The 72,089-nt window shown below is 36.1% G+C and overlaps 2 protein-coding genes across 2 annotated transcripts in view; one reads left to right on the top strand and one right to left on the bottom strand.

Moving 5' to 3' along the window:
- Window positions 1-238, top strand: part of LOC120069762 (excitatory amino acid transporter) — a 4,001-nt gene extending 3,763 nt beyond the window's left edge. The window contains exon 3 of the mRNA XM_039021557.2: window positions 1-238. This exon is cut by the window's left edge and continues 56 nt beyond it. The gene's annotated coding sequence lies outside the window, so the exon portion shown is untranslated.
- A 12,988-nt stretch (window positions 239-13,226) lies between these two features.
- On the bottom strand, window positions 13,227-39,653 carry LOC120069787 (Transducin/WD40 repeat-like superfamily protein). The gene is made up of 13 exons (XM_039021598.2): window positions 39,387-39,653; window positions 39,163-39,296; window positions 33,578-33,721; window positions 29,131-29,261; window positions 26,007-26,237; window positions 25,682-25,860; window positions 16,620-16,720; window positions 15,669-15,824; window positions 14,946-15,001; window positions 14,808-14,865; window positions 13,917-14,037; window positions 13,710-13,820; window positions 13,227-13,634 (listed from the first exon to the last, which is right to left on the bottom strand). Exons 1-13 carry the CDS (start codon window positions 39,394-39,396, stop codon window positions 13,528-13,530), a joined length of 1,539 nt encoding a protein of 512 aa, XP_038877526.1. The 5' UTR covers window positions 39,397-39,653; the 3' UTR covers window positions 13,227-13,527.
- Between the last annotated feature and the right edge of the window lie 32,436 nt (window positions 39,654-72,089).

The raw sequence follows: 72,089 nt of genomic DNA, 5'->3' as shown, positions 1-72,089 counted from the left end.
GGTCATCTGTGTTCTTTGTTTTTTTTTTTTAATTTTTTTTTTTTAAAAAATAGAAGTCACCCATGTTTAAAGAGACTGAGGTCTTGTTGAGCCTATCTGTCAATTATTGACACACTGTTCTGAAATATTTTGACATTCCAAGTTTTTGTTGGCTGTTCCTTTGTTTCTGCTGCGCAGCAACTTAATACGAAGGGTAATGTTTGAGATCTGTAATAATAAGGGATTGCCATTTGTGTAATAACATGCGCCGCTACTCTCTCATCAAATTTTAACTTTATGCCTCTGACAATCAGGTAAGCCTATATCCATGGCAAATGAAAGTTTTAGATTTTCTTTTTTTCTTTTTGCTTTATGCATTTATCGGTTGGGGGATGTAATTCTAAGTAGAAAATGTGTATCAGTCCACTGGGAATGCAACCTCTGCCATGGTTTGTCTAGTTTCTTTTCCACCTAAAATTTCAGGTGGAGTAATCTTCATAACTTTAGCTAGAAAAAAACGACTTTATAGATGCAGAATATTGAGAATTTAATGTTTTTGAGTGCATTTCAAATAGGAAGGATAATGAAATGGAAACATATGGATCCATGTAATTAGGGGTCGAGGGCCAAGGGGAATAGAGCCATTCCAATAAATTTTGGGGCTCACCGTCCTCTTCAGAACCACTTTCCTACCTACCTCACTACAATTTTAGAGGAGTTTTGCATCAATATTCCATGGAAAGATTTATTTTGGCAATGCTAATTGTTTCATCTTCCTCCACATAAGTGCCAACTGCCAAGTGTTTTAACATTACATAAGACATTTATTGACTTCGCCCCCCTTCTTAAAAAGAAGGTAGAATTTATCCACCATGGCACAATTACAAATTGACCATGTCAATGAGAAATGGTTTAATCAAAAAATAAAAATATTAAATTAAAAAATGGAAGAGAGTTTTCTCCTAAAGCTCTCTCCTTTTCAAGTGTCAGCATAACTATGGCTCCATGAAAAGAATTTCAATTACTGGTAAAGAAACAAGAATAATGCGTATTGTTTGACCTCCGCTATTTTAAGTGTAAAAGATACTTAAAAAGAATGACTAGAGTCTAGAGAATAAAATTGTTGTTCTTTTTTTAAAAGAAAAAAAGAAAAAAACAAAAAAAAATCATTTTATTTTCTCTCTTTTGATAAAGACAATGTAAAATATACATTTCTTTGAGGGTTTGAACAATTCAATTTTTTTCAAAATGGTTTATTTTAAAACTAAACACTTGAAGAGTCAAATTAAACGTACAATCATATCTAAGGGGGATATTTGGCTCTCCAACTTGAAGTTGATTAATAGGTCACTCCATGTTTGGGGTTTTAAATAAATAGCGGTATTTACAACTATTTATAATATATAATTATCTACAGTATTTATTATTTCAAATCTCCCTTTGTTATAGTATTTATTATTTTCTACCTAAGTTAAAATAGTTTGCATTCCAGATAGAAACTATTATAATCTAGACTAAAATAGTCTGCACTCCAAGCACAAATTATTATAACTAGTAACTATAATAACTAGCTCAATGCTCGAATGTCTCGTGAAAGTATCTTCATCTATAAATTTTATGTTTTGTAATCTATTGTCTAGTTTAAAAAAATCAAGTAAAATTTTAGAAACTAGAAAAATTGTTTTAAAAAAATTGTTTTTGTTTCTAGGATGAGATTGGGAATTCAAGCATTTTCTTTTTAAGAAAGATAAAAACTGTAATTAAAAATTTGAAAAGAAACTAGCATAAATAATAAAAACAGAAAACTAGAAAAATCAATAGTTTATGTTTGATATAATCGGCTGTGCAAATGAATTATATAAAAAGGGATAAGGGACAACATAAATGGATGATGATCCTTGCCTCCTTGCAGCCCATACACTGAACAGAAAAATTTGGTGCAGCCCATATTGACATGTGATAATTTGTTTTAATTTTTAAAAAGTTGGCTAATTTTTTGTTTGTATAAATATTTGGACTGTGGGATTAAGCTACACCTAATCATTGTTTTATATTAAAATGTTGCGTAAACAAGATCCAGTGCAATACTTTTTGGAGGTTATCATTGTTATCATGTTTTTTGCAAACACGAGTACAACCTTGCTTCTTGATGGATTGTGGTAAATTTAAAGTTAAAAACTCAAAATATCACAAATTAAAATTCTATGTTAAATTACTGTTTGACCAAAAAATTTAAGATAATGGATAGTGTTACATTTAATTATATTAACACACTCTAACTCACTTCAATTACGTGGAATAATGAATATAGGCTATGTAAAGGTGGGGGATTGGTTCGAATGTCAAAAGTTTAATATTTAAAAACATGGCTGATGAATCCATGCTACCCTTATTTCTGGTTTTGGTTTGTCTCATGTGTGAGACCACTAGTCCAGCTGCCCCCAAAATTAGGACAAACAAGTCCTCATTTCCAACGCCTTCCACTTTGGTGCATCGCCATTTGCCATCAACATAACTTAAATGCCTGCAAACGTCAAGGTACCAAGTGGCCCAAACCCCATTTCAAATAATAGATAACATTATCTGCAATCACCTTAATTCAAATTAATCCTTGTTTTCTGATATAAGAATCTGAAATGTAACAATGAAAAGGAAAAAACCAAAAAGGAAGCCTCAAGCCATGTCGATAAACGATCAATCCACAGACCACTGACCACAACACAAGCCAAGACCCAATTCCCATTTACCAAAATACCCCCACTTCTTGAGAAGCCAAGGTTGAGAAAAAGAACTGTGAACGAATAGAGTAAGATCGCAACTAAAATTGATTGAGAATAATAATAATGAAGAAAAAGAAGGGAGAGAATAACACAGTAATTTTATGTGAAAAATCTCTAAACAAATTAGGGTAAAAACCACGGACAAGGATAGAAGAATTCCACAATATAAAATAGGAGTTGTAAACTTTCTTGCTTATAGAGGAACACCAAACTCTCCTACAAGAAAAAACTCTCTATTTTATCTCACTCACTTGTTTGAGATTTTGGGATGGTTTGACAATCATAGGTCCTCGCTTATTTATAGTCCAAAGTTATTTTGCCATCAAACAAATCCAATGGCTCCAATTTGTTCTTGATAGATGTAAAGGATCCAATCTCTCCAATTGTCTTAGAGGGATGTGAAAGATCTACGAGCCACAAATTTGTCTTGGACAAAGTGTAAGATCTAATGACCCAAAATCATCTTCTGAGAAACTTCTTGAATAATAAGGATTTTTCTTGATAATTATCCAATAATCTCCCACTGGGAGATTTGGTTAAGAATCAATCACATCTCCACATAATTCTTTCTACCTTGCCATCTTCATGTTGCTTATATTTTTGCTAGGCCATTCGAGGATCGACACCAATTGAACTTGTCAGCATTGACGACCTTTGTCAAGTAATCTGCTAGGTTTTCTTTTGTATGAATTTTATGCATATCCACTATTCCTTCATTTTCTCACGAACAAAGTGGTACTGCACTTGAATGTGTTTGGACTTGGCATGGAAAATTAGATTCCTTACAAGATACAAGATGCATTGACTGTCACAAAACAGAGAAATTTTCTCATGTTCATGCTTGAGCACCTCCAATAGCATTTTTAACCATACCGCTTCATTAGTTTGTGTAGCTGCAACATATTCTACCTCTGTTGTTGACGTAGCCACAACTAGTTGTAGTTTGGAAACCCAACTTACAACTCCGCTCAAGAATGAAAACATATCTGGTGGTGGATTTGCTTATCAAAATCACCTACAAAATTTGAGTCAACATATCCTCTAGCAGTAAATCTTGATCCTCCATAACACAAAGTAATATCTATGGACCCTTTAATGTATCTAAGGGTCCCTTTAACAGCAATCCAATGCTCTCGACTAGGATTCGCAATATACCGACTAACAACTTCCACTGCATGTGCAATGTTTGATATGGTACCAATCATGGCGAACATTAAACTTTCCACTGCTGATGGATACGGTGTTCAAGAAATTTCCATCTGCTCTGCTTCATTGCTAGAGCTCATACTAGAGGATATCTTGAAATCATTAGGAAGAGGGGTAGAAATTGGCTTACAATCTTGCATGTTGAAGCGTCGCAAGACCTTCTTCAAATAATTTTTCTGAGATAGTCAAATCTTCCTATTATTTCTGTCTCGATGAATTTGCATCCTCGAAATCTTGTTTGCTGGTCCCAAGTCATTCATTTCAAAATCTCTAACCAAATGAGCTTCAATTCTTTGATACTGATTTTTGTTGGGGCTTGATACCAACATGTCATCAACATATAATGGCAAGACAATGAAGATTTTTTTCCCAAACCTTTTCAAATATGCACAAGGGTCTGCGTTAAGTCTATTGTATCCAAGGCTCACAATGAAGGAACTAAATCTCTTGTACCAACACCTCGGTGCCTTTTTGAGACTATATAGAAATTTGTTTAACCTGCAAACCAAGTTATCTTTTCCTTTTACTTCAAAACCTTCTAGTTAGAACATATAGATTTCTTCTTCAAGATCTCCATAAAGACATGCACACTTAACATTTAACTGCTCCAAGTGTAAATGAAATATAGCACATATTGCCAGGATTATTTTAACAGTAGTAAGTCGAACTACTGGAGAAAAGATCTCATTGAAGTCAATACCTTCTTTCCGAGCATATCCCTTTACCACCAATCTTGCATGATACCGCTCCACTTGGTTGTCATTGCCGCGCTTGATCTTATACACCCATTTGTTGCCAATGGGCTTTCTCCTTTGTGGTAACGTTACAAATTCCCAAGTCTTGTTCTTATGAAAAGCTTCTATTTCTTCTTGTATTGCTATCATCCACTGAGCAACATCTAAACTAATCATTGCCTCTTGAAGAGTTACTGGCTCTCCATCCTTGGTTAGATGACAATAGCAACATTGCTCTCTATAATATACTCAGATTACCAACCTGGTGGCTTTGTTATCCACCGGATCAACAAATTTCTGGTACTTGTGACTCAACTGGTTCTTGGATCCAGTGCAATGATTCAGCTTCAGAAGAGTACTCTACATATTCTTTCTCCACATGTACTGTTGCAATCTCTAAGCTTTCATTTACAGTATTATCATCTGCTACTTGTTTCTTATTTTCCATAAATATCACATCCCTACTGATGATAATCTTGTGGGCAGTGGATCCCACAGGCGATACCCCTTCAAACCATCAGCATACCTCAAGAATAAGCATCTCCTAGTTTTTGGATCCAGCTTTCTAGTTTCTTAGGCATTGTACATTATGTACATCAGACTTACGAATGTACGGAAGTTCGAATAATCGGTCAACTTGCCAGTCCAAATCTACATTGGTGTCTTCAACTCGATTGAAATTGATGGAGCACGGTTCACTACATAACAGATAGTATCCACTACTTATGCCCATAAAGTTTTCTCTAAGCCTACAGTTCCCAACATTACTCTTGTTCTTTCTAACAAGGTTCTGTTCATCCGCTCAGCCACTCCACTTTGCTGAGAAGTGTAAGCAGTAGTGAGCCGCCTTTTAATGCCTTCTTGATTGCAAAGTTCCGCAAACTCGTTGCTTGTATATTTTCCTCCATTATCTATCTGCAAACACTTAATCTTCTTACCAGATTGAAGTTCCACTTGCGCTTTGAATACTTTGAAGATCAAACACACAATTTCCTTCTTCTTGATGGGATACACCTAACACCTTCTGGAGTAATCATCTATAAAGGACATAAAGTACCTTTCTCCTCCTAGAGATGTAAATGTTGCTTGCTATACATTAGAATGAACCAATTCAAGAATCAATTTACTTCTAGAATTTGTTGTGTTAAACTTTAATTTGTGTTGCTTACTTGTAACACAATGCTCACAAAAAGGCAGAGACACCTTAGTGAACCCTACGAGTAGATTCTACTCTACAAGAACTTTTAATCCTAGTCAAACATATGTCTAAGTTTATGATGTCACATCTTCATGAGCTTTTCACTTGAACTACTTGAAGCAACTAATGCTTCTCCTTCCTAAAAATTTTCTCCCTCTAGCATGTACGAATTTGCATCTACCTTTCTTCCCTTCATAAGTATTAACGCACCTTGAATCGCCTTCATGATTTCCTTCTCAACTACAACTTTGCAATCAAGGTCATCAAGTTGACCTAATGAGAGCAAGTTCTTTTTCATTTGCATGTCGCACTTGTTGAATTGTTCGAACTGTATTATACTTCAACTTGATAGTTCAAATATCAACAAGGTTCAAGGCATGATCATTACAGCTGAACACAGATCCTTTAAAGGCAGGTTCATAATGATAGAACCGTTCTAGACGAGAGGTCGTGTGAGAGAGCCTTATTTCTCAACACTTAGAATCTTTTTCTTCTCTTTTATCATCCTCAAGCTTTTCCCTACAAACATTACGTTAACTTATGCTCAATTTTACTTAACATATTATGAACATACTTAAGTAGGGAAAATAGGATTCAGGGTTGACATAAAACATACAAGTAGTTATAGTGGAAGTAAGAGGTTGATCCATAAGGAACCTACATTAATTGGCGAGTTTTGACTTTTGAATTCCAAGATTTGATAGGAAAATTTAGTAATGAGAGAAAAGAGAGAGATTATGTGATAAAATTCAATGGAAAACGATTCTTGGGAAATTATGTAGATTGAACCAATTCTATCATAGACTTAATAAAATTCATGCAACTAATTGTTCCATAGTTCATTAAGCATTACTCCTAATGCTCTAATTAGCCAATTAAACAATTAGCTCTAATTTAGTTCTTAATTTCTTCCTAAAAACATTCCATAATTAATACCTAATTTACATTAATCTCTTGGGTTTTCTTAACTATTACATTCTTGAAACTCAAAAGACTGAAATTCAAGCATGATTATATGAATGTTCTAAATTAGTGGGTTCTTTCAAGAAAATAGGAAAAGAAGTCCAAACTTTAAATCAAGATTACTAATTCTTACAACCTAATTACAATCTTGCTATAGAACCATGTAATTTTCCATTAAAAAAAATCAATTAAATCTGATTTGTCAGTTGAATTTTAATTGATTTCATTAAAAATTTCAGTAAGAACATTCAAGAACAACAAATTGCATAAAAGAAATTGAAAAAAAGTCTCAAGAATTTGCTAATCTACATAATCCCCAAGAAAGAATTACCTATGCATGAAGAGGAAAATTTTTCAAGAAATCCATTGAGTCTTGCATAATTGGTGCAAAGAATGAATAAAATTTGACAAAATCTCTAGATAAATTACAAAGAAAAGCTCTCTAGTTCGTAGAATTGGTATCTCCCTATTGCTAAAATCTAGAAAACCTGAAGATTATATCTGTTGAGGGTCACAGCGTTGCGACCCTAGGTTAACGTTGATCCGACGCTAGCTTGCGCGAGGCACATGCGCGCTTTTTTTTCTGTCAATGTCTGGAGCGTTGCAACGCTACCCTGTTATGCAGCATTTTGAAGCATTATGTCTTACAACATTGAGCTAGTGTGGACCTAGTATTGGGGAGAACGTTGCGACACTCTAAGTGGTGCTGAAGTGTGTAAATTAGTTCCTTTTGAGGTGTAGAATGGTAATTTGTATTTGTTCTTCTTCTAAGTGTTGGATTTTATGTCCTAAAAACTCGCAGTTTGTAAAATAATAAACATTTTCTATTATCAATATACTTGTTATTGATCTCATAAATTGTATGAAAGTCTAAATCCAATAAACTAAGACCCATAACTATTGTATGAGTACTTGAACTTTATGTGGAGACATAAGAGTGGATCATGTTCGAGTAAATAGTCAAAATGATCTATGGTACATGAATGAGGTTGGGTACTCTATTCTGGTAACACCATTGGATGCGGCCTACTTTGTAGCTGTTACAAAGAGTTGTAAAGTGCTACATATGATGTGATCCTAATTCGTACATGTTATGACATGAGGAGTGGGGGCGCCCTATGCAATGAGTTTGCATAAGATTAGGACCAAGAAATAAGTCACTCTTACACGTTGTTTACTGTTTAAGACTGACTATTTCACCTAGATGACCTACGTAACTCAATCTTAATCCTAAGCTAACTATGAACTCCTGTTTATTCTGGATTACCCTTAGATTTACATAGTTGAGGGTTGGCTCAACAATGCCGACTCAATAAGACTCCCATTTCAGGGGTAAGACCAGATAAATAGTTGGAGACATAGGGTACAAGAATTTGCTCTTCGAATTCTTCTTCTCTTCCTCTTGTTCGTTCCTTTTGAAGTCACATTTCCTCCCGATCGATGTCTACAATCAAATCACAAAGTACACTTTGAGAGGAGCGGGTCATGACAAAAGAAAAATTAATCACACAAACTATTTTTGAGTTTATTATTTATTTTATATTTTTTTTAAAAAAAAAGAATTCAAAATTCAAAATAGCTAATTTCTCAATTCCCCGGCAACGGTGTCATTTTTTCGATGCTTAAACGTTAATTCAAATTAACCCAAAACAAATGAGATTTATAATGCTCAAACTACAACTAAAACCAACAAGTAGTTATAGTAGATGTAAGAGGTCGATACATAGGGAACCTATATTAATTGACAAGTATTGACTTTTGAATTTTAAATTGTAACGAAGGAAGGGGGGAGGGAGGGTTTAAAGAAACTAAATAGAAGTAGAACAATATTTGATAGAAATTTTTAGTAATGAGAGAAAAGAGAGATTATGTGATAAAATTCAATGGAAAAAGACTCTTGGGAAGTATGTAGATTAAACTAATTCTATCATATACTTAATAAAATTTATGCAATTAATTATTCCATAGTTCATTGAGGATTACCCCTAATGCCCTAATTAGCCAGTTAAACAATTAGCCTTAATTTAGTTCTTAATTGCTTCCTAAAGACATTCTACAATTAATCCCTAAGTTGCATTAACCTCTTGGATTTTCTTAACTATGACATTCTTGAAACTCAAAAGACTAAGAATTCAAGCATGATTATATGAATGTTCTAAATTAGTGGATCTTTCAAAAAAATAGGAAAAGAAGTCCAAACTTTCAATCATGATCACTCATTCTTGCAACCTAATTATAATTTTGCTATAGAGCCATGTAATTTTGCATACAAAAATCAATTAAATTTGATTTGTCAGTTCAATTTTAATTGATTTCATTAAAAACCAGCAAGAACATTCAAGAACAACAAATTACATAAAAGAAATTGAAGAAAAGTCTCAAGAATTTGCTAATCTACATAATCCCCAAGAAAGAAATTACTTACTCGTGGAGAGGGAAATTCTTCAAGAAATACATCGAGTCTTGCATAATTTTTACAAAGAATGAATAAAATTTGACAGAATCTCTCAAAAAATTACAAAGAAAAGCTCTCTAATTCATAGAATTGGTATCTCCCTATTGCTAAAATATAGAAAATCTGAAGATTATATCTATTGAGGGTCGCAGCGCGACCCTAGGTTAACGTTGGTCTGACGCTGACTTACACGAGGCACGCGTGCTTTTTATTTTTTCCGTCAATGTCCAGAGTGTTGCAATGCTGGGTAAAGCATTGCGACACTGCCCTAATTTGGAGCATTTTGAAGCATTCTGTCTTACAACATTGAGCTAGCGTTGGACCTAGTGTTGGGGAGAGCGTTGAGATGTCTGAGTGGTGCTCAAGTGTGTAAATTTGTTCCTTTTGGAGGATAGAATGGTAATTTGAATTTGTTCTTCTTCTAAGTTGATTCTTTTAACTCCATTAAGCTCGAAACTTCCCATAACGAATCCAAAGGTGTCGGGTTTGGATTTTACCTATCAAATAGACATTTTAAGTAAATAAATGAAGTAGAATTAAGGAATTTGTTACTAAGAAAATAGCTATTTTTTAGACCTATCACTGGTCTTATACAAATTCTTTGCATAGAATGTCCCCACTCGCATGTCTTCACATGAACGATTAAAGATCACATCGTTTGTACTAAATACAAAGTGGGTCGAATCGAATAATGTTACCAGAATAAAGTACCCAACCTTATTCATATACTATAGACCGTTTTGGCTATTTACTCAAATTTGATTCATTTTTATGTCTCCATATAAAGTCCAAATACTCATATAATAACTATGGATCTTATTTTATTGGATTTAATCTTTACAAGTGCAATTTACATATTCAACAACCGTTTTATTGAATAAACGTCAATAACATCTTTTTTGTAAATAGAATATGTTTAATCTTACAAACTGCGAGTTTTAAGACATACAACCCAACACCAACACCTCACTAGAGCTCCCAGCTGCCTGCTTATTCTTCGTAAGCAGCTGCCTGCTTGTTCAACAACCAATTTCCAGACCTCAACTTTCTCACTTGATTTACTTAAATTCCAGATATCAATTCAAGAAATTTTCTTTCACGAACTTAAGCATGAATATCTAAACTTTCTTACCTTAAAATCTAAGCTTTTGATTCCATCTAGAAATCCCAAAATTCTTCAAACTTCTCACCTTGCTCAATCACGTCTACACGCTCTGGAACACTTAGAGAATTCTTCACTTCCTTCAAGCCTCCAAGTCAATTGCAACTCTCATCTCGTAGCACAATAAGTTGGCCAAACAGAGCTTCTTTTTAAGCCTTTCTTATATACTTGAGAGTGCATGGTGATTATTCATGCTTAGCATGACAGCTAGCCCACTAATCACGTTTAGGGCATCTAAACTTGACATTGTCCCTCTTAGCACTGTGATTAAGCTAAAGTCTTCCATCTCCTTACCAATGCCTTGACCATCGCATCGACAAAATTTTCAATGTATTCCCTTTCCTCAGCTAATGCATCTCAGCCTTTGCCGCCTTCATAGCTTAAGCCTATGCGTTAACACATACTGCTCATCAACTCTTCTATCTCTAATGCATTGTTCAACATATTCTTAAGCTTACGTGTACATCTTTATCTGCATGAGCCTTAACCTCTTGGCCATCGCCTCACAAGCTCAACGCCTAACGTGGCCCTTAGTCAACATACGCCTTATGTCTCATAGCTCAGCCGGCCTTTAATTCAGTGTAGTGTCTTTCCTACCCTTCCTTACACAAGGTAGACGTGTTGCATCCTCTATGTGATATTCTTATCAAAGCTCATTATGGCTCTCAACGCCTATCTCACACAACCATTTTTTCGTCATACCACTAGGCGCCATTGTATCCTTTCTTACCCAAGAGCTTGAGCTTCTGTACTTAAACATATTCTCTTGCTCTTCTCCCGATTTCCCCACGTGTCGACCAGGTTCACCATCTAGATGCATATTCACGCAACACTTAGAAAAATTTTCTTCTCCTAACATTTCAAATGAAATCTTTATTAAACATACTTGATTCATTCTTGTCTATTATACACATCTTAACACATAATTAAGAGGACTTAAGATTAATTAACTAGTAAAACTAGTTTAGGGGTTTACAGTGTATATATATATATATATATATATATATTTCATAATTCTCATCATATTCTTTATTATTTGATTAGATTATGTGTCTTCCTAAATTCGTAAATGATATGTATTGCCATATTAGGTAGAGAAGATTGTGGAACCACGATGATATAATCTTCTCCCTTCCCACTTGCTATTGATTGAGAAAGTAATTTTTTTGTAATTAAGTTTATAAAAACTAATTATTTATCATATCTTACATAGTTAGCGTTATTCTAACAAATTCAAGCATCGAGTTCTCTAGTGACTTCAAGGTGATCAGTCTTTGTTCAAGAGGTATTGTTTTCCTAATTCTCAAAAAACTCATAAATAAATATAATATTTCAAAAAAATAAATAAACAAGATTTGAATATGAAATTATATATGGTGGAAAACTTTGTGACATTTTCTGATTCAATAATTGAGTTGATGTTGTTCAGGTAAAACAATGCGCTATAGGTGGTGCGACAGAGAATCTAGATTCCTATTTCTCCCTTTATCCATTACATATGTTTTATGAGTAGTGGTTCCATTTGAAGAGAGTATGATTCTTCCATGAACAATCTAAACGCCCAAAGGGAAGCTTCCGATACCAGGCCTAAGCCGGCCAGTTAGGTACATATGGAAGGCATGACATTGGATGACTTTTGGCACATTGCATGTTAGATTGATTTAAGGTCACGTTTTCGGATTTCATTGATTTTATTGTCTATCTGCGATACTACTATCCATATCTATTTGAATCATAATAGATACAGATAATAATCTATCGTGGTCTATTACGGACTATCGCAGATAGACTGTAATATTTTATTATTATTTGTAAATATTTTCAGAAGTTTTATTTAGAATTTTCCTTGTCATTTACTTTCATACAGAAACATAACAAAAATGCAGAAAATAGTAAAAAATAAGGTATAAGTGCCACATAATAATTACGATGATAAAAAACAAACATAATCAAATAGGATCTACTTTTCAAATTATCATTGATGGATTATATTTACGAGATAAACATGATCTAAATATTATTTTAACTGAAGTAACTTCTATATTTAGAATTTTAATTAGGTTAACGATATTAAATAATTTTAAAAGCCACAAGTATCAAGGCATGTATTTTCGTTTTCATTTCTCCTCTTTCTTCGTGCATCTTCATCTTCATCTTGTTTTGTCCATTATATTGACTGTAAATCCATTTTCCCCCTTCTCGTAATGGCCAGCAACAATAATGTCTTTCGTCTTGAGCCGCAATCGTCTACAAGGTATTTTACAATCTTAGTTTTTTCCCCTACATTTCTTACTTTCCGTGAATCGGACAATTTGATTAGTGGACAATTTGCACAATTCAAAATCAAAAATCATACAGTAATACGATTTACAATCCAAACAAACTATATCGATTTCTCCCTGTTACAATTTGAATCAAACAATACAACTCTTGTATCTATGATTTTAATATTGATTTTAGATCCTCAAATTTGTAGCATGTCGGTCCACCCTCAACTCATTTATTTATTGATTGTTAATATTCACCGACTTGGCTAGTCAACCCAAACTTCAAGTCACTGAGATTTTATGTTCCCTATGCCTATTCCCAATATTCTTTTGGGCTTAAACCCACCCATGGACTTTTGACCTTACCTTGAACAACCCTCAACCGAAAACATCTCACCAATTTATTATTTTTTCCCTGACTATATTTTTTTTAAGGAAACAGAGAAGACATTTCACTGAAATGAATAAATATACAAATAGAATTCTTCCCAACCAAAATAGACCCCTAAATATAGATTCTTGAACCTGGTACTATTTTACATCAACAAATGTCTGGTTCTTGTATTAAATACTACAAAAGAAGAATATTAAACAATTGAATCGCTGACGACTTTACAATATATATATATATAATTTTTTTAAAAAGGCTACCGGTGAACTTTCTCGCTGAGTGGCTTCATTCCTATCTGAATCATATCTACGTAAAAGCAAAACTTCTTTGAAGGTTAAAGTATCATAATTTTGGAAAGTTGGCCAGAAATCCTCGTGCAAGTTCATGTTCACTTATGTCCTTGGCCAGCTCACATAATGAAGTCCTCCGTGTGACCCAAGCCATGCTCCCGAACTATGATCTTCACAGCCTAGGTATCCATCCTGCCCTCTTGGAAATCCTAGGAGTTCAGTAGAAAAAATTATAGCAGAAGAAGCCCATGAATAAGAAAGAAACAATAAAGAACGATAATTACTTCTAGTCCTTCGCCAGCATATGGTTGAGGGGACAGCGTCAACAAACTTATCCTCAAAGATCAGTTTTCCAGACTTGATATTCCATAGACGAAAGTTTTGGTCTTCTCCACCTAAAACCAGAATATATATTTAGTACAAGCTCAAGTAACCAGGAACTCCAAGACTTCTGAATATAAAGAAATTGAGCATGCACTAAAATGAAGTACCGGACGCGACAAACGTCTCAGTGGGATCAACTCCAAGCTGTATACGAGTATGTGAATTTGCATGCCCATCATAGGTTTGTACGGCACCTCTCTGGATCAGGCGATGATCATAAAGTCTTACCTGTAGAAATATGAATCCGGCAGGCAAAGAATTTAAAATGTGTAAATGACAACTACACAATACACATAAATGCGTCAGGAAAAACAAGCCCCCAATGTATTTTATCAATGCTAGAAGCCTAGGAGGACAGATAAGCCAATGAGTAGGGAGGTTATGCAACTGACGGAAACTTCACGTGAAGGACACAAGGAGTATCTTGTTTAATTATGGGAAGAGGACATACGAGATTGGCGGTCGAAAATATGTGCTTCAACATCACTCTTTCACTACTCTTGTGGATGAATGGAGACAATAAGTCCTATTCAAGCTGGCATGGCCATAGCTTTCATCTTTTCGACATAAAACAAGAAGATTAAAGCTACTGATTAAAACATGGAACAAAGAGACTTTTGGGGAGAGCAATTTCTATTCTCGTTACTGTCAAAGGAGAAACTTTATAATAAAAAAACGATTTGCTGAAGAGGCCGAGAATACTACCTCTATCCATCGAATCAAGACCACAAAGAGTATTGACAACTTTCAAAAAGACAAGGAGCGATGGTAGAATGTGGGCTAGTATTAAGGGAAGAGACCCAAACCCCTCGCATTGTCTATAGTTTATAATTTCCCTTCCTCGAGTATTATCATCCGTCATATTTTAACTCACAGCTCTATCAAAATAAACCTTCAACGATATTCTATGTACTATTTCGATGAGACAGTATTCAGTTGCACAAGCGTATTTTTCTTTACCACTTCTAATCACACAATTAAAGGAAGAAAGTACTAACCGATCCATCCATGGAGCTTGCCAAAAAGTATCGGTCGTCAAACTGGAGCGACACCAAGCTAGCAGATGGGAAGAATTGTTAAACATTTAAAATTATACAAAAGAAACACTAGAATTATTATGAATTGAAATAACCAACCTCGATATGGATGAAGGCATCTTAACCGTACAAGAAGGAAAAATGTTCCCAGTGAGCTGCATGGCAAAAGTAATCAAAACTTAAAAGCACACCTCCAAGAAGGTTGCATAGATCATGTGTGCAATGACTTGCTAAATATGAATAAAACGGAAATTTTGGGGGAGGGGTTAGCCACCTAACATCAGCAATCCACTGAAATTACTGATAGAATTTTCGAACTGAGATTCACGCTAGACAGAAAACTGCTAGTATATATAGGAATTAAATTGATTTTCAGCATGTTAAACTTTTAAACAATCTCAAACTATTGCCTAAATTCTTGTTCCATAAAGTTCAGGTACTTTGTTAATGGTTTTAGTTGTAAAGAAGTTAACAGAGTCGACAACATTCATCATTCCAAGATTCTTTTGAGAAACTTTCTCAAATTTTAGGTAGTCTTTAGTAGATAACATATTATACAATATATCTAATACCTTTACCGGGGTGTGGGTAAGGTTTGGTACACCTCCAGTAATCTTGAGGGCTATCTATCTAATTGTACTGTTAGATATTTGAAATCTAACTTAGGTAGTTACCATAAATTAAATTGCATAACTAAACTGACGAGTGACACTATAAAGACTGGATTAAAACAACCGAGACAACATACAGTATTCAAAATCATTAGACAAAACCTCATAAGTTTTATTATTTATTTCACCAATAAAAAAACATCGCATTTACCTTATACCATTGCTGAGAGGACGTTCCAGAGTTTCTTCGATCTACAGGCAAGTAAGGAATTCGATGCCTTAAAAGTCTGTTGACTACTTCCTGTCTTTCACGAGTATCAATTGTTACAATCATGCCATTTCTAAGTCCACACAGGACAACATTTTCCTGCAACAGGTTGTCCAGTAGATTAATATAAAATACAGTTCAACATCAGACAAGCAAAGGTATAGAATGCTAGTTCCCAGCCTTTTTACTGTAAAAAACTCTATGGAACCAAAAAGAAGTGATTATTTTTCTTCAACGTCGACACTTGGAAAAACTCCTGTATAAAACAGCTGACTTTCTGCAAGTCTCTAAAGACTTGTGAAATTTATGAAGCTTAACAATAAGTTGAATAACAGTGCAAATGACAGGCAAAAACAAGACTCCCAATAAAGTGGACGGAGAAGGTTTAAGTCTTGAAATAAGGTTTAAGGTTTAAGGCAAAAATAAGACCCGATAACAGTGCAAATGACAGGCAAAAGCTTAATAATAAGTTGGATAATAGTTTGAGGCTCCACAAAAGTGCACAAATTCCAGTATGCCACAGGAACCTCCCCTCTCCCAATAAAACAGATGGAGAAGATTTCATCAATTCAAGACTTAAAGCTCAAAATATCTACCTTAACTATCAAAGTAATATAGCAGTAGTTAACTATTGTAGCAGACAACTGATACAAAGCACATAGTCCAGTCACACAAATTGTACATTTGAGCCAAAGCCTCAATGTTATAGTAGGTGAAAATTATTCACACCATTGCGCAGAAAGATACAAAATTGTTTCACATAGTAACAAGAGCTATGCAGTTATAATAAGTCACTCAAATATGAGATATAAGTTACATATGCAAATAGTAATCAGAGATGAAACAAGCTTAAAACATATGCATACGCACACACACCAAAACAAAGTGAATTACCGAATGAATGAGTTGTAGCGCAAAAATGTCACTTTTACCATGTAAGATCCATGATATCCTGCCAGTTCCCATATCAACTGAAGCAGCTCCCATGTCCGTTCCTGCAGAAACCAAAGAGATGCATGATGTTAAGTACTTAACAAAACATGGGCTAGAGACTAGACAGCTAGAGAGAGAGAGAGAGAGAGAGAGAGATCCAGACTCTCCCATATCTCCTCAATCAAGTTCATGATCCTGTACAAAAATTCAAGATTAATATTGTGAATCATGATTGAGGACTATAAGTTGGTCATTGGCAACAAAATCTAGTTCCAATTAAAAAGTCACATTATGGCAAAGAAAAATTTAGTTGGAGATGAAGTATAAGGCCTCATTCACACCCTCCACTGTGCTTTTAAAACCTTAATGACAATGGTTGGGTATGCTAAAATTCACTAAGCTTCAAACCATGCCCCTACCTTTTTAAAAATATTTTGGAACCTGGCCTGTACTACATGGAAATTGATAGATGATTGTTTTTACTCACCAAAGTCTTCTTTCCTTAAAAGAACAAATGTATGCATCAGCTCTTTGTTTATACAGGCATTTACAATATCCAATTTCGTCCTATGGGGATAAAAATGTTTCTTAATTTAATCCACGTGCATGCATACAAACACATTGTCCCAGCTGAATATACACACATTTGGTGAAGCAATTTCATGGATGGATTGGATAAAACTAAGAAAAAGCCCACAAAACCAAAGGAGCATCAGAAAAGAAAAGTTCCTTGAATCGGTATGAATCAAAGAGAGATCACAGTTAAGGAAAAGGCTTGTGTAACAGTCTAAGAAGGGGTAAAAAAAATTTTTCATCAATCTGCTAAACTCTCCAGGGGTTGTCCAAGAACCAGCGTCCATGGAGAGGAGACATAGATATATTCTTCCAAGAAACGTTATTATCAACATAATCAACATCTTCGGACGTTCAATTCCTCTCCAACCACATTCATTTCACACAGAATGCACCTCAGCTCATTGAGCCAAATGATTTTAGCTTTTGACTTCAGCAAGTGGCCAATAAGAATAATCATATACAGTGAGGAGATAAAGAAGGTGATGTTTTTATGTAAGGCTCCCAAAAGACTTGCCATATATGCACAAGGAAAGACATCCTAGAAATACACGATTCAAAACATAAGCAACAAGACATGGGGACAGGTCTGAAGGCCTAGGAATCCAACTGGCACCTCGTTCTAGGTATTTAAACCAGGTAACAAAGAGCTACACAAGAAAATTTTCACCTGTTTTTGGTTAATACTTCCAGAAGATGGAAGCTATGGTTCCAGTCACACACTCAAAAATTCACTTGATCTATTTAGGACTGAACCTTTTTTTCCCAATCACTGCAACAAAAAATCTCAATCCACCGTATAACAACCACCCTTACCTATTTGCCATTCTTCAGTCGTTGAAAAACTTCAAATTAGCTATTAGAATAGAATCAATTATTTGATGACTTCCAGAATTTATGCTTAGTTTGAAATGTCTCTTTGCTTTTACAGCATAGTTCTTTTGTATTTGCATTTACAGTTTTTGTTTTTTTTTTTTTTTATTTTGAACATTAGCCTTTTTTCATTACTTTAATGAAAAGTTTTGTATCCTTTTCAAAAAAGAAAAAAGAAACAATTATTTGGTGTTCTCTCTCTTTGTTCTTATGGCTATCCAGAATTTATGCTTAGTTTGGAATGTTTTTGCCTTTACGGCCTAGTTCTTTTGTATTTGTATTTACTATTTTCATTGTTTTATTAGTAAAAAGAATAGAATCAATTATTCTTTTGCTAGCAACACAATCCATTTGATTACTAGCAATTGTTATAATATATATTTAAATTAATATGTATAGTCATCCTTTATCATAATTTCGTATATCCTAGATTAGGATTTCTCACTCACCTATATGTATGTATCTTTTGTCTAATGAAATAATAAGAAATTCATTCTCCAAAAGAACAGAGTACATGGTATCAGAGACATATTCGTTTAGGGTTTAGAACATTCGTTTGACGGCTTCGTTCTCACAAGGTTAGGGTTTGAGTTTGGGTCATCAACTTCGAGTGGCCGTTTGTCGACACCGCCCACCTCAGGAGCGTTACCGCCGTCCGCCTCACGTCTTCGTCATTCGTAAGAAACATCCGCGTGTGAGGTATACATGTCGCCAGATTGGTTCTGCTCCACCACCACGCGCCAGCGCGTGTAGTCTTATTTTCCGATTCTGTTGGTTGGGTTTGTCTCAGGTTGTCTTTTCCAGTCCAACCATGCCTTTGGTTCTATCAACATCCACTCGAGTGCGAGGCTGTTTAGAAAATACCCTTTCGTTCCTAGGGTTTGTGACAGTTCTAATTTGGAGTTGTTTTGCTCTTTGATTTACCTTGCTTTCGATTCTGATTTGTTCCGTTCTGCCAGTGGGATCGTGTGTTAGTTCTTAATGGATGAGATGAAGCATATGATCGTATCTAATGTAATTCCCTTAGCATCAAAGATAACAAAACATAAGTTAAATGGAGCTAATTACTATGATTGACGTGGCACGATTCAGTTTTATTTACTTAACACTGATATGAATGATCATGTGACTGAGACTCCACCACAAGATGATAAGAAAAAGGGTTGGACTTCGTGATGACGATCGACTTTATCTTCAGATTAAGAATTCCATTGAGAGTGAGGTTGTTGGTTTAGTAGATCATTGTAATTCTGTGAAGGAACTCCTAGAGTTCTTAGAATTTTTGTACTCGGGAAAAGAATACGCTCATTGAATGTTTGAAGTTTGTATGCAATTCTTTCGAGCCGAACAAAAAGCAAAATCTTTTACAAGCTACTTTAAGAGGCTTAAGAAGACAACTGCCGAACTTGCCTTATTATTACTTTTTAGCCCAGATGTTAAAGTTCAACAAGCTTAACAAGAAAATATGGTTGTTATGATATTTTTTAATAGATTTTCATCTAAATTTGGGATGGCTAAAATACAGATTCTTTCTGATTTTGAAATTTCATCATTAGAGGAGGTCTTCAATCGTATTCTTTGTACTGAGAGTTCTCAATCTGGTTCGTCTGTTTCTGAACCTAGTAGTGCTCTTATAAGCAAGAATAATAACTCTCGAGTTACTCCAGGGATGACCAACAATTTTCATAAGCCTAGTTATGATAATTGAAAATCATATTCTCAAAGCTAGTACATCTAAAACATGATTGTCGAAAATTGTTGTATAAGGCCAATGATCTCAGCATGCTCAGATAGCTTCCACCAATGGTATGGCTGAAATATCTATTACCATCTCTGCTGACGACTTTGCTAAATTTCAAGTATATCAAGAATCCTTGCTAGCATCTTCTTCATCGAACCCTATTACCACCATTGCTGAGATAGGCAATTCAAAATGTCTTCTTGCATTATCTACCAAGTGGGTCATAGACTCAGGTACCGCTCATATGACAAGTCATTCTAATTTATTTTCTACACCTTTGTCCCCTGCCCCATCCCCATCTGTCACTTTGGTAGATGGATCCACCTCCTCTGTTCTTGGATCCGACACCATTCCTCTCACCCCATCTTTTTCTTTATCCTTTGTATTACATTTTCCTCAATTGTCTTTCAATTTAATTTTTATTAGCCGACTTACACGACCTTAACTGTTGTGTCTCGTTTTTTCTGGTTATTACTTGTTTCAAGATCATATGACGAAGAAGATTATGGGTAGAGGACATGAGTCGGGAGGCCTTTACATTTTTTACCACAAAATACCAAAAATTGTAGCATGCTCTAGAGTTACATCCCCGGTTGCAATTCATTGTCGTCTGGGTCATCCTTCTTTATCCGTGTTGAAGAAACTTTATCCAGAATTTCGTTTTTTGTCGTCTTTGAATTGTGATTCGTGTCAGTTTGTTAAATTCCATTGTCTTAGTTTTAGTCCTAGAGTTCATAAACGAGCCAATGCTCTATTTGAGTTAGTTCATTCTGATATTTGGGGTCCTTGTCCAATCGTGTTCCAAATAGGTTTTCATTACATTGTCACTTTTGTTGACGATTATTCTCCTATGACTAGGTTATATTTAATGAAAACCCGTTCTAAGTTATTGTCTCATTTTTGCGCTTTGCATGCTGAAATTTGAAGACAATTTAATGTCTATCAAAACCTTGCGCACTGATAATGCCAGTGAATATTTCTCTCATGTACTTGGATCTTACTTATGTGATCATGGCATCATTCATCAATCCTCTTGCACAGACACTCCATCTCAAAATGGAGTTGCTGAAAAGAGAAAGTATACACCTCCTTCAAACAGCCTGCGCCTTATCCTTTCAAATGCATGTTCCAAAGCAATTTTGGGTTTATGCAATGTTCACTGCTTGCTTCTTGATTAATAGAATGTCTTCCTCTGTCTTCAATGGAGAGATTCCCCATCGTACTCTTTTTCCTACGAAATCTTTGTTTCCTATTGCCCCTAAAATCTTGGTTGTTTTGTTTTGCTCAGGATATTCATCCACATACCAAATTAGATCCGAAATCTTTGAAATGCATTTTCTTAGGCTATTTGCATGTTCAAAAGGATTATCGTTGTTATTGTCCAATGCTTAATAGGTATCTTGTCTCTCTTGTTGTTACGTTCTTTGAAGATATGCCTTTTTAGTCCCTCACCGTCAAGTCATTGTAAAAGGGAGGAGGATGATCCTTTTATCTGTGAGATTACCTCTTCCACATCATCTCCGACTCCACCTTTTGCATTCTTCCTTCTTGCCCACTTGCCAATCGAGTTTACTCTAAGCAAGTGTTGTTGAGGCGACCCTGGGCGCACACCTAAAGCAAGAGGCGAGGCGCCCAAGGGCATTTGCGCCTCTTGGGATGCTTACGTGAGCCTCTTCAAAGAGGCAATCGCCTTTTGGCGCCTCGGTGTGCTTTTGGCTTTGTCAAAGGCACGCACCTAAATATATTGTCTTAATATTTATATTTAAAAAAAAAAAAAAAACTCGATCTCTTCTAATTCATCGAACATCCACTCCTCACATTTCTACTTCTCCTTCACGATTTCGTTTCTCCTTCAAGGCTTCTCTATAGGCGTCACCTTTTGTGAATAGCTTCATCAAATCATCAATTTTGTTCTCTTGCTTTTTGCGGCTGCTTCGAGTTCAAGAGTTGTGTGGCTGTCTGGGTTTCGTTTTTCCTTTTGATACTGATTTTTTGGGTTGTGTAAAGGTATTATAATTTTCATGTTGATTTCTTGAACCTTGTAGCAAGTTTTGAAAGAAAAAAATTCAGTCGGTTAGTGGAGTCATACTTAGTGGGTCTGAGTGGATCAAGATGTTTATTTTGAGTTGTTTTCTAATAACTTATAACCATCTTAGTTTTGGCATGTTATATATTCGGTGAGTGGGATGAGGGATATTATATATTTTTCCTCTCAATTCATCTTATAATTTATATATTATTAATTATAATTATATTTTAATTTTCCTTCCGATAAAATTAATCTGATAGTTTGTTTCTTATTATTATTATATTCATATTCTACATATATTATTTATTTATTCATTCATTCATTCATTGCGCCAAGCTTTGCTCACGCGTCGCCTCTCGCCTTGAGGCAATCAAGGGACTTTTCGCCTTGAGGTGCACCTTGCGCTTTGAAAACACTGCTCCAAGCATCCTCCACAGTGACCTTCAGACACGTCCTACACATATGGCTTCTTCAACATCTAATCCGGAAGAGTAATGATATATCCATTGCCTTTTGAAAAGGTAAACGCATTTTGTACTTATCCTATTTCTTTGTTTGTTTCGTATAACCGGTTGTCTTCGCCCACCTATTCCTTTATTACATCTCTTGATTCCATCCCTATTCCTCACTCTAGGTTCATGAAGCTTTATCTCATTCTGGGTGGCATAGTGCAATGATTGAGGAGATGATTGTTTTGGATGATAATGGTACTTGGGATTTAGTCTCGCATCCAACAGAAAAGAAGACTATTGGATGTAAATTGGTGTTTGCTATAAAGGCCAATCCTAACGGAACTGTGGCTCGGTTGAAAGCTCATCTTGTTGTCAAAGGTTATGCCCAAATCTTTGGAACTGATTATTCTAATACTTTTTCTCCCGTTGCTAAATTAATTTCCATTCGATTATTTCTGTCCATGACTGCTACTCATAATTGGCCTTCGCATCAACTCGACATTAAGAATGCTTTTCTGTATAGTGATCTTCAGGAAGAAGTTTATATGGAGCAACCACCTGGGTTTGTTGCTCAGGGGAGAGTGATAAGGTGTGTCACCTTCGAAAATCTTTGTATGGATTCAAACAAAATCCTCGTGCATGGTTTGGTAAGTTTAGTCAAGCACTTGAATGTTTTGGTATGAAGAAGAGTACTTCTGATCATGTTGTATTCTATCAACGATCTGACAATGGTATTACTTTGCTTGTTGTGTATGTTGATGATATTGTTATCACTAGAAATGATATATCAAGTACTTCTCTCAAGATTTTCTTTCAGGGTCAATTTCATACTAAAGATTTGGGACAATTGAAGTATTTCTTGGGTATTGAAGTAATGAGAAGCAAGAAAGGTATTTATTTGTCACAATGGAAATATGTAATTGATTTGTTGTCTGAGACTGGAAAACTAGGAGTCATACCATCTAGTACTCCAATGAGACCAAATTTGCAACTTGCTAGAGGAGAATTATTTAAAGACCGTAAGAGATATCAAGATTAGTTGGAAAGTTGAACTATTTAACAGTGACACGACCATTTATTGCCTATTCTGTGAGTATTATGAGTCAGTTTATGTCTTCTCCTACAATGGATTATTGGGCTACAGTAGAACAAATTCTATGTTATCTAAAAGTTGCACCTGGACGTGGGATCTTAAATAAAGATCATGGTCATACAAGGGTTGAATGTTTTTCAGATGCTGATTGGGTTGGATCTCGAGAGGATAGAAGATCGACCTTTAGATATTATGTTATTGTAGGAGGATACTTAGTGTCGTGGAAAAGTAAGAAACAGAATGTAGTTTCACATTCCAGTACTGAGTCAAAATATAGAGCTATGGCACAATCTATGTGTGAAATAGTGTGGATACCAACTTTTATCTGAAATGGGCTTCAGCATTACCATGCTAGCTAAATTATGGTGTGATAATCAAGCTGACTTCACATTGCATCCAACCCAGTGTTTCATGAATGAACTAACCATATTGAAGCGGATTGTTACTTAGTTCGCGAGAAAAATACAAGAAGGGTTAATATCTACAGGATATGTGAAGACTGGAGAACAATTGGGAGATATCTTTATCAAAGCTGTAAACAGAGTAAGAATAAGCTATCTATGCAACAAGTTGGCATGATTGACATATTTGCTCCAGCTTAAGGGGGAGTGCTATAATATATATTTAAACTAATATGTACAGTCGTCCTTCATCGTAATTTTGTATATCCTATATTAGGATTTCTCACTCACCTATATATATGTATCATTTGCCTAATTAAATAATAAGAAATCCATTCTCCAAAAATACAGAGTACACAATTATGGAGGGTACAACATTATGTAATATCTCAAGACTCCAATCAATATTGTCCCATGAGAATAGTTGAAATGAAATATGTGCTAGCTCGCCTTTGTACTCTTAGAATGTCATTTTAGAGAAGAAAAAAAAAGTTGGAAAAGGAAAAATATCTTTTTTGGGAAAAAAAAAGTATCCGTAACCAAAGTTGAGGATGATCAAGTGGGAACCAAAGGGAACCAAAGTATCTGTAACAGAGTAGCCCATAAAAGCACCACCCCCTTCAGAAAGGGGTTCTAACTATGCAAAATCACACCTATAGAATAGTTACAAAAGGTCTTTGAAACCGAAGCCCACAAAGAAACATGAAAGTAGACAAGGGATCAAACTTCACTAGGGTCTTTGTTCACCCCTCGAAAAATCCTACCATTCCTCTCACTCCACAAAACCCACAAAATTGCATACACCCCAGCTACACACAAAAAGCGCTCCTTCTCCCCACAAGGCGGATTGAGGAGGAACTCCTCGATCATAGTACTAACATCCCTCCAACAAACCAACAAAAAGCCAAATGTCTAGAAAAAGCGTTCTGAAACCGAACTTGCAAAATCGCACTGTCAAAGAATATGATCCAGATCTTCCTCCATCTTCAGACAAAGAATACAATAGAACGACCCAACAAGAGAGGGGAGCTTCCTGACAACTCACCTAAGAGAGAGGGATCCACAAGGCAATGAAGAAAGGACTAACAAGAGAGCTCCACCAAAGGATTGGGCCTCCAAACCCTCACATCTCGTCTCCCACGCCTAAAAGTATGGCCCTCAAGCAACACAAGAAGAGAGGCCACATCGGTCGCCTCCCTATTGGAAACCAAAGGGATATTAGCACGTCAGCACTCTACAAAAGAATTTGAAACCAAAGGCCAACAGAAGCTCATATATCTAAGAATCCTGCAAACAGCTTTAATGTAAGGAGAAATAGTGGTTAACTAGGTTAATTTCATATTTACTATCTTTTGAGTAATATTCCCCCTAAATAGGTCCTTTTTTTTAAATATTTCCTCTAAATAGACATCTCTCCACATATTTGGGAAATTGGATCATTAATAAAGATTTGAGTTTAGACTTCTTGGAGATTTCCCTCCTTAGCCACCTAGGCTACAGCAGGCTTGGAAAATGAACACTATGAAGAAGCCTTCAAACAATCTGATTGGAATTGATCGATCCAAGGGAGGTTCTTTTCATGGAAGATTATTTGATTTCTTTCCAGCCAAACTCCACAAATGGAAATAAATGACCAGTAGCATGCATCTCCATAGTGTAGAAGTGTTACTTAAACATTATAACGTCAACAAACAGAACAAACAAATATCACATGTAACATGGAACATACAAGGGATCTGTTGGACCTCATGGTAAAAAATATGGGAAGCAAGCACAGGAGAACTCTCAAATACTAGAACATGGTACATTTGTTAAGGATTCAACGTGAGAAATAAGAATCCAGAGAACAAAAGAAACATACCGATCACAGCTCTACCTCCACAAGATTGACAATCAGCTGTCCAGATGGAACAATTGAAAGAAGCAACCTCATGTATCCTTCGTCTAATGACAGGAATGGTTCGATTAAAATCCAACGGTTCAACAAGATTAAGAATATAAACTGATCCACCAGATGTGTCGGATCCCAATGTACTTATTCTGGTTCCTCAAGTCAAGGCATCAAAAGAGAAAATAAAGACATTCAATTCATCACCCCCCCCCCCCCCAAAAAAAAAAAAAAAAAAAAAAGATGGGGCCAAGGGAAGCAGAATAGCGGAAAAGAATTCTAGAAAATGAAAGGATACAGTGCATGTTGAATATCTGAAACATCATCATGCACCAAAGGAAAGCGCTTCTTAAACAACTTTATACAAGATATGTTTGACGACATTTGCAATGAAGCACCAGAAAGTTGCCAAACATCTCCAGGAACTTCTCCAACCATTTGATTTTCTCCAGCCGATGGCCAAACAAGTTCTGGACAACAGTTTACTCCACGCCCAATATGTTGATTACCCTCTCCAACTTCAAAAAAACTGCACGAGTAAAAAATTCAAAGCATTGAATACCAAAAAAACATTTCATTGATAAAAGAAATCAAGGGAAAACCCCAAACAACTAAAGGTGATTATAGAAAGCTGACGAAGAAAAGATAAACTACAGTGATTGAAAGGATGCTTTGTTTTGTACCAAGAAAAAACAATAAACAAAACCAACTCCATAAATCTATTAAAAGTGGAAAAAGTGTCGTGAAAAAGTCTTCCATTTCTTTCACCCCACAAAGTGCAAAAGAAAGCACGCAGCAGGGCCAACCAAATCTTCTTCTTAGTACCACCAAAAAGATGAACCACCAATAAGGAACCCAAAATATCAAAAATAGCATTTGGACACAATATAGACCATCCAAAGCATTGAATGGTAATGTGGTGCTAATTAATTCATAAGACATAAAGGTCTCTTGTAAATTATTAACTTAAGGTGGTTTTGCAATTATTTAATTTAGGAAATTATCTCCTTAATCTTTTAGGTCTTTTAAGTTTGTATTACGATACAGCATTTCTTTTTCATTTTCCTTTAGGATAGTGACTAATTAATTGTTTTTTCTTTTCTTTTTAGGATAATGACTAGTTAATTGTATCTATACGCATAACATATAGAAATTTAGAAATTTTATTGTATCAAGGCCATCAAAATAAAAAAAAAAAACTCTAATTTTTCAAAACCCCTGCCGCCGCCATCGTCATTGTAGCTGCTTTCACTATTGGACCCTAACTACCGCTATCAATGGTGCTCTCCTCCAACGGTCTCCTACACATAAACTTCTTATGACGACGATTTCTTCGCAACGATGAAGCGAGCTCTTCAATATTTGCAAAGGAGTTTTAGAAAGTTGTTCAAGCAAAGCCAACGAAGCATTAGTGGCCTTTCACAATCATCTTTAATAGGCACACCAATCAGCTTAACTTTCGCTCTCTTTCTTCTTTAAAGCTTCATCCAAAGGAACCAAGTTTGTGCTCAGACTTGATCAACTTGATGGAGAACTAGGCAAATGGCAATCGACACATTTCTTGTTTGTTCAAAACTCCTTTAGCTATATTTTTTACAGTCTTGCAAGCCCTGTTTTTCCAACTTAGAAAGCTACTTCCATGAGGAAATACCATCAACAGAATCCTCCATGATCTAAAAGCCTTGAATACAAGGATCAATACCTTCATCTCCTATCATCTGTCTCAACCAAAGTAAATCTAATGAGTTGGAAAATCACTTACAATTAATCACCGTGAACAATAATGGGAGAATCCATGACTTCAATGTCTCCAAGATGTAAGAAAATGTTCCCTTTAATCTGATCTTTAACTAATATAGTTGAACGCATAAATTGATTCATAAAAAGTGATCTTAGAGCTTTGTATACAAGGATCAATACCTTCATCTTCCATCACCTAAACCGAAGTAGTTCTAATGAGTTGGAAAAATCACTTACAAATAAATCACCGTCAACAATGCTGGGAGGATCCAAGATTATCTCCAATATGTAAAATAATGTTCCTTTAATCTGCTTTAATTTCTGTAGATTTTTTTTTTTTTTTGAGACATTTAATTTCTAAAGTTGTAGGCACAAAACTTCCTGGGAACTTAGATTTTAGCCCCTAAAAATCGATCGAGTTAAGAGTTTCAAATGCAATACTGCTAACCCCTCAATCGAGGTAAGCTCCAATGACTTCAAAAGAACTTCAATATCAATTTAAAGGGAGATTCTTAACGGAAATCCAACCCCCCCGAAGCCTTGCATAGATATTGGCCAATGGTGAATTTCCAATTCCACGTCTTCCATTTCCCAAGGGATTTAATAAATTGATCTAAATTACCATAATCCAATTTGATCAACACTTTATCAGCGAAAAGGGGGTTAATGAAAACTTTTGTCTTGAATTGAGACTCCAATACAGTAGAAATCGCCTTTCAATCATTGTACAAACAAACGAAAAATCACCCATGGGTTAGTAAAATCTTCCGACAGAACTTCATAAGTTTCGCAAACCAAATAAGAACAGTGAGAATTTGAAATATCAAAAACTTTTCCCAGCGATGTAGAGGATTGCAAACTCTATTTTCATTTCCCAAAGCAAAGGACTAGTGACCCTGTTTTGCCTTTACGTCTATATAGCTCTTTTAATTTGCATTATGCTTCGAAGAAACTAATTATAGAGAATTGGAAAGCAAATTAGTCCTAATCCTAATTAATCGAAGAAATTAATCCTAATCTTAATAAACCAAGGAAACTAATCATGGTCCTAATCAATTAAGGATTTGACCAAGATACCATAATTTACTTTAATCCTATTACACTAACGAAGGCAGCGTTCTTGAAAGTTGATCCGAGGTGTTCACCTCCCCAAGTAAAGCTTGCCAGGAGAAGAACTTCACTTTTATTGGAATCTTAATCCTCCAGAAACATCAAAGACTGACTCACTAGCGAGAGAGGGATCCAACGAGTGCCTAAAGAAGAACTTACAAGAGAAACTCTCTAAAGGGATGAGACTCCAAACATGGACATCCTTTTTCCAAAGCTTAAAATCAAACTCTCTTGTCAAAGACAATATAGATATAACCTTGATCAACGAACGACGGAAACCAAACGAGAAAGAGATTGAGCTCCCCGATTGCACTAAAAGTCAAGAATGAAACAATGTTTAAGAGAAGACAAGTGATAACGGTGACCAATCAAAGGGGTGAGGGCCATGCTTGCTAACAATAATTCTATGCCAAAGGGAAACAAGCTCAAGAGAGAAATGCAACAGCCATTTAGCCAAGATTGAACTCTATTGCATTCCTACCCATTTAATAAAAATCGACCTTTCAGGTTTCTACCCTATTGCATTGTCTAAGCACAAATGCATTCAAACAGTTGAGAAACTCCATAAATACCTCAAGGAGCCACTTATATTGCCCGTCAATAGAACAGAAGATTCCCTTTTACCCTCTAGGGTGTCCACGTTAATGGATGTTTCTTGCAAAGCACTATCCCCCATTGTATCCGTTCCCCGGTATTTCCAAACCTGCATGGAGAAGTAAGACCACAATTAGCATCAAAGGATCTAAAATAATGTCCAACTTGTTAGAATAAAGAAACAGAAACATCTTCTACGTAGGATATATGTTACAAAAAAATTATGAAGGATCAATGGTTTAGCAAAAGAATTAAAAAATGACATGATGAATTATCTTACAAGATACCTAGAAGAAGGCAAAAGGGGTCTTATAACTTCTGAAGGGTCTCAATTGGAACAAACAATAATTATCTTACAAAACTTACCTAGCAAGATTTAATTATTTAACATAGCCCAAGCCTACCAGTTTATCCAAAAGGTAAGTAGCATCGATGAATTTTCTTCCCTAAATATTTTTCTACAAATGATTCCAATAATGAGTCAGATTCAAGTCTGAGTAGCGTGGAATTGGATGTTCATAACCCATTGGATGATGTTTAAATCAAAGATTCATATCCAGAAGATTAAATTTTTTTTTATTTTGGTCCCCAGTTCAGGAAGATCTTTCCAAGTTATAAAGTGCTAAAAAAACATTATTTTTTTTTCTTATTAATCTTAGGAAGAAAGGGTTTCTTAGAAGAAGCAATTTTTGCCGGCCAATTATGAAAGACTTCTCTACAACGAATTCCAACATTGCAAGCAAGGTACACGAAATGTTGAACAATACACTGAAGAATTCCATTGACTTAATGCTCGCAACACCCTAGTCGAAAGTGAGGACCAACAGATTGCTCGCTATATAAATGGGTTGTGGTATGATATCAAAGAAAAGTTGCATCTTCAACCATTGGCTAGTGCGGCAGAGGCTGTTTCTTATGCCACAACAGTGGAAGAAGATGAAACTCTCCGGCAAAAGCGTTGGCCTGGAAAGACACCCACTTGGGATAAGTCCTCATCATCACAACCAAGGAAGGTTCAACAAGATGCAATCAAGGCTTCCAACCAAAATGTCTCGGCTCAAGGCAAACAAAACAATGGCTAGGGCAGAAATGGAACAAAAAGGGAGTAATCCTTCTTCTAACTCAAAAAATAATCCTTATAATTAGCCAAACTTGAGAAAATGTTTTAGGTGTGGCCAAATCGGACATCTCTCCAATAATTGCCCACAAAGGCGAACTCTTACAATCCAAGAAGATCAAGAAGACCAAGAAGAAGATGATTATGACGAAGAAGAGGTTGCTGACAATATTACTTATGCGGGGGCCAATGAGGGAGAAGCACTATCATGTGTCATCCAAAAAATTTTGCTAACACCATCCACGGCAACAAATCCCCAAAGACATGAGTTATTTCGAACTCGATGCACAATCAAAAGAGATTTGTAACATCATCATGGATAGTGGGAGCACCGACAATATGGTGTCCAAGAAACTAGTGCAAACCCTTAAACTAAAAACGGACATCACCCTAGCCCCTACAAGGTTGGATGGATCAAAAAGGAGGTGAAATGCTAGTAAGTGAAATATGCACAATGCTTCTTTCCAGAGGCAATCACTATGGCAATCATTGTTAAAAACAGCCCTGAGGAACTGCTGGATAACACTGTGGACAGCTAGAGGCTTATCCTTCACTCACCCGAACTCCTAATGACCTACCCCCCCTTCAAGCAATACAACACCATATCGACCTAATACCTGGCTCGGTCTTGCCTCACTTACCTCACTATAAAATGAGCCCAAATGAATACAAAGCTCTCCAAAACATAATCGAGGAACTTCTTCAGAAAAAACACATTCAACCGAGTCTTAGCCCATGTGCAGTACCTGCTCTTTTAGCTCCTAAAAAAGATGGTTCATGGAGACTTTGTGTTGATAGTCATGCCATTAATAGATTTACAGTCAAGTACCGATTTCCAATACCTAGAATTTCAGATTTGTCAGACCAATTGGCCAGTTCAACAGTCTTTTCTAAGATAGACCTAATCAGCGGCTATCACCAAATTCGAATACGGCCTGGTGATGAATGGAAAACAGCATTTAAAATCAATGAAGGATTATTTGAATGGTTGGTAATGCCGTTTGGGCTATTCAATGCACCAGCACATTCATGCAGCTTATGAATCAAATCTTTCATCCTTTATTGAATAAGTTTGTGGTTGTCTACTTTGACGACATCCTCATGGATAGCAAGACCGTAGATGATCACCTCTCACATTTAATGGAAGTATTCTCTATTCTTGCCACCATTACATAGTATATAAACCTTAAAAAGTGTGCTTTTCTATGTTACAGCATCTCTTTTCTAGGTTTTATCATCAATGATCGAGGCATTCAAGCTGACTCCTCAAAAGTTAAAGCTATTACCGATTGGCCAATTCCCTCAATGGTTAAACAGGTTCAATCTTTCCTTGGTCTTGCATCTTTCAATAGAAAATTCATAAAAAAAACTTCAGCACTATTGCAGCCCCATTAACGAACTGCCTCAAAAAAGGTAAATTTGTTTGGGATAAAAATACCCTAGATAGTTTTAGGACACTTTAAAATAAACTAGCTCATCCGTCTGTGCTAACCTTACCGGATTTTAATAAAATCTTTGAAGTCTCTGTTGATGCTAGTGGTATAGGTATAGGTGCAGTCCTCTCACAAGAATCCCATCCACAGAGTTCTTTAGTGAAAAACTAAGCTTAGCTAGACAAAAATGGATCACCTATGAACAAGAATTATATGCCTTAGTGAGAGCTTTGCACCAATTGGAACACTATTTAGTAGGAAAGGAATTTGTTCTCCTCACTGATCACTACTCTTTAAAATTCATTCACTTCCAAAAACACATCAACATTAGAATGCATGCTAGGTGGATATCCTTCATATAAAAATTTGAATTTGTCATAAACACACCTCAGGCAAGACTAATAAAGTAGTTGATGCCTTAAGCAGAAAATCCAACCTTCTAACTCTATTGGAAGGTTCCATAATAGCTTTTGATCACCTACCTGAATGCTATGAGCAAGATAATGACTGGAACTATTTGGACAGCATGTTCCTCCATTAATCCCCCTAGAGTTTTCCATATATTAGATGGATTCTTCTTTCATGGTAATCAATTATGCATACCACAAGGCTCCCTAAGAGAGGCAATCATTAAGGAAGCTCATTCTCATGGCCTCTCAGGTCATGTAGGAAGAGATAAAACTTACATATCTTTATCCGGATGTTTCTGTTGGCCCAAATGAAGAAAATATGTCTACAATTTTGTCAAACACTGTTATACATGTCGAATTTCCAAACACTCAAAATTCTGGACTCCACATTCCCCTTCCAATTCCTACTAATATTTGGCAACATTTGTCCATGGACTTCATCCTAGGACTACCTCGAACCTAAAGAGGTTCTGACTCTATCTTTGTTGTAGTAGATAGATTTAGCAAAATGGCCCATCTCATACCATGCAAAAAAACAGCCAATGCCCTAAATATTGCAAACCTCTTCTTTAAAGAAATTGTTAGACTTCATGGGATCCCTAAATCCATCGGAAACATTTGTATCATCAAGGCTCAAGACAAGATTTCGTAGGTACTGACTTAGAATTGTCCTGAAAGGAGTCCTGGGGAGGAATTCAGAATCTAGGACCTTTCTTTTCAATACTGTAGCATTTGAGCCTTAGTGCAAGGGGGGTATTAAAGGAGCATTAACTGAAGGAAATTAAGTTTTTTATCCCAAAAAAAAAAAAAGCAAGCAAGACGCAAAGGTTAGTTTGTGCTTCAATCAAAGAACACAAACAGGGGTTGAGACCACTAGCTTGTTCCATTGATTCTTGAGAGTAGAGAGGAGAAAGACCTTTCACTTTGAGCTTCAATCAGTAATTGTCTTAAGCCAACGATTTTGGACAATCCATTGTTCGGTATAAGTTTATTGTTTCTTGGTTGGTCTTCATTTGCTTGCATTTGTTTCTAAGCTCCTGATTTTCTATTTTGTTTATTTTATTATCGCTCCTTAGTCCTTCGGTAGTTTGTAACCCTTGAACATTTCTTCCTTTTCATTATATCAACGAGAAGTAGTTTCTTCTTAAAAATAATAATAATGTAAAAAGAGTAACGAAATGTGAGAAAATCTGAATGCATATGCATCAGGAAGGAAGCAAATGCCAGAATCTCATCTCCCAAAAATCATTTTCAGCAATTCTTAAAAGGAATATAATGTCCAAAATTAACAGCTTTCTTTCTCTTAACGCTTTAACTAACCTTCTTTCTTATATGGCTTCCACCACAAAACAAACATTAATAAAATAATTCAACTAATATATTAAACCCAAATTCAACATTTTATTTAAAGTGAAATTAGAACAAATGCTTCCAACTTTAGGATTGTCTCTGATAAATAACATACCACTGGTTTAGATGCCAGTAAATTTTGGAATTTCTCCTTGAAGTTACACTTTCCTTTACCGGAAGCAATGACATCACCATATAACTCCCTGGCTTGAATCAGCTTCACGGTTCTTAAGTCAGCCTTCGAACAGGAATTGACTGTCTGTATAGAAAAAAGATTTTCCTTCAAGTATCAATATCAAGTACCTAAATATGACAAAAATAATTTCTATAGTGAGGGCAACACTGTCACATGACAGCACCGCAGACTCTCATGAAATGTCAGGTTACCAACCATGTAAAATGCAATAGTCCTCAGAGCGTATATGATATATCCCAAGGAAGTGAAAACAATAGCATAGTAATTAGAGTCCATAAAAAATTTATAATCCATACGTATCAAAAAAAATGACTGAAGGATAAGGAAACTTTTAATTTCCTGTTTTGCCCTTACTTTAATATTTTATTCTAATTTTACTATCTAATACATATTTTAACATTTTTTTTTACTAATTACACAATGAATTGTATTACCTATTTTCTTTTATGATATTATCTCAACTTTAAAATCTAACACACACATGCTCTAATGAAAGAAGCCAACCAACTAACTATACAAAGGGGGCTTCAATCTACAAAAAGATAATACCTAACGTGTAACTACAAAAGTCCTTGGAAACTAACACAATGGAGGCTTTCAATCCGTGAAATTAAGACCTAGCATATAGTTACAAAAATCCTTGAAAACCAACACCCACAAAGAAGTGTTAACCTAGCCAACGCCAAAGCTCCTCCAAAATCTCTCTAAATCTCTAAAGTGAAAACAATAGCATAGTAATTAGAGTCCATAAAAAATTTATAATCCATACGTATCAAAAAAAATGACTGAAGGATAAGAAACTTTTAATTTCCTGTTTTGCCCTTACTTTAATATTTTATTCTAATTTTACTATCTAATACATATTTTAACATTTTTTTACTAATTACACAATGAATTGTATTAACTATTTTCTTTAATGATATTATCTCAACTTTTAAAATCTAACACACACAAGCTCTAATGAAAGGAACCAACCAACTAACTATAAAAAGGGGGCTTCAATCTACAAAAAGGTAATACCTAACGTGTAATTACAAAAGTCCTTGGAAACTAACACAAAGGAGGCTTTCAATCCGTGAAATTAAGACCTAGCATATAGTTACAAAAATCCTTAAAAACCAACACCCACAAAGAAGTGTTAACCTAGCCAACGCCAAAGCTCCTCCAAAATCTCTCTAAATCTCTAAAGAATCTATTTATTTTATTATTTTTCTAAAACAAGAAACAACTTCACATTGATATAGTGAAAAGGAAAATGTTCAATGGATACAAACTTCCAAAGAGATTGAAAGAAAAAATAAAACCAGAAAACGGACAAGATCTTAAAGCAAATTCAAATAAAAGAAACAGCCAAGAAACAAAAAGGACCCATCAAACCAAAGCTTAGTTCCAAAGCAAACTCGAATAGCAACCACAACAACTGAAGATAAGAATCAATCAGAACCAGATTGCCAAGAACCAAACCCCCAAGGTCCAAAGGTTTTGACACAACTTCCCAACTCACTAAGTGGTGAGGCCCCACCATCCTCAACCCCTCCCCACCAGAAAAAGAGGGTAAGCTTAAACATAGAGAGGAAACGAGTACTCAAAAGTCTAAACGGCTTAGATGAGGGTTGACTTTCCCCCCTTAAAGAAAAAGCTCTCTTCCATGAGGAAAGAGAATTTTTAATCTTTTCCAAGACAAGGTTACACAACTCCAAACATCTAGAACTAGGCCGAAGAGGAAGCCCCAAATGATAGGAGGGAGACTAACCCACCGCATAACCCAGCAAGGAAGTACAATGAGACACCTTCACCAAGTCACGGTTAATACCAATAATCGAACGTGTCTCAAAGTTAAAAATAATAATAATAATAATAACAACAACAACAACAACATGCTTCCATTAGAAAAAAATTGAAAGAATACAAGAGCATTGAAAAAAAAGCTTGAACAAAAGAAGCTCATAACTAATTGTAGAAAAAGACTCCAATGCAAAAGAACTGGACCAAGATAATAGTTACAGCTCATAAAAAGACTCGATGACTGAAGTCCAAAAGAGGCATTAAACCTAGTCACCTCCCCCGATATGTAAATCAATCCCAAAGAAACTAAGGAAACTGGCAATTCCACAACAAATGTTCAAGGTCCTCCTCATGCCTCCAGTAGAGAAGAGACACCATTACAAAACAAAACAAAGGAAGAATTCCTTAGACATAATCCAAGGTATTCACTCCTTCATGTGAAACCTATCACACAAACACCTTAACCTTCTTAGAACCTACCAGAGAGAAGAGAACATAGAGACAATCAGAGTGGGAAAAGGGAGTTGAGGAACAAACAAAATATGGAAAAATGAATAGAATGGGATCCTAACCTTCCCTCGTTTATTCTTCAACCACCAAAACAAACTTAAAACAGAAAAAATTCAATTTAGATTAATAAAGGAGTCCTCTTTGTCAAAGCAAAAAAAGATAGTCTCATTTGTGAATTGCAAGTAGGAGATGTGGAAACTATCCTTGCCTATTCGATAACCCTCAACCACACCTTTACCCATCCCCCACAAAATCATTATGTTAAGGATATCCACAACCAACCATAAGGAAAATGGAGAAAAGGGTCTTCTATCTAAGCCCACTAGAAGTCAGACTCCTACCTCTCGATCTACCATTAATAAGAATGAAGAAGTTAATAGTCTTGATGCAATAAAAATTCAAAATCTCCACTTAAGACCAAAACCCTTATTCTAGAGCACACTATCATGGAAGTCCCAATCTACATCCATAAACCTTTTCAAAATAGATTTTGAAGATAAACCCTTTCTATGCTCCTCAACAACAACATTAGTGATAAGAACAAGATCCATTAATTGCTTGCTAGTAATAAAGGTCTAAACTCCTTCACTTTTCTCCCTCTCTACTTTTTAGGAATGATACTAACAATGATTTTCCTCAAAGAATCATCAAGGATCTCTCTCTCATAAAACTGTTTTTTGTTACAAATGTCTCACAGAACTCCTTAAAGACATTCCAACGGTCCTCTTCAAGCCATCCCAATTATCCTAGAGAAAGCCCGTAAGACCATTTGGACCAAGCATTGTTTCTCTCAAAACCAAAGACCACCCTCTAATCTCCTCAAAAGAGAAAGAAGCTTCCAACTCCCTCGTGTTTCAATTTGAAATGGGATACCGCTCCAAACCTCCAGAAAAGGCCTCACAATGAGAAAAAGAGGCAATCGCTTCCCAATTGTCACCTTGCCCTCATTCTTCAAGATTCAGAGGTTGTTACTCATTAGTTTTGTTTGGAAGAGGCCTTCTCATCTACCTGTCCTTAGGTGGTTGTAAAATTATATTATTCATACAATTTTAAAACCAGGTTTTCTTCTTGTTTTTTGTATTGGTTGGGTTTGATAATTTTTATACTTTTACCGGTTTTAATTATTTTCAAACTTTTACAACACGTGGAATGCATATAAGTGTTAATTGATAATCCAACCAAGCATCGCAGGAAAAAACTTCCAAGAATCATCAAAGAATAATTATTATAGATCAAAAAGGAAGCTAATAACATAGGGCTCCCTTTTTGTGAACTTGGTTTTTTGGATGCTCTTGTATTCTTTCATTTTTTTCCTCAACGAAAGTAGTTATTATTAAAAAAAAAAAAAAAACCCTACGGAAGCACCATACTCCCTTTGTTCACACTTATTAGTTTTCATAAATATTAGTGGGTTTCACACTTAATGTTAGTGGACCCAAACTAATGTCATTAGACTCCACTTTATTTTTAAAAACATGATGGCAAACAATAAATGGAGAATTTTCCATACTACCATAGTACTCGAAATCCTCCCCACAAGGAATTAATGGAGTAACCTACATCCTAATAACTAGGATTTGATACAACCAAGCACCGAAGGAATAATCTCCAAGGTTCCTCAAAAGAATGTTTATTATTATTCAAAAAGAGAGAGAGAGAGAGAGAGAACAACAGAACAAAAGATTAACCCCCTATTTACATCATACATGGGACTAATGGATGAACCTCTTGTAAACCAAAAAAAAATGAACCATTCAATTGAAAATTACAAAACAACTACTGATTATGTTACATCAACTAGTTACGTGAAAAATCATATTTCTTCTTCCAATTTTAAAAAAATTTAAAGCTGAATGTGATGAATCCTATTACTTTTTTATCACAAAGAAAAATAAAAGAGGGCAAAAGTTGATTTGGAATATTTGAGTTCAAGTTTCCTTCAAAGCTTTCTCAGCCTCTTCCACTTCCTTCAGGTTCATACACTTATCCAAAATTCACGCCTCCAAGATGAAATGTTGTGCTTTACAAAGGAATTTTGTCATCTTCCACTAATAAGGCATCTACCTCCACTCAACCAAAATGGGCTTTCCGATTTTGCATTTGAGGTAAGTATGAGCAGGGAGGAGGTTGAAGGGAGGAGGTTGAAGGGCAGTTAGTTGATATTCAGTTAGATGATCTTGCTGTCGAAGACTCTCTCGCATAAGCTTTTGATAATCTCTTCTCAATTGATGATAGTAAGGTTTCAGATAAGGCATTACTTTCAGTTGCATCAGCGTTAAGTATCCCTTAATTCCTTCCTCAATTCTTTCTAAATTTCATTCCTTAATTGAGGTGTGTGGTTTACAGATGAAAGAAATCAGGCCTCTGTCACCACAAATTAAGTTTTAACTGAAGATTTGGGGTTTGAATTTAAGTTGATTTGTTATTCTTCTTCAGCTTTGTGTCATCAAAAGTTTCTCGATTGAAGTTTCCTTTGAAACCTTTACTGGGTGCTACAGTTTTGGGCATTACTTCTCCATTCTTCATTTTCAGTGGGTTTTTGATAGCTCGTTTAAGATCAGCAGTTTCCAGTTTGGTTGGGCTTTTTAGAAGCTTTTCCTCAATTGTTTTGTCTTCTTGCGGTGTCTGTTTACTTTGATGGGTTTCACTCCGGAAGAATACTTCGAGCCTTTCAAGATTTGTTGCTTTTTTGGTTTCTAGCTTGAGATTGATTAGAGTTGTCTTCTCTTATTGGTTGTATTTGGCCGTAATAGTTGTAATGCTTTATTTTGTTTAACTTTATTTCATTGTATTTTGAGTGCTAGTCACTTGAGAACGTGTTTGACAATTCAGATGGGGAAAAATCGCAATTGCTAAATAATGAGCTTTTTGAAAATATTAATTTCAAAGCCCAAGACTGCCTCCAGAAGCAATATAGTTTTTTCCCCCAAAAAGCTCTCCAAGAGGAAACTGACTCTAACCGGATTTGAGGCAGCACAACGAAACCTAATCATCGAGGGAACATTCACGACTATTAAGAAACCGCAAAATTTAGGTACTTCGTGTGATAGAGAAGTCAGATAGCGTCTTTGCTTGAATCAGATTTAGCCCCTTTTAATAAAACAACTAAGTTCGGAAACTTCGTGGGAAGCAGATTGCGGATAGAAAAGCATCAACCCTAACCCGAAAAAATTGAAATTGGTAAAATCCGGACGTAGAGTAATACTTACCGGAGTGGACTTGGAAACTCGTTTATGATGAGGGGCTGAAGAGGAGGAGGAAGAAGTACGAGAAGAACCAGGTAATGGGCCTTTGAGAGCGAAATACCTGTTCTTCTGGGCATCATAGTAATAGCCAGGTAGATCTGCAATGGAAGTATAGAGAGCAAAAATTGGCATCGATGAGAGAGTGGAATGAATGAAATAGAATAACAGCTGAAAGCAAAAAATAGAACCTGGTGGCATGACTTTACAGAAGGTGGTGGTGGAAGCAGCGATTCCAAGTATATATTACAGCGGAAGAGTTTTGAAGCGGTGGACTTTCGAGGCGGAAGTTCAGACGAGCAGGGAATTTGAAGTGCCGATGTCGACTACCGACTCGCCGTGCCTGCAATAAACCGCCGGTCGAAGTTCGATCAATTCTAGTATTACCAATCATAATTAATTATGGAATGGATTATTTTCTCCTATTAGGAAAAGAAATCGTATATTTCCTATTTTCTATTTAATCAAACCTTTTTTTTCTCAATTTAAAAGGTTCAACGTGGGGTTTTTTTAAAAATAATATTATTTTAATAATTATTGACAAAAATAGGATTTGGCTGAAAGTATTGACAAAAATGGAGGGAGTTTTTTTTTTTTAATATTGTGATTAGGAAAACAATTTAGGAAAATATAGTGGTTCTGAAACTATTTAGAAATCTATGGTTGTTTTTGGAGTTTTCGAGGGTGGGGATTTTGTGTAAAATATTTTGTCGTGGGTTCAACCCTCGACCTGTCGAAAATTAAAGAAGAAGTTGAGGGTTTGGCCCTCGACCTAAAGGAAATTGAAGAAGATAACAAAATTTGAAGAACAGGTCAAGGGTTGTCGAAAATTAAAGAAGAGGTCGAGGGTTAGCCTCGACCTCTCGAAAATTAAAGAAGAAACCCTCGACCTAAAGGAAATTAAAGAATTACACGATCACACACAATCGTTTAGTAAATTACAATGCGATCGTTTAGTAATTATACACGATCGCACACAATCGTTTAGTAAAATTACTGTGCGATCGTTTAGTAATTCTTATTAACGTAACAATAGGTGCAAACTTCCGGATAGAACAAGTGAATGATAAACAACTTCTTTATTAGATGATAGGAATCAAACAAGATTAATCGGTCGTTTACGAGACCCTAAACTATCGTTTACAATCTCTCCACGATCGCTCGGTATGACTAAACAATCGCTTACTAAATCCTCTGCAATCGACCACAAACTCCTACACGATCGCTTAACTATTATTATTACACGATTGCCTTCTCAGAACCTATACGATTGCATACCTTTTACTATATGATCGTCTATCAAGTGTTACACGATCGTTGAGTTTTACTATATGATCGCTGAGTTTTACTACACGATCGCCTAGTGGAAATAGACGATGAGCGGCACGTTGTGATGGCTTCTCCACGACAGCATCTGCTGAATTCCCACTCTCGAAAGCTCTCTTTCCTCACTACACGATCGCTTAACTATTACAATTAGACGATCGTCTTCTTAAAACCTATACGATCGTCTACCTTTTACTTTACGATCGTATACCAAGTGCTACACGATCGCTGAGCTTTACTACAAGATTGCCTAGTGGAAGTACACGATGAGTGGCACGCTGCAATGGCCTATCCACGACAGCGTCTTCCGAACTCCCACTCTTGAGAGCTCTCTTTCCTCACTACACGATCGCCTACAAGCTCCTACACGATCGCTTAGCTATTACAATTAGACGATCGCCTTCTCAAAACCTATACGATCGCCTATCTTTTACTATACGATCGTATACCAAATGCTACACGATTGCTGAATTTTACTATACGATCGCCTAGTGGAAGTACACGATGAGTGGCACACTGTGATGGCCTCTCCAGGACAGCGTTTTTCGAACTCCCACTCTCGAGAGCTCTCTTTCCTCACTACACGATCGCCCACAAACTCCTATTGAGCCATCTTTCCTTGTTGAGCTTTACTACACGATCGCTTAGTTGAATACACCATTTAGTCAGTTTGAAGATCCGGCTGAATGTATTGATCCTAATCCAGAGTCAGTTGCATCATCATGTGATAATGAAGATATGACGGCTAACAACCAATATAGAGATTTCAGAACTGAAACGGACGATGGATTTGAAGAGTTGGATTTCGATGGTCGTGAACATGAGTTACCTTCAAATACATTTAACGATTTGGATATGAATGTACTGGATATCAATCGAGAACATGACCTAATTGTAGCCCCTGTGGACGTTGACAATACTCAGTTGTATAAAGGGATGATTTGTCAAGACAAAGAAATGCTACAACATACGGTAAAATATTTTGCTATTAAATGTCACACACCATATGAGGTTGTGGAATCGACACCAACGATTTGGACAATTCGGTGTAAGAAGTGGGAGGAAGGTTGTAAGTGGAGACTTCGTGCAATAAAGAAAAAATCACATGGCTTGTTCGAGATCACCAAGTACAATGAGTAACATACATGTTTTTATTCAAAACTGAGTCAAAGTCATGTGTAATTGAACTCATCAATGATTGCACTAGAGTTTTGTGATGTCGTAAGAGAAAAACCATCTATCAGTGTGGCATAACTGCAGTCCGACATCAAATGAAAGTTTGGATATCATGTTCCTTATCATAGGGTATGGGAGGGCAAAAGAAAAGCGTTGGCTAAAGTGTTCGGTGATTGGGATGAGTCTTACAAATTTACCTAGGTGGTTGTATATGGTTAAGTAGACCAATCACGGAACACGTGTAGAGTGAAGAGTGAAAGAAATGCTTAATGAAGGTCATGTTATCCTAACTTCTGTATTTTGGGCATTTGGACCTTGTATAGAAGCTTTTAATAAATGTCGGCCGATAATTCAGATAGATGGTACACACTTGTATGGCAAATATCAAGGAAATTTGTTGATTGCTACATCAGTTGACTCGAACGGGCATCTTCTTCCACTTGCATTTATCTTTTAATAAATGTCTGCAGGCTCATGGAGATGGTTCTTGAAACACTTGAGATAAATTGTAACACACGAAGAGGTGTGTTTAATTTCATATCGACATGCTGGCATAATCGCAGCAGTGAACAATCCAACAAATGGTTGGACGGGACCAAAATGTCACCATCGATTCTGCTTAAGACATATCGTCAGCAACTTTAATAAAAAGTACAAATTTAATACATTGAAAAATTATGTTTATCTTGCCGGGTGTTGGTGACGAAAATTATGGAATGCATATTATGTGATGCATGTCTTAGGTTATGCGTTTGTTCTCATGCATTGGTGGTCATGCATTGAAATGGAATGTATGCGTTAATCTCTTATGCAATGACCATGTGTTCCTGTCACAACTTTTCTTACGCTCTCACCAAGTATAACGAGATCGCAAGTTTCTCGGGTGATCTGAGGTCGAACTCAGGGACTTGTAGCTAAATGTTATGCGGTAATGTGTTTGCGGCGAATAAAAAAGAATGTCGAAGGTTACGAACTATGCACTACTCCTACTCCTAGCTAACAGATTAAGTGGTGGAAATATGACTAAGAGGTAGAGACACGACAATTGTTAACGCGTAGTAAAATGCATGGAAAAATAGATAAAAAGGCGAGGATGTCTTCATTGCAACACTAAGCTTGATCGCAAGGGTAACCTCAACCAACGTAAGCTATGCGATCATGCTATACACACTTGACATGGACGCATGCGATGTATATGTGCTAATGTCGAGAAGCCTAATTCTAAGCCTCTATATTCCCGCTCACGTGCTCTCGCACATAAGCAAGATGACCGCATACCATCATATCCTACTTAAAGGGGGCATACGTATGTAATGGCAAACAGAGCTTATTCCTAAGTTCCCCATTCTTGCTTATGCGTTCCAATCTGCTCTCTCGAGTCTTAGATTTGGTTTTTAGACTACTCTCCTAAGTATGCCTAAATGATGAATGATGTGCTCATAAGACAAGGTAATAGCATAAACCTGGCTGACGTAAGATTATTCCTATCTCAAGTGAACACTTGCTTACATTGTTTAATGCGACCAATCATTTACCCTCTCGGGCAGTTAGTTGTTGTTGATTCTACTCATAGATAAGCATTGTGCCCACTTATAGACAAGCGTTACTACAGCTTCACACTAAGCAATAAGGTTTTCTCACAACACTCGTGCAACGCACACCACCCGGTGGTTTGTTACATGCTTCATATCTCTATGCCGCATGATTAAGTATGCGATACTCTAGCAATCTTACTCAGTGATGCAATGAAAGTAAAGGATACTAAGTAAATGAAGATGGAGATGTAATCGAAGGAAATATAGAAATGCATTGATCACAAAATGTATAGAAATGCATTGATCACAAAATGTATTAATCTCTTAAGCCAAAATGCAATACAATACAAGGATAGAAGAGATATGGAGGGGCGGATGGAAGCATGGAGAGACGGATGGAAGCAATGTCTTGCTTCCATCAGATGTGTGTCGAGGCTACCGGTGGTGCCATGGATGGGCGGTGGAGTAGAATCTCTCGAGCTTTAACTCCGGCGAAGGCTTCGATCGTCACTCGGAATGGCTGAGGGGATGAAGAACTCTCAAGCTATCTTCTCACGGTTTGATCTGGATCACAGGGATCTGCCCTCGGGCAGAAAACCTTGGATGATTTGAAATTTTGCTATACGGCTTCTATTTATAGAGTTTGATCGCCGACAGCATTAATAGTCCTTCTCTGAAATTCTACAGCTAACGACGTGATGGACGTGATGGACCTACTCTAAATCTCTGCTGCAAACGGCGTGGTGGGTGAAACATCAACATCACCTTTTGATACTCCCGAGGTATGCATTCATGCTTGGTTTCTGGAGTATTAACGCATTCCACCACCCTTGCGGTCATCCTTCTATTATGGTTATTATTTTGTAGCCACAATCTCTCTGCGATGACCGCATTTGCTTAACAACCGCAACTTCTATGCGATGGACGCATGCGGTTGATGGCCGCAACATCCATGCATTGAACGTATGCGTTCGCCTCTACGATGGAGAGATTCTCCGCATGCGGTCGTCTTTGCAATATCCTGGCTTCCACGTATGCGACCACTTCTTGCATTAGCTACAAAGACAATTGAACGCATAACGCATAAAAGTGGGTTAGTCGAGATTCTTAATGTTGATCGGCGCAAGCTCGCTTTCTCATGAATTCTTAATATAATTGCCACATCTTCTACTTAAAAGCCCTCATAATTCTAAATAAAAGGCCTATAATGACGTGCATTTATGCCCGTCATCATGCGTTAGTTTCAAGTTTGGAAGTTCAATAAAGCAATTGAAGATATCAAAGGAATAAATTGGAGTTGTCTGAGTTTTTTTTTACAACATTGGTTTAGAGCAATGGACTCAAGCACATGATGGAGGGTTTAAATATGGGTGGATGACGACAAATCTATCAGAGTGCATAAATGATGTCCTCAAAGGAGCTCGAATGTTGCCTATAAATGCTCTTGCTCAAATAACATTCTTCAAGTGCGTGAATTATTTTGAGAAAAGAAAATAAGAAATAAGGGATGCATTGGAGCATCAAGATAAATACACCCGGTAATATTATATATATATGTTATTAACAATTTATTTCAAGCATATTTTATAATACTAAGTGGAGTAAAAATTCAGATACGCACACGAGAAAATAAATAAATGGACTGCAAGATCTAATAAACATGAAGTACAATCATAGATCGGTATGAAGGTGTGTTTCATGTGAAGACCGGACGTCATAGTCTCAATACCAAAGGAGGAAATGTTCAAATATTGAGGCTAAACAGGTCCGAGCGGTACTGTTCATGTAACAAGTGGCAAGCGTTCGACATTCCATGCTCGCATTTTATGGCCATTTGCTCACATTTTAACATGAACTACAAAGACTTTATTGAGGACTACTATAAATTGTCCACGTATGCTGAATGTTACTCTCCTCAATTTCAACCTGTACCGCATGAAGATTACTGGATCACGCACCCTAATATGCCCATCTTATATCTTAATCCATCGTTGTTGAGAAAACCTGGTAGACCAAAAAGTTCACGTTATCACAACGAGATGGATTGCATAGAATTAGTCACTCGACAACGATGTAGATTTTGTAATCAGTTAGGCCATAATCGAAGGAAGTGTTCTTCGTTACTAAGACGGGCTCTAGATAGTTAGGGATTGAGAAATAAATATTTTTTTATTATATATTCAATTTTTTTATTATAATTTATTGTATATTCAATTTTTTTATTGTAATCTATAAAGTTGTACATTATTATTTTAATTGATAAATAAATACTTTTTTATCATGTATATTTAATTAAGTATAGATAATTTTATTGTATAATCAATTTTTTTATTATAATTTATAAAGTTATACATTATTCTTTTAATTAAGTTGTACATTATTTAATTGAGAAATAAATAATTTTTATCATGTATATTTAATTTAGTTAATTAAGTTGTACATTATTCTTCTAATTGAGAAATAAATATTTTTTTCCTTTCAGATCATGGCTTTAAACCCATGACCTGTTGATCCCGATGTTTTGTATGACCAGTCCATTCATTGATCATATGTTGTATGACGAGATCGTACTATTGGAGAAATATCTTGCAGACGTCGAGAGGCAGTTTTCCAGCGCACTATCCCAAATCTACCATCGAATACTACCGCTACTCCGCACATCTGGATTCTATGGGGTTGCCAGATTGGGATTTATTCAATTGGACTGACATCTTATCACAACCTTGGTCGAGAGATGGATGCCTGAGACGCATATATTTCATATGTCTGTTGGAGAGTGCACTATCACTCTACAAGACATAGAAGTGTTGTTGGGGTTACCTATTGATGGTGAGCCGGTCACCGGAGTGATGTACGATGACTGGTCACAAGTTTGTCAACTGTACCTCAGTGTGACCCCACCTGCTAACAAAATTAAAGGATCGAGGTTAAGTTTGATATGATTAGGAACACAATTTTGGGAGTTTGCAGATGATGTAAACGAGGAAACCGTCATAAGATATGCGCTAGCATATATACTACAAATGATGGGTGGAAGTCTGTTTTCCGACAAATCAAGTCATTTTGTTTACTTGATATTCCTGCCACTATTAGCTAACCTCTATGATGCGGGGCGATATTCATGGGGTGGAGCATGTTTGGCATGGTTGTATAGACAACTATGCAAAGCAACAAGACCTAAGGTTCGTGAGATAGTTGGGTCTCTCATACTTTTGCAATTATGGGCTTGGGAGCGATTTCCAATAATGGCTCCACAGCTACAACATGTCAATGACGCTCAGTTAGCTTGACGAGCCTTCAGTTCTCGGTATGTTATTTTAATTCAATTTAATGTTTATATCACTGATCTAGCTAATTTAGAATCTAAATTATCAATTTAAAATTTTAGGTGGAGAGACAAATTTTATGTGACTAGGACAACCACACATGTAGTTAGCCAATACAGATACATGTTTGATCTGCTTCAACCTGATTAAGTACATTAACACTTAACCAAATTGATTATTTTATACACATTTTTATTGTATTTGTCTTTAATGTTCTCCAATATAATATTTTGTGTTTCAAGTTATTTGGGAGCAGTACAAAATTATTATGTATATTTTGCCCAATTTCTATACGAATGGTCAAAACATATGGTGGATGATGAGTCCTCTCATATGTTTTCACATTGGTGAGTGGCATCTTCCTGATAGGGTGATAAGACAATTCAGTTTTCAGCAGGATGTCCCATCGCCTTGTAATATTGAACCCCTACTGCATGATATCGACTCAAGGACTATAAATTGGTCCAAAAAAGTTGCACATTTGGTAGTGCGATGGCACTATCGTGCAAGGTTTATTGCAGTGGGGTTTCTATTGAACAGTTTGATAGGGATGTCACTCAATACTACATTCACTGGTATAATAATATCACAATGCGTCGTCCGGGAGCAACTGTGGGTCATCTGGTAAATGAATGAATATTATCTAATTATTTTTAATTTAAATTTATTTTAAATATTATCTAATTATTTTATAATTCATAGAGATCAAACAACAGTAGACTCCGTGGTGCTGTGAATGATCTGAACCAGGTTCTTGCTATATATAGTGACAACCAAAGCTATATGGAGGAGATACATTATATGTACGATATACCTATTGTTCCTCCACCAGCTTCTAGATGTAGAGAACCTGTTCAGGAAGAGGATGAGTTTGATGAGGTTGCCAATAATGTAGAAGAGTTGCTCCGTGATCCAGACGCAAAGTCAAATTGATTATGTTAGTCTGATGATGATAATGTCAGCATTTGGTTCAGGACATTATGACTCAGAGACTGATCCTTCGTCTTCATACGTGCATGGACATGGTCGGGGTCGTGGAGAGCATAATGAATATTTATATTATGAAGCACCTGCAGAGGTACTAGAGCAACATCAAGAAGAACCAGAGTAACCTCAAGTTCGAAGTTAACGGCGTCAACAAGCTCGAAATCGACGACGTCCGCCTTGTGGAACACATTGATTTTTGTAATTATTTTTATATAAATGAGATATTTTAATTTATAATTTTTTATTTTTATGAGATATTTTTTTAATTTGTTCTTTTTAGAGTAAAGTTAAATAAAATAATAAAATGTTTTTATAAAATAGATTTTTTTTTTTAAAAAAAAGGTAAAGGTCGAATGTTGAAAATTCGACCTAGGTAGGTCGAGTTTTCAACACTCGACATATTAAAAAAAATTTAAAAAAACAACCATATTTATAAAATGGAAAATTAAAGAAAAAAAACAAAAGGTAAAGGTCGAATGTTGAAAATTCGACCTAGGTTGGTCGAATTTTCAACACTCAACATATTGGAAAAAAAAAAACCATATTTTTTTAAATAGTTTCAAAACAACAATATTTTTATAAATTGTTTTTAAAACTACAATATTATTTTAATTTTTCCAAAATGGAGCAATGGAATCGTGGACCCTGTACACGATTATTAAGTAAGCACCTAAATCGTGGACAGGGTCCACAACTTCCTTCGCATCACGTGAATCTGGCACATGCAGAAGGCCACATATACATACTTGCAATGTTGACCATGTAATGAACTCTTCTAAATCGTGTATCCGATACTTGACTTAGTGGTCCCCAAATCCACCCACGACCTTCTCCCTTCAGTTTCTTCCCCATCTCAAACCTTCTTCCTTTTTGTCTATTTCTCACAGTCGTCCACCGACTCCATCTATCGATGTCTACCTACATCCAACATCCGTCGTTCACAATCGTCCATCGTCTATCATCATGCGCCATTCTTCCTGTTGTCATCGACCATAGGTAACGATTTTTTTTTTCAATATATGAGATTGTGCTCTATAGATCTAATATTTTATTTAAATGTATGCATAAAAAATATTTGATATTATAAGTTGGATTGAGGATTTGGGTTGTAGTTAGTTTTTTTTTAAAAGAAAATATTTGGATTGTTTGGACTGGTCATAAATAATATTTGGATTGTTTGGAGTTTTGATATATTTGGACTATTTGAACTGTTTGAAAGAAAAAAAAACTTTTTGGACTAGTCATAAAATAGAGTTTGGATTATCTTTTAGATTTATGTTAGATTGGGCTGTTAGTATTAACATATTAAGTTAGACTAATTTTTTGTCAACTTGTAAAGATTTGAGTAAATATGTGGATGTGTCCTAAAGATTTAGTCATTCTTGAATCTGTAAATGATAGGGACATTGACGTAGAATTTGATGAATTATTTGGAAATGATAGAAGTACGGAATATGATCTTGAGTTAGTACTATCAAAGATGTTCACCCAAATAAATTGGGATATTATTAATTCAACCTGCGAACGCGAGTAAAAAACATTGGAGGAAATGAGCATGTGTATAGATAATTCTAGTTTAATATAAAAAGCAATGTTATTTGACACCAAAGAAGATCTACAATTGGCTGTAAAAAAAATTGCATGACGGAACACTATGAGATTGTCATAGTAGAATCGAACCAAGATATTTAGTATGTGAGATGCAAACAATGGAAGGATGGTTGTGATTGGAAGTTACGAGCATGTCGGTGTAAAACTCATGAGATGTTTGAAATTACTAGACTTAAAGGGGAGCACTCATGTTTGTATTCAAAATTGACACAGGATCATTTACAACTTGATCTAAATTTTATGAGTATTGAAATTCAAAATATGGTTAGAGTTGATATTGGAGTTCTTGTGGCCTTACTCTAAGAAGCAATTGAAAAACAATATGGGTATAATGAAAATTATAGACGAGTGTGGCAAGCCAAGAGAAAAGCATTAATTGTTGTGTTTGGTGATTGGAAGAAATCATATTCAAAGCTTCCATATTAGTTGAGGGTTGTTGTGCATTACAATCTAGAACACGATCTGATTGATATTTTCTTCCATTTGATGTGTCATATATGATTATTTTTTGTTGAGTTTTATGGTTCTTCGATCCTGCAAGAGAAGGGTTTAAATATTGTAAAGCACTAATTCAGATCAATGGAACTCATCTCTACGTAAAGTATACGGGAAAATTATTGACTGCTTTATCTATTGATGCAAATGGGCATATATTTTCCCTTGCTTTTACTATTGTTAAAGGAGAAAACTCGTCCACTTGGTCATGGTTTCTGTGGGCGTTGCGTGAATATGTTACCCAACGAGATGATATTTACTTGCTTTCTAATAGACATAAGGGCATTTTTGCTGCAATTAACAATGAGAAAATGGGTTGGAGTGAACCTAGAGTGTACCATTGATATTGTTTTCATCATGTTGCTAGTAATTTCAATAGGAAATACAAATCGAAGCAACTGAAAAATTTGGTGTTTAAGGTAGGAAATCAACACCAAAGGCGCGAGTTCATTAGGTTCATGAAAGAGTTGAAGCTTGAACCCTAAGTGCCTTGAATATTTTTATGATATTGACTAAAAAAAATGGACACAATCACATGATGATGGTGTTGGGGTTGTTGTCTTTATCCTGATGACATTACGAGTATGACCCACTTTGCAAATGTTGCAATTATTGTGAAGTAATACAAATGATCTATTCTTGATTATTCATGTGAAGACATGTGAGCAGGGATATTCTATACAAAGGAGTTTTTATAAGACCGGATCATGAAATGACTAGTCTCATTATATAACGTCGTTCATAATAGAGACTTACATTTCACTAGGATGACCATAGGTAACATGACCTAAATCCTGAGTGAGTTGTAAACTCCTGCTTATGAAGGTGGTTATTTGATTTGTATAAGTGAGAATGGCCAGATCACTAACTCAACAAGCTTACCATTTTGGGGAATCGTCTAATTAGGGAACTGGGAACACAGTTACACAAGACGGAATTCATTCCTTCCCCAACGTCGGGAAAAGTAAATAAATTGCTCCCTTAAGGGCTGATTCTAGGGCTTGAACAATGTGGTGCTACACCCTCTCCTAGCCCAAGAGGGGTTTGGTCATAATTGGCCTATGATTTATTGTTCATTAAAGGGATCAATAATACTTAAGAAGTTAGATGTAACAACATGGGCAAAACGGTAATTTTGGCCCAGCTGTACTTATAAGCAATTTGTGAAGGATCATCACGCTGTTGACTGGTTATATATAATGAACACAGAAATATATCTGTAATGCGAAGAGTGCAGCTGTCGGTCTTTAGTGGAGTGCACAACAGTTAATAGATTGTTGAATAATTTAATTAAAGAGTTTAGTTAATTATTTAAGTACCATTGGAGCTTCAATCTACAGGTCTATGAGGTCCCCTCTATAACTCAACGGGGATTACATGAGAATCAATTTTGAATTAATTTGAATTGTTCAAATTAATTGAGGGAATTAATTATATGTGATATAATTAATTCTACTTAAATATATATGATATAATTACTTAATATATTTCATACATTATTTGAGAGGAAATAAATATTTGAATTTGATTCAAATATTAATTATGTGAATTGGATTCATATAATTAAATTTAATATAAATAGGATTTATATTAAATATCATGCATTGATAAAAGAATGAAAACTATAGGTCATATTGTATTCGATATAATATTAAACTATAAGTTATGTGTTATATTAGATATAACATATAGTTTATATATATTATATGATAAGGTAGTTATCATATATTTGTATATTAATTTTTTTTAAAAAAATATATATTTTAGTGCATGTGTTAAAAATAACATATAGTTTAATATATATTATATGATAAGATAGTTATAATATATTTTTTTTAAAAAAAAAATTCTCTATTTTAGTGCATGTGTGGATTTAATGCTCGATAGACTTACATAATTCCAAAAAGAGATAGAAGTTTTTATTTGGAAAAATAGTTTTTCCTCTCATTCACTTCCTCTCTTCCAAAAACCTAAGAACCTAAAACTCCTTAGTGATTTTCATCCCATTAGAGAATACAAGAGGTTCTTTTCGTGGTGGTGACCATTTTGGATCAAGTTTGTTCGTGGCAGATCCAGAGAAAGGAAAAACGTGAAGAAGGATTCTTCAAGGGTAAGTTTTTTCTCACCCTAATTCTCTCATTTCCTTTTGGTTTCATGTTGTAAATTTATAATTATGCAAAACATTTGTACTATATAATTTTGATTCTATAAAAATAAATTTTGGATCGATCTTCACGCTTCCGCTCAAGGACCTTCAAAGGTTTCTTCAATTGGTATCGGGGCCAGATTTTGATCCCCAATTTTTATTGTTCCAGATTTTAATTCTACAGAATTGAGGGTAGCATTCTGTATATGTTCATATGATGAATGTTTGTGAATGTGAATGGTTTACGATTATTGAATGTTTTCGAGATTGGACTGTTTAGATTTATCACTTTCAATTTACAAATTGGGTTTGTAAGGGCCCCTGTTTTGGGTATTATTGTTTGCGATCGAGTCTATAATTTAAATTTTTTAGTCACTCGTGCTATTCCCAGTGTATTTCAGAGGAAAAACAAAGCAATGCTACGATGAGGAAAAGATCGCGTAGCGTTTGCTAAGAGATCGCTGCTGAGAGATTGTTGGTGGGTGGTTCGATTCGAGCGATTCAAGGTCCGGTTCACTTGTTTCAAACCGGTTGATTAATATTTTGTCATAGTTAGTTTTTTTAATTAATTAAATTAATATAAGTGCTATATTAATTTAATTAATTGTTAAGTTGCCAATTCTGGTCCAATAATTATCTTTTTTAAAAAAATTATACATTTGATCTATGATTTATATTTATCATTATATGTCATAATGTATGTGATATAGTAAAAATCCCACTATAGGTTATGCATTTAATTTCATGTATCATTTATATTATAAGTGATATAATATATATAGTTGCATGATTGAATTGATATAGCATGCTCATGCATCATATAATATAACGGTTATACTATATGTTTGATGCATTAATAACATTGTCATGCATCATTTATATTATAAATGTTATAATATATAGTTTTGAGTATGTATGGATGAATGCTATTAATTATTTCATTACATTATTATATAATTGTTATATATAGTTAGTAATGAAATGGAATTACATGAAGCATGACATTACCTTAGATAATTTATAATTATTATAATTTACCAAGCATGTCATTCGATGCAATTGATTGGTTTTAATTTGTTTTTTTTATAATCATTATAATTAAATGAATATAGAAATTAAAATCAATAATTCATAATTGCATGCAATCCTTAGGTCATCTTTTAAAATAGTTTTAAAATATGATTCACATAGACCTAATATCACTTTTCTAATAAGATTAGAAATTAAGTTTAATCTTTTAATCAGTTTAATAGGATTAAATTGATTCTTAATTAAAAGATTAACATTGTAACAAATGTATCTATAAGGGACTTTTTGTCTAAGGATAGTCCTGTCTACGCTAGGATATTTAAGTTGACGGAAGCATAACACTCCTACTTGGAAACTGATCTGGAAAGGTGAATTAGATAGATTTGTTACAAGTATGCAATTATTAGTTAACGTTTGTTAAAGTGTTTAACGAACCATAATAAAAATTGTTTAACTATCAAGAGCAAATGTTGTTTTAGGGCAAATTAAATAATCACTTAGTTAAAATTAATAGCCGATTTTCTTAAGTTAATTAATCCTAAGTGAAACACTCAGAGGGAGAAAAATGGGTATATGATACTTCATTTTATCCTCTTCACGTTTCTCCCTAAAAGTTCACACGGTGAGATCTATACTCAACCTCGAAGCACTTTGAGTGTCCCCCTACGGATGGTGTTTATATAGATCAATATCAAGGTGAATGGAGAGAGTGTCTATAGTAAGTGGGAGTGGGACGTGTGACAACACATCCCTTGGCCTCTCTCATTAGTTTGAAGAAAAGTCTCATGCATGGCCTCGTAGCACCTTGAGTGTCCCCCTACGGATGACATTTTTGCATGACGCTTTATTCAAACTCCAAAAATTGATGAGGGTTACTTGTTTTTGCCCCAATCGGTTTTTTCTTACAGATGGCTCATTAGGGCGAAACTTTAGAATCTAAAATGAGACGTTACACTTACGAGAAATGTTAAGCGAATTTAACTATTTCTGGATCGAATAATGGCGACTAATAGTTGCGAGTTGTTCTGTCTATTGGTTGAAATAGTCTCATTTCAGTGAAAGGGCACTTGATTACCCTACGATGGCTTTTATCCTATCTCACTTAAGCATCCTTGCAAAATAGATGTCGCTTAGAGTACATTAGATTATTTTGCTAAAATTGACTAGTTTTTTTAAGTGGTTTTATGCAAATAGACCAATATATAAGTGGCTTAATGCAAATAAACTAAATAAATAATTTGTATGGTCTCAAGAAATTTATGCATTATGACTTCCACAACTTTTAATTTACTTGGTGCCGACAAACTAACGAGTGATAATTACACGACTTGGAAAAACAAAAACTAACGGGTGATAATTTACTTGCTGCTGACAAACTAATGAGGCATTTTGAGACTCATTATGATTTTTTAAAAAAATAAAACTGGAGCAGATAGTGCAACATTTTTCTCTAGCTAAAAGGGGTGGAGTAGTCTCAGCAACTCTACAACCCCCTTCTCTCCTTCTGCGGACCCTTCCCCACCTCCTTAGCTAAACAACCTAGTATCCGATTGGTTTTTTTAAAAAAAATTTGTTGAAGGAAGTGAATCATTAACTGGTGCCAGTGTTCTGATACAAGTACCCATGGTCTCATGAATACCTTTTCTTTAGCAAGTTAGGAAGCAAGAATGATTCACTAACCGTGAGGGAGTGAGAGAACGAAGGACCGAGAACAAAAATAGCAAAATAAGAAAGACATTATTCTCTCCTTATCAAGTACTACCAATACAAAAAATGCATCTCAGGTGATTAGGCTGGGACAGGATTCGAACCTGCAATATTCAAATAGCGGAGATTCACGAAGAAGTTTTGTGTTATTTACTAGTGAGTGGTATTATTGGACTGGTCTTTTGGTGGGAAATGTTCTTCATTTTAAATAATGAAACCATTCCATTACTACAAAGCCAAAGAAATACGACCTCTCTTAGATATACGATTTATGCTGGAAAGGCACAAAGATCTTTCCATTGTCAAAGGGCTCCCCCCTTAAATAGTTTCTTAAAGATTAAATTATTACCTGTCTGCCTCTATAGAAGAGGTTGACTCTGTACCGCTTGGAGGTCATATAGATCGAAACCCAGAACAATAAGAACGAAAGCATCGATCATTAGCATAGCTTTTTCTTTCTCGGGTTTCCTTTCGAAGGAATACCAGAAAAAACATTGTGAACTCCCCCAAAGAAAAAATAGCGGCAAGTGATGAGGGGGTGAGTTGATTGTGGTAGTCATTGTGAACTCATTCCATTTTTGGAGGTTCGTTTCTTGTTCCTGCAGTTGAGAAGCCTCAAGCTCCACCCCCTTACTCAACCTCTATAAAAAAAACCCTTTCCACATACGGAGAGCGACTAAAAGAGGGTACCTTAGACACATATTAGATAAAATTCGATCTTCGCCAGCGACATTTTTTAAAGTGTTAGTTGGTATTTTCAAGCTGAGCCATCCTCTTTATCCTCATTGGACTCAAGGACATCGTTAAGCTAAACCAATTAGGTAGTAGATTCGATCGAGACTACATACGCCTAACTACCTTCCTTAAAGAGAAAGAATCCTTTATTTATACAAAAAAAAATCGAGAAACATATTATGAGCTTCAAGTTGATGTTGCATATCGCATGCTTGTTATATTTTTTTAGATAGTTCTAACACTAAGTTCCTATCAATTAGTTTCAAGAAAGTGTGCTTTCACGTTGTAGTTTTTTATGTAGTTATAATAAGTTCATTTTTTTCGTCGTGATTGGTTGGTGTTCCATGTATCGTCAGTACAAGATAAAAAAGAATGCATAGCATTATAAAATGCCCAAGATAAAAGGAACGAGGGGAAGAATCTATGAGGAATCCATAACATCAAATCATGAATCAAAAAGCATGACAAGAATTCTCGAAATGCAGATGGAAGAGTTTGTCAACCTAACTTCGAACCTAGTTTCCTACATAGAACGAAGCCATGAAAAAAGCCTTAAGTGAGAGACTTTGCATTCGTTGGACGGCCAGTATTGATGGGAGTGTAGAAACCTCCTACAAGAACAGGGTCTCAAAATTTTCGATAACAGGACACTTCTGAAGATATCATCTTCGCTCATCGAAGAGGCCGACGTATGACTGATTGACGATTACTAGCGATTTTGGCTTCATGCAGGCGAGTTGCAACCTACAATCTGAACTGATGATGGGTTTTTGGAGTTAGTTCACCTTCGAGGAATCACGACCCTTTGTCCCGGCCATTGTAGCATGTGTCGCCTAGGGCATAAGATTTTGATTCTAGTGGGGATTGCTATGATCATGGTAACAGTGGTGAACTAGGCACTGGTATCAATGTCTAAGCCCACAATAAATATATGATAAGCCCAAACAAGAAATCCAAGAACACCTATACTGATCATTGCATAAACCATGCCTAGATACCTGAAAATTGGTTTACCCGAAAAAGTCTAAACGATATGACTTATGATATCGGATCTAGGTAGAATTAGGATGTAAACTTCAGGGTGCTTCTCTTTTTTACTAATATAAGCAGATGAATAGAAGAAAGGTGGACTGTATCATCAACTTATTCCATTTTTCTAAGAAAGCTAGCAATGCTTTATGGTGAAGACTATCAGGTTTAAATACTTTGAGACCGTAAAGACCGTAATATTCCTCAATAAGGAAGAATCGTTGTGATTTATGACTTCGAAAAGTACTTAATTTAAAGTAATCTAGCATCATGATAACATCATTTAAACTTTGTACAAACCATTGATAGTAACCATTTTGACTACTATCAAAGTAGATATTTCCTCCATATACTGATGTTGGGGATCCCGCTACTCAATTTGTAATGAGATCTCCTGCTCCCCGTGCTTCAATCACACTCTATATGTCATGGAAAAATAATTTGCTAGCATTGGATATCGCCCTAGAACTAAAAGGGAGGTTTTTGTCCCAACAGTTGAATTAGGTTCAAGGGAAGGTCCTACTTGTCTCGTCGAAAGAGTTAGAAAGTGGTTTTTTTTTTATCAATTCTGGTATAGATTGTACGAATCGTGCTATAGCTTTCTTGCTTACCTCTGCATCTGTTTCTACTAATGGTAGATTGCTGGAGATGGTATAACAAGGTCTTTCATCTTCTTCGAGCGTAAGGTGGAAGCCTTGGGAAGGGGACACTCTGGAGTGGCTTGCTTTGGCGCATTTCATGTAACAGGGTGGGTATAAAGTTATGGTACAAAGTGCATGAAATAGACATACAGATGAAGAAAAGAAGATCAACTAATCAGGGTGGTTCGTTAATAGACCATGATATTTGATTCACCAAATACAGCATTATTGTATACTCATTCATATATATAGCGCAACCCAATCATTTTTTTCAATTTTGTAATCTGCCTCAAAATATTGAAATCAAAACTTTCTAAAATGTCGAGAATCTAAGAGTTCTCCCTACTTGGGCAACAGTATAAAGAAGCATTTAGGGATCTGTTCATGATCCATGATTACAGAGTGGATCAAGCCTTTAAAATTGGACTCATTCTTAGAAAATTTTCCTCGGGTCTCTATAAAACATACTGAAAATTCGAGGTAGAAGCACAAAAGGAGAAAGGAAAAGTCGAAAAGGGGGAAGAAGTCTAGTGCAAGTTCTTAGTGAAACTTCTTTATCTAACTCTCATTTTTTAGTGATTTATTTGGCTTTCGTTATGTTTTTTATTTTTTATCTACGTGCCAGAGAGATTTTTTTTTTTGGAAAGAATCTCCCATCTCATCTCAATCATTCATTCCTCATTTTAGGAGTCAGGGGCCAAGGCTCCAATAGGACCTGGAGCCCAAAGGAATCCTCATCTTCGGAGTGATCTAGGCTCTCATAAGGAATTCTTTCCCCACCCAACACACCAAAAATTAGAAAAAGATAAAAAAAAGAAGAAAAAGACCAAACAAAGAAACAAAGTAGATGCGTAGATAGTAGTGAAATAGAGATATAAAAAATAATAAAGAGAAAGAATGAAGCTTTTTTGCAAAGTATTGATTGATGACTCTGTATTGCAGTTGCCAGATTACACTAAGCCATTTGAAGTACACAAGGATGCGTCAGACTATGTCATAGGTAGTGTGCTAGTACAATAAGGGGACCCAGTAGAGTATAGCTCCTTTGGATCGACTAGCAGGAAATCTCCTAGCGCCTCACTCAGAAAACAAACCATAACCACAGATAGCTTACTTCCCGAAGACAAAGTTAGACCAACTTTTGCTTCCCCTATAAGTACTTCGATATAAAGGGTGCACTGTAAGAAAGCATATTCTTTTTAGTGTGTATGCTTATGTACGAGCTGCTATTCGACCATAGATCGGGTTCTGGGTTTTTCCTTCAAACTTTTCGAGCGGTATTTTGTAATGTAAAGCTAGTCTAAAGTCGATTCAGGATCAGGTAGAGGGTGGGTGTAGCGGATTTGATCATCCACATCAGGAAGTGTTGCTGACTTAACATTTAGGTCTTGGCATAACAAAGTTTGCACTATCTTTTTGAAGGAAATCATACACGAGAATTTCCACGAGCAGCGAAAGAGATCGTTCCAAATCCCTTCGAGTGAACACGATCAATTATAGTCTAAGAACAGAAACTAACAGGTAATGCACAACATGAAATTATAGCATGCTTCCATAAAATCAAGGGATAGAGTATGCGTACCTTTGAAGAAACATTCTTCACGAATCCCTCGATCACTTTAATGCGTCCAAGAACAGCAACTCTCGAATACAACGACTGGACTGCTACCAACAGCACGAACAACGAACACAGCCTCCACAAACCCAACGAACGGAGTGAGGATACCACCACAATGGTTACCTTGGTATTCTCTATATGAGAATCCAAGAGTTGTGGGCTTTGTATGATCTTGGCTTGAAAAAGAGACTGGAGGACAACGATCGTATAGACGATCGAGCAATAAGAGATAGGAAGCTGTCTATCGTATAGACGATGTACTCAGTCGTTTAGTAAATGGCAGCCTATCGTATAGACTTAGCCACTCGATCGTTTAGCTACAATCAATTGATGAACTATTGTATAGTCAAAGCTCCACGATCGTTTAGTCTCTGCACAACTATCGCTTAGTGAAATTCTTTCACTTGATAGCTTATCCGTGAGTTCTTTCCAAATGAGGTAACTCTCTAAAATTAGGAAAACAATTTTCCTTTTATCTCACGGTTACCATAAAACCACCAAAAACCTCTCACTCAATCGGTTATTAGAGAAAAAGAAGTTAATTATCATATAATTAATATATTATAAATAAATATGATAACCAACTTACCATATTATATTTATAACCTATAGTTTTGATATTTCATCTCATGAAACATACAAACCATAATTCTTTTTCTATTTTATGGTACTTAATGTAAATCATATTTATATTAATTCCTCCACTTGATGTATCTCATACATCACACCAATTATATCATATATAATTGAATTTCCTCTTGTTAATTTGAACACTTCAAACTAACCCCAAGAACTGATTCTCAACTTGAATCCATTGAGCTACCAAGGGGACCTTATGGACTTGTGGCTTGAAGCTCCAACGATACGTGAATAACTGACTAAACTCTTTAGTCATGAGATCCACCATCCTTAACTGTTGGGCACTCTATTAAAGATCGACAGTTGCACTCTTCTCACTAAAAATATATTTCTATATCTATATCAACCAATCAATAGTGTGATAACCCTTCACAGATCGTTCGTAAGTATAGTTGGGCCAATTTATTGTTTTGCCCCCATAGTTACATCTAACTCCTTAAGTACCACTAATTCCTCTAATGAATAATAAGTCATAGTCCTACTATGACTGGCTTCTCTCTTCCAAAGAGAAAATGTGGCCACTATGTTCAAGATCCAAAATCAGTCCTTAAGGGAGCAATCTATCTACTTATCCCTGCTTCGGGGAAGGAGTGAATTTCATCTTGTGTAACTGAGTTCCTAGCTCCCCAATCAGACAAATCTCCAAAAAGATAGACTTATTGAGTTGGCAAACTGGTCACTCTCACTTATACTAATCAAAGGATCACCCTCATAGGCAGAAGTTCCCAAAACACTCAAGAATAAGGTCATGTCACCTATGGTCGTTTAAGTGAGATGTAAGTCTCAATTATCAAAGGTGTTATATAAAGAGACGAATCATCTTGTGGTTCGGTCTTATACAAACTCTTTATATAGGACACTCTCGCTCGTATGTCTCCATATGAATGGTCAGGATCAGACCATCTGTAGTAGTTCACAACACTTGTAAACCTCTACAAAGCGAGCCGTATCTGTAGTATCACCAGGATAAGGTATCCCTCCTTTATCCTTATACTACAGACCTTTTAGGTTATTACTTAAGGCATGATCTACTAGTGTATCTCATATACATGCTTAAGTTTACATACAATAATCACGGATCTTTGTTTATTGGATATGAATAAATGCACATAAAATAACTCTTATTTTATTAATAAAAATGTGTACAAAGTTTACAAGACTCCAAGAGAATTAGGACACCAATCCCAACACTTTTCGCACTTAGGTGCATAGCACGCCATTGGTAATGATTCGAATATAGTGCCACAAATTTGCAAACTAATCCTAAGTAATCGTTGTTATTTATTGGATTCTGGAGGAACTACTTCGTTAGGATTGGGAAATTGTTGCGATTCTTCCTCAATAGCTTGGATTCTCGTCGAGAAGGAAATATGAGATCTTTAGTCATCAAATCATTTCATTCCCTTCATGAGAGTATCAAATTTCGCTATCTTATGCTCGTGTTCTTCTTAAACGATCCATTCTATGAGCAGGGCTACTAGTAGAGAGCAAATCTCCATCTTTTTCGGTCTTATTGATCTAATCAAAGCTTGTTACGATCAGGCTCATTTGACTAAGATCTTGTCTATTAGAGTAGGGTCAGTCTATCACTACTCTTTTTGGATCCAACTTAGACTTCTTCGCTTCAGTCATGTATTCTTCTTTTTGCATGGACTTTTCCTAGCCCACGGAGCGGTAGGTAGAATAACCTTTGCAAATCAACTTTTCCGATTCCACAGGTAAAGTAAAGACTAAATAAAGGCACCTTTAGCGGGCACACAAAAGAGAGCTTTTAAAAAATCGAGCTAGGGAGTCTTCCTTTCCTAATAGGTCCATAAGTATATACTATCTCCTAAAGAGGGCTCATAATTGGACTTGATCTAGGTGTTCTAAAGTTTCATCCTCCCGCTCTACCTCAAAGGGCATTGTCCCTACCAAGTCAAAAGATTAAGATCTAGGGCTAGCCGAACAATGAAAACTTTCTCGATCGATGAGTGTAGAAACAAGATTTTTGGCTCATGTTTGGGTCAGGGCAGTTGTTAACTCCCGTTTTTCAAGCTATAAAATGTCTTTTTGACCAATCCGCTTCAGCTAGTGGAAGAACCGAACTAACATGGAATTATAACTTTTTGCGCTAGTCCAGATTGTTTTGATAACAATTTACCATTTTTGTGTACCTTTTAGAAAGACACTTTTTTGCCTCTACGTAAATGGATGAACAATATGGGATAGAAAAACATCATATAGTACGTTTTGTTTGGGATACTGAAAGCCAACCTTTCAAGTGCATAAATTCGCTCTTCAAAAAGTCATTCTATGAGTACTTTTTCCCCACCCCTCCAGCTCCTCTCCCTATCGATTGAACTGCTTCGCTCCTCTCCCTATTAAGGCGTCTTTGAGCCTCTCCCACTTATTTCTTAGGGTGAGCCTACTTGACTTTCTCTGTGGTAGCTAGGCCTGTAGCATTGTTAACAGTAGCATGTTTGCTAGTCTTTTCGGACTAGAAGTAGGTACTGAAAGTCTAATCGTATTCGGTGAACACTGTTCATTTTGAAAACTTGCTACTAGTTAGTTTCTTGCAGCTTATAAGGTGCGCTCTTTCGTTCATTCACTCTCCGCTATCGAATACAGCTGAGACTAATGGGTCGAAGTAAGGGCAGTTAGGCATGGCCAGAGAGGTGGTGAAGTTCTTGTATGAGGATGTGGTGATTTGATTTTCTTTTCCTCGACTAGGACTAATGTAAGTAGGTCAAACAACGCCTTATAAAGAGTTCAAATGGGTGCAAAAGGGCATGTCAAGTCTTTCTTTTGTAGGGCTCTAATCTTATAAGGAAATTAAAGATTCTCAACTAAGGGTTGAAAGTTTGTACTAAGATTTAGGGGAAGAAAACTTGGGAGGATATATGCAATGAGTTCAACAATAAAGATACTAACAACATCGAGGTCGATGTAAACAAGTAACTTAGAAAGCACCTAGCAACAACCTAACGTTTCTCTGAGTACATTACCAGATAGATGGAGGAAAAGGGCATCCCAAATGACAACCAGACCCCTGGGGGCAACTGGAAATGATAATGAAAAACCTCTTGCCAAGGTATCAAAAGCATATGTTATGTATACCCAATACCTACACGACTTTAAAGCTCTCACAGAGATCGGGTAGAGAATTTAGGATTCCATCCAATCAAGCTTTGGATGCATTAATCCTTCCTCTGTTGAGCCAGTATCCGTTCTGTGGTAGGGCAAACACACAATGAAGTATCAATCAAAACCTACACTTCATCTCTTCCTATAGTCTCGTTTTTCTCCACTAGACTTTTCTAAGGAAATTCGTCAATTCAGTATACGATTCCTAAATCTTTTTATTCATGTGGTAGAGCTATATAAAAGAATCTCACTCAACTCAACCTATATACCCTTTCGTGCTTCAAACACTTTTACTGGTTTTATGGCTTGATTTGAGGCTTCTATTCCCCAGTGGAGTCGCCAATAATAGCACCATATTTTGTTTGGCACTGCTGGCCACATCATCACGACTTTGGCCATAAAGCCCTATAAGAAGAGGAGAAAATGGGTTTAGAGTCGCCACCTTGGCATATGGCCTTAGGACTCAAGAATTTGACTCCGAGTCTATGAACCATTGGTCTGGGTAAGGCATTTCTTTATATATTCTAGTATAGTAGCGGGGCGTTATGACACCCTTCCTCCCGAGCTCACATCTCGAGCTCGAAAGAAGGCATGAGGATGACAGATACCACCCTTTTGTGATACCTACTGCCCATCTCTCCTCGACTGTCTTTAACTCAAATTAACTACTCAGCCAAGTAAATATAACAACAACTCTTGGCTAAACTTATTTTATTACAAAAAAATACAATTTTTTTTTTACATAATCCATAGCTCAACTGAGTATTTACTATTGGGGTTAATGCCCTAAATCTCGTAGGGTCTTGTAGTTGTAAACATCTGTATGAACAAACTCTTTGTGATGTATAATATGAGATATTTTATTCACTTCAGTCAATGAAATATGAGATATTTTAGTTGCATTAACCACAAACCAATAAACTAAGATCCCTGGTTATTGTTGTAACTTAAGCATGTATGTGGAGACATATAGGTGGATCGTGCTTTAAATGATAACCTAAATGGTTTGTAGTATATGTATAAAGGAGGGAAACCTTATCCTGGTGATGCTACGAGTGTGACCCGCTTTGTAGGTGTTACAAGTGTTGTAAAATGCTACAAATGATCTGATCCTGACCATTCATGTATTAGACATGCGAGCGGGGATGCTCTATACAAAGGACTTTGTATAAGACCGGACCACGAAATGTTTAGTCTTGTTATATAACGACGTTCATGACAGAGACTTTCATTTCACTAGAATGACCATAGGTAACATGACCTTAATCCTGAGTGAGTCGTGAACTCTTGCCTATGAGGGCGGTCCTTTGATTTGTATGGGTGCAAGTGGCTAGATCGTCGACTCAAACCTACCACTTTGGAGATTCGTCTGATTGGGGAGTTGGGTGTTGGGATTGGTATCCTAATTCTCTTGGAGTCTCGTAGTTTGTAATCGATACACATTGTTATGAATAAAATAAGATTGATTTTATTTGGTACTTACTCATATCAAATAAACAAAGCTCCATGGTTATTGTATGTAAACTTAAGCATGTACATGAGATATACAAGTGGATCATGCCTTAAGTGATAACCTAAATAGGTCTGTAGTATAGGGATTAAGAAGGGATACCTGATCTTGGTGACACTATGGATACGACCCGCTTTGTAGATGTTTGCAAATGTTGTGAACTACTACAGATGGTAGATCCTGACCATTCATGAGGTGAGTGGGATTGTCCTATACAAAGAGTTTGTATAAGAACGGACCACAAGATGATTCATCTCTGTATATAACCCCGTTGATACTTGAGATTTACATCTCACCTAAACGACCATGGGTGACATGACCTCAATCCTGAGTGTTTTGGGAACTCTTGCCTTTGAGGGAGGTCCTTTGATTAATATGGGTGAGAATAGCCAAATTGCCAAATCAACATGTCTACCTTTTTGGGGACTTGTCTGATTTAGGAGCTGGTAACTCAGTTACACAAGATGAAATTCACTCTTTCCCCGAAGAAGGGGTAAGTAGATAGATTGCTCCCTTAAGGGCTGATTCCGGGTCTTGAACGTAGTGTTCACAATTTCTCTTTGGAAGAGACAACTCAGTCATAGTAGGACTATGACTTATGTTCATTAGAGGGATCAATGGTACTTAAGGAGTTAGATGTAACTACAGAGGCATAACGATTATTGGCCCAGCTATACTTACGAGTGATCTGTGAAGGGTTATCGTACTGTTGATTGGTTGATATGGACACATAATATATCTGTAGTAAGAAGAGTTCAACTGTCGGTCTTTAATAGAATGCCTGTCAGTTAACGGATGGTGAATCTCGTGACTAAAGAGTTTAGTAAGTTATTCACGTACTGTTCGAGCTTTGAGCTACAGGTCCATAAGGTCCCCTTGGTTACTCAATGGAATTAAGTTGAGAATCAATTCTTGGTGTTGATTTGAAGTGTTCAAATTGACAAGAGGTAATTCCATTATATATGATATGATCGGTTTGATGTATGAGATACATCAAGTGGAGGATTAATATAAATGTGATTTACATTAAGTACCATAAAATAGAAAAAGAGCTATGGTTGATATGTTTCATGAGATGAAATATTAAAACTATAGGTTATAAATATAACATGGTAAGTTGGTTATCATATATATTTATAATAATATTAATTATTGGATAATTATATCTTTTTCTCTAATAACCAATTGAGTAGGAGGTTATTGATAATTTCATGGTAACCATGAGATAAAAGGAAAAATGTTTTCCTAAACTTAATAGTTGTTGAATTGAAATTTTCCATTCTCGAAAAGACTCACAGTATGTTGTCAAGTGAATAGGATTCACTAAACGATAGCTAAAGAGAGACTAAACGATCGTGGAGTGACACTACACGATAATTCACTCAGCTGGCCATTAGCTAAACGATCGCGAAGCTTTTGCTAAACGATTGCGGAGCTTTTTCTAAACGATTGAGCATTGTCTATACAATAGACTTTTGTCATCTCCCACTTGCTCAATCATTTACACGACTGTTATTCCTCCGGTTCTTCCTCTAACCAAGTCCACACAGAGCCCACACTTCTGGATTCTCACACCGAGAATACCAATAGCCATTGTGATGGTGTCATACTCAACTCGACTGAGGTCGAGGCTTTTGGAGGCCGTTCGTTGAGTTTGCGGTGTTCATGTTGTGGTTGCTAATTGATCGTGCTGTGTTGCGGTCGCTGAGTTTGAGCGTTTGTGTGTTGCAGTCTTGGAGATTGAACGAGCATTTGTGATTAAGGGAGTTTGAAGATGAGTCTTTAAAGATATGTTTATCTTTCCCATGATCTTATTGGTAATGCATGCTATAATTTCATATTGTGCATGACTAGATAGTTTCTGTTTCTTGATTGTAATTGTGTATGTTCAAATACGAATGGAATTTAGAACGATCATTCCACTACTCATGGAAATCCTCATATCTGATTTCCTTCACTTGAAACTCAGCTACACAAGACGGAATTCACTCCTTCCCCGAAGCAGGGGTGAGTAGATAAATTGCTTCCTTAAGGGCTGATTCTGGGGCTTGAACAATGTGGCGCCACACTTTCTCTTGGCCTGAGAAGGGTTTACTCATAGTGGGACTATGATGTATTGTTCATTAGAGGAATCAGTGGTACTTAAGGAGTTAGATGTAGCTACAGGGGCAGAACGGTAAATTGGCCTAACTATACTTACGAGTGATTTGTGAAGAGTTGTCGTACTGTTGATTGGTTATATTCCGATGGATGCAGAAATATATCTATAGTGCGAAGAGTGCAGTTGTCGATCTTTAGTGGAGTGTTCGACAATTAACGGATGATAGATATCGTGATTAAAGAGTTTAGTTAGTTATTCACGTACCGTTGGAGCTTCAAGCTACAGGTCCATAAGGTTCCCTTGGTAGCTCAATGGATTCATGTTGAGAATCAGTTCTTGGGTTAGTTTGAAGTGTTCAAATTAACAAGAGGGAATTTGATTATATATGATATAATTAAATTAGTTCAATTATATATGATATAAATGATTTGATGTATTTGATACATTATTTGAATGGAGGAATTAATATAAATATGATTTATATTAAATGTCATAAAGGAGAAAAATAACTATGGTTTATATGTTGCATAAGATATGATATTAAAGCTATAGGTTATAATTATAATATGATAAATTAGTTATTATATTTATTTATAATAAATAAATTATAAGATAATTTATATCGATTTTTTCTCCTAATAATCGACTTGGTGGGAATTTTTAATCAATTTTTGATAACCGATGGATAAAATGAAAATAGTTTTCATTTTTTAATAATTCAACGCGCAAGAAGCAAAAGTTACACGATAACTTTGAGAGAGTAAATGATCAAGGAACGAGTATCCTATATGATAGTCACTTGCTACTAAATGATCAAGTAGCCAAGCCTATAATATAGGCTTCTTCATTCTCCCACTTACACGATCGTCTACCCGATCGTTAAGTTCCTCATTCCCTTTATCAAATCCATACAGAGCCCACACCTTTTGGATTCTTACATCGAGAATACCAAGGTAGCCTCGTGGTAGTGTCGAGTTTGCATTTGAGGGTCGAGTATCGAGTTTAACTCGATTGTGATCGAGTATACACCAGTACATGCTATTTTTTGGTTTACTTGCGTTACATTCGTGTTGTTGGACGCTTTGCTGTTGGATTGACGAAATACAAGAAGAAAAGTTCTTCAAAGGTATGTTTACTCGATCTTTTGTTTTAATCTTTGTAGCATGTTGTAATTTAGACTTGATGCATAATTGTTCTGTGTTTGGTTGTAAATGTTGATGTTCTTTCATAATGAGATTTGGAACGATTTTCTTCCACTCATTGGTTTTCTAGATTTAGAATTCCTTCAATTACAGACACTTAACTACTGAAACTTATAACAACAACTTAAGCTCAGAAGTGTGGCTGTAGTGTGGCAAGCCTTGACCTTAGCAACACCTTAGAACTCCTCTCTTTCGCTACCCAGTGGGGGAAAACATTTTGGAAAACATGAGCTACTAGCCCACTTAGTGACTAATAAAACATAAACATTATGCTCATTAACTGCCAAGCAAACTCATACTTAAAACTTTAAAACATGAAACTACTGAAAATCATTAAACATCTGAGTCTTGGTTGAGAGAAAACCCTTTTGCTCAATCTCTCAACATCAATCCTTAATTGGTGTGGAGTAACCTCAACACTACCAACGTCTACCCTACCTATATGTACGTGGTAATAACTAAGTACCATCATACCTTAGGTACTAAAGCTCGGATACCTTCTCATAGTCCTTCGATATCGAGTTCATCATAATCATCATAAAACTTACTCATTGAAACATAAACACTTGAAAGCATAAATAACATAAAACATATGCTTTAAAACCTCATAAACCGCTAACGCATGCCACATAAACATAAAGTGTATAAACACTTAAACCATGCTTTCATAAACATATTTAAACTATGCATGCGTTAGGAAAGCTCTTCAAAAATTGGTTTGCTTGAAAATTATCATTTTAACATACTTTACATAAAAGCTAGCATGAAAACTAGTCTTTTGGATAACCATACGTTTACTAATTATTTAGGAAAACACTTAGTTTGTCACTCATAGCCTTGGGCGTCCTTTTAGAGTTGATATGCTTCTCCTATGGGCGTTTTTTCACAAACAACATTGGTTAACATTACTAGCTCCCTTGTGAGCCCAACCCTCTTTAACAAGCTTAATATTCAACTTAGAATATCATCTTCCCATCTCAACGCATACACCATGCATCTAACACTTAGAGAAATACCTTAGGTGATGTTGTTAGTCTATGCAGCCATCAAGCTCACACCATGCATCAATGCGTGCCTATGTGCTCAAGCCTTACCAAAGCCCATTGCACATCTTCTTAACGCAGTCGCGTGTTTTAACGCACACCCAACGCCTTATGCTCACGCCTCGCGTGCACACTAACGCAACCTCATGTGTGCAACCGAGCACCCACACTCGCGTAGTGCCTTACGTCAACCTGCCTTTGTGCGCATGTCCACCAGCGGCTCTGTCTGGCAGTTCAAGCTGCTTGCTTGCTCATCCTAAGCAGTTGCCTGCTTATTCAACCCAAAAATCCATATTCAATTTCAAGCTCAATTTACTTATTTTTCCAGACATATTTCGAGAGCTTTTCTTCTACAAAATTGTTTAGAAATGTCTTAACTTGCTTACCTTAAAATTTGTGTTTCGAATTTCTCTTGATCTGTCTGAAAATCTCCAATCTTCACCTCTAGCTTAGATTCACCCGAGAGTCTGACCTTCTTGAGGAAAACTTCAAATTCAACTCGAATTCTTAAGAATTTCTTCCTGACAACCTCAGAGCTTCAACTAAACTCTTCAAGCTTTCATATGGCTTTAGAATCACCCCAAGAGAATTGCCCACACCAAGTTTATGAAGTGAGCCTTCCCTTTTATACTTGAAACTACATGTCCTTAAAATAAACTTAGGCTGCCACCTATCCCACTAAGTAAATTAGACCTTCTAATCTTGACAGCTGGCCACCATAATCGATGATTAAGCTGAGAGTTTCCTTCAATCACCAATGCAAGGCCCCTCAACTCTTATCAGAATCAATAAGCACTTAAACTATATTTAATTTGAGTTTTAAACATGCCACTCATGAGGTTTTCATAAGAGGGTTTGAACATGACAATACCTTTGTAGTTCTCTTCATGATTTCAGCAGAATCTCCATAAGTTTGAGCTGGATTCTTCAGATAGACCACCAACAAGATCTTCTCAACTATGCTCAAGAAGGAATTTGTGGTGGAAACATTCTAACCAAGCTAAATCGAAGATGAACAAGAGAGGGTGTAGTCGGGTTTCGGTTTTACAGCAACTTAGAAAAAGAACTCAGAATTCTCTTTAATTCCATGCATGAAGCTTCTTTATATAGACATAATTCATGCATTAGAAGATGGTTGCATGTAGGGCAGCTCCTACTTAGTATTAATTGAAGAACCCATGGTGGATTTTGGTGAAAACACCATAAAGGAAGTTAGTGGGTTTTTTCAATTTTTGGGAAAAATCCACTAACTCAAATACAATTTCAAAATTTGTTTTTCCATTTAAATAAAAAAAATTTATTTAAATAATTAACTTAGAATTAATTAGATAAAACCAATTTAATTAATTTAATATCTTAATATTAAATTAATAAAACATCAATTCCATCGATATGATTCAAATTCATATAATCACTATTTAAATCATAATTTAAATATTAATTGATTCTCCAATCTCGTTTTAATTTCTATTAAATTAAATGTTTTAGTTACATCGTATACATGTTGGGAATAATGCTCTAAAGTCTCGTGTCCTGTAGTTTGTAAATAGTTTGTATGAACGCTTGTGATGTATAATATATGATATTTACTTCACTTCTTGACTTTGTACATTGGATGTCTCCCGCATAGCTCAAGTAAGTGTGCGACTCCGTATGAGGTTTATTTGCTTTACCACAAACCAATAAACTAAAATCCCTGGTTGTCATTATGTAACTTAAGCATGTATGTGGTGACATACAAGTGGATCATGTCTTAAGTGATAACTAAAATGGTCTGTAGTATATGGATATAGGAGGGAAACCTTATCCTGGTAACGCTACGGATGCGGTTCGCTTTGTAGAATAGTTACAAGTGTTGTAACTTTCTACAGATAGTTTGATCTTGATCATTCGTGTAGGGACATGCGAACGGGGGCGCCTTATATAAAGAGTTTGTATAAGACCTGACCACAAAGTGTTAATGTCTCGTTATATAATGTCGTTCATGACAAAGACTTCACTTCACTAGGATGACCATAGGTAACATGACCTCAATCCTGAGTGAGTTGGGAATTCCTGCCATTGAGGGCGGTTCTTTGATTTGCATGGGTGCGAGTGGCCAGTTCGCCGACTCAAACCTACCACTTTGGAATTCTTCTGATTTGGGAGCTGGGAACTCAGCTACACAAGTTGTTTTTTCAAAGACAAAAGTTGTTTTTTTAGAAAACTTTATAAATGACTTAGATCATAATCAGTAGCCATATTGTCTAGGTTAATAAACCCTTAGGTAGAACATTCAGTGGAAGGTTCTTAGAGCATTTGATGCCTCATTTTCACCTCTCGCATTTCTCTCTCATAGTCCACACCGTGAGATCTACCCTCGGCCTCGAGGCACCTTTGGCGTGTTCTCCTCCCCCCCCCCACCCCCAACGGATGGTGTTTGGGTAGGTCAATATCAAGGTGGATGGAGAGAGTGTTCATAGTAAGTGGGAGCGGGAAGTGCGACAACATATCCCTCGGTCTCCTTCGTTGGATTGAATAAAGTTTCTGCGCGTCGCCTCGTGGCACCCTGGGTGTGTCCCTCTATAGGATGGTTGTTTTGCGCATTTCTTTATTTGATCTCCTGTAAGAGGATAAGGTTACTTAGTCTCTTGTCCTAATCTGTCTTTTTCTGCGCATTAGGGTGGGACTCTAAGGCCGAAAACGAGGGGTTTCACTTACGTAGGATTGTTAAAGGTTAACTATTCTGGACCGAACAAATGGTGACTATTAGGTTTAGTTTCAAGAGTTGGTTCTACCTAATGGTTGAGATTTTCTCATCCCAGTGAAGGGCCATCTGATCACCCCACCGGTGACGTGTCCTACTTTACTGGGGCATCATTGCAAAATGGAAGTCTTTTCACTTAGGGTACTTGGAATCTGTTTTGCTAAAAATTAATTGGTTAATTAAAATGTGGTTTTTGCAAAGTCTTATAAAAGGTTATTCGTTTTTTTCAGCAAAGATTTTTTAATGGCATCAGCCACTATCAATTTGCTTAGCACCGAAAAACTGAATGGCCAAAACTATTCAAGTTGGAAACATATGCTCACGACGATACTCATCATCGAGGATCTGAAGTTTGTCCTTATGGAGGAATGTCCTCCTATTCCACCTTAGTATACTACTCGAAATGTTCGGACAGCATACGAGCATTGGATACGGGCAAATGAGAAGGCTCAAGCCTATGTTCTGGCCAGTCTTAGTGACGTCTTGGCCAAGAAATACGAGTCCAAGGTCTCAGCTCGTGAGATCATGGAATCCCTACGGGGAATATTCGGACAGCCGTCTGGACAGCTCAAGCATGAGGCTCTGAAACACATCTTTGGCTCTAAAATGGAGGAAGGCGCTTCTGTTCGTGAACACGTGCTGAATATGATGGTTCATTTTAACGTGGCAGAGATGAATGGGTCTAAAATCGATGAGGGTAGTCAGGTTAGCATTATCCTACATTCATTGCCGGAGAGCTTCCTCCACTTTGTCAGCAATACGATTCTTAACAAAGTGGAATACTCCCTTACCACTCTCCTCAACGAGTTGCAGACTTACCAATCCTTGCTAAAAAGTAAGGAGAAAAAGGGACGTGAGGCAAATGTTGTCTCATCCTCTAAAAAGTTCTATCGAGGTTCGACCTCAGGAACAAAGTCTACACCTTCAACTTCTAACTCTGAAAAGGGGAAGAAGAAGAAGGGTGGTAAAGGGACAGGGAATGCGCCTGCTAACCCACCACCTGTCGCCCAGAATAAGCGTCCACCGTCGGTTGAAAAAGGAAACTGCTTCCACTGTAACCAGGACGGACACTGGAAGAGGAATTGTCCTCGTTATCTGAAGGAAAAGAAGGCTGCCAAGGCTAAGGCCAAGGCAGACAGAGGTAAATATGATTTACTTGTATTAGA

This window comes from Benincasa hispida, chromosome 3 (genome assembly GCF_027475165.1).
Source record: "Benincasa hispida cultivar pf3 chromosome 3, pf3_genome.v1.1, whole genome shotgun sequence".
Lineage (NCBI taxonomy): Eukaryota > Viridiplantae > Streptophyta > Magnoliopsida > Cucurbitales > Cucurbitaceae > Benincasa > Benincasa hispida.
Note: the sequence above shows the minus strand (reverse complement) of the source record. Positions and strands in the feature narration are given on the sequence as shown.

Coding starts and splice junctions, on each gene's coding strand:
- LOC120069787 (XM_039021598.2), bottom strand. Junction 26,238..29,130: donor AATATAAGTGGCTCCTTGAG/GTATTTATGGAG, acceptor TTACTCGTGCAG/TTTTTTTGAAGTTGGAGAGG. Junction 13,821..13,916: donor TGAGACGTTTGTCGCGTCCG/GTACTTCATTTT, acceptor TTCTGGTTTTAG/GTGGAGAAGACCAAAACTTT.